The following is a 69142-nucleotide window of genomic DNA, read 5'->3' on the forward strand; positions in this document are numbered from 1 at the left end:
TAGCATAAACACGCCTCTTCTATTTACATATCCCCACCGTTCATTTGCATAGCCGCGCCCGTTCGTGCGTGTCGCGTCAGGCGCGTTCCCCCGGCAACGGGGCCGCGGGTTCGAGCCCGGCCCTGGCGGCTCCCGCTGTCCCCTCGCTGTCCCCCCGGTGTCCCCCCGGTGTCCCTCGCTGTCCCCCCGGTGTTCCTCGCTGTCCCCCGGCCATGCTGCGCGACGAGGACACCGAGGCGGATTTCCAGCGCTTCCTGCGCCGCGTGGACGATGTCAGTGAGTGGCTGGAGGGGCCCGGACAGGCCGGAGACAGGCCAGGGACAGCGCGGGGCCAGGCCAGGGACAGCTCGGGGACAAGGGGAGGGAGGACTGAGGGCAAGGCATCCGGAAAATCGATGGGAAAGAGGAAAATCCCCTTTGTTGCCCTCTCCGGTTGGGTTTATTCAGTGTTTCCCTGTGAGCCGGGCTGTGGGGAGGCTTTGAGGGCCTCTCGTTTCTATTTGGGATGCTGAGATCCGCTCCCTTCTGTTTATTTGGGTAATGCTGACAGAAGCTGCAGGTGGCTTCTGAAAGTGGCAGGAATTTTCACCCTGTGAAAGTTTATTGCTGTTTATTTAAAGTGCCCGAGGACGTGCTGGATGGGGTTTGGAACATCCTGGTCCATGGGAGGGGTCCCTGCCCGTGGAGCTGGGTGGGTTTTAAAGTCCTTTGCAGCTCAAACCATTATGGGATTTTATGGCAAAAGCCATCCTGGTCAGCAGTGCCTTCAAAGCAGGTGTCCCCTGGACTCCTGGTTGCTTCCACGTTTCAAGTCGTGTGTATATATATATATATATATATATATATTTATTTATATTTTTTTTCTGTACCTTTTTAGCCAATTTGCTGCAAGGCCTGAGTTCCCTGGACTCGGCTGTCAGGGAAAAAGCCATTGCTGAGACAGAGAAAAGACTCCAGGAGCAAGGAGCCAGCAGGGAGGAGGAGGAGGAGAGCAGGACCACAGTGAACAGAACACTCATCAACACTTCTGTAAGGGCTTTTCCCTCTAAAATTAAAGCTGGACCCAGTTCAGGTCTTGCCTCGTTAAGGACACAAATGGAAAATTTCCAGGAACGTCAGAATTTATCAGATCCTTACCATGCTTTGTTGAAATGTCAGACTGATGCTCATTCTGTGTGTCAGCCTGGATATTTCAGACGCACCCAGATATTTCCTGATGCTCCCTGGTGCTTTGTACAGCCCAGCCAAATGTTCCTGTGCTGCTGTGCCTTTTCCCATAATGTTTGTGCTGTGTTTCTGGTTTTGCAGGGCCCGGTGAAGGCAGAGGCAGCGGATGCAGGTAGGACACTGCTCCTTGCAGTCTGTCACAGCTCTAAAAGCAGTTCTAGCAGGGATGGAGTTCATGCCAGACCTGATTCCACCCTTGCCAGAGCCCAAGCTGACTTTTTCTGTTGTCTTTAACCAAAATACAGTCAGATCTAAGACCATACTCAAGGTCTTACCAGCACGGCTGTGTTTTTCACAGGAGCCTTTTTCTATTCTGGCTCCTCATCTGAACACTTTTTATTGTGAATTTAAAAGCAAACCTGTTTGTTTGCCCCTGGAGAGGAGCTGCAGCAAGGCAGGTGTGCAGATCCTCAGGGGTGGTGTCATCATTGTGACAGCTTGTCATCCACCTTCCACTTTCATTGCTGAAATGTCCCCTTAGTATTCACTTTCATTAAGAAATGACTCAGAAATACCTGAGGAATTACTGCTCTTTCTCTATTTTAATGAAGTTTGCTCTTTTTTCCCCCTCCCTGAAATGCCACCAACTCTCCTGGCTGGAAGATGGCTTCCTGGCAGCTCTGGAAAAGGATGCCAAGGAACGAGCCCAGCGGAGGAGGAGGAACGAGCAGCTGGCAAACGGTGATGGCTGAAAACACTTCAGGCTGGTGCCTCCAAAAATGACCTGTCAGGGACTGAGGGAGGCACAGTGTTCTTGTCTGAGCCCACAGATGTCCCCAGCACTGGGGCAGGGTCAGGGATTCCACTGAGCTGGTGCATCCTGGTTTTCTCCATCACCTCCTCGTGGTGGTGCTGGTTTGGGATGGAGGGAGGGAGTTTGGGCCGGGCAGAGAGGAATGCTCACTTTTCCCTCTGGGAGAGGAATGATTGCAGTGAAAGCCCTGGGAATCGTGGCTGGGCTGGAATTCTGGTGGCTGTTCCAGCAGGAGAGCACTGCCTCTCTTTGCTCAGTCACATCTGGGGGAACGAAAGGGAAATTGATATTCTCAATGCTCTGCAGCCCTGAAGGAGCAGGGGAATGAAGCCTTCAGGGCAGGAGACTTTGCCCTGGCCATCCAGAGGTACTCACAGGGGCTGGAGAAGCTGAGGGACAAGCAGGAGCTGTACACCAACAGGGCTCAGGTCAGTGGCAGGGAAGGAGCCACTCGTGGCTGGTTTTTGTGTTGCTGTGCCAGGATAAAACCCCAGAGCATTGCTCTGTTACACCCCCCTGGATGTGGTGAACTCCTGCTCCTCCAGAACAAGTGGGGAAAAGTCGTTCCAATTCCCAGTTTTATTTAAATACTCTGATTTATTTTTTTTTAAATTAATGTTTTTTCAGGAATCACTTCTCTAACTGCAGAGTGAAATATTTGCTTTGCATTCTCTGTTTGCCTTGTATATTCTGTGTGTGTGTGTAGAATTCTGTTCAATTGATTCTAAATTAGAAAATCCAGGGAGGTGGCAGACAAGTTGAGAATGGAAATTACCCTGCAAAATCAATGGCCAGGCCTATCAGCAGCCTAATTTTATTCTTTTTAATTAGCCAGTGTTTGTACAGTGGTGAGCAGAAAGTGTTTGGAGGATTCTGATTCTTCTGCCTGGGCTTTTTTGGGTTTATTCCAGGCCTACCTGAAGCTCCATGAGTATGAGAAAGCCATCAGTGACTGTGAGTGGGCATTAAAGGTACTTCCAGAACTCTCAAGTGGAAAAGACCTCTAAAATCAGAATTATTTACAGAAATCCATATATTTTACTCAAATTAGCAGGAGAATAATCACCTTTTGGAAACTCTGCTTTCCACCCTCACCTCAGGCCTGTGTTTCTTGGGTCCCTGGGGACAATAATTCAGCATAAAAACCTTAGACACCTCTATAAGATTATATAAATTCCCTAATCTTTGCTTTGGGCAGCTCTTAATTACTAATCACAATGCTGAAAAAATATTTTAAGGCTAAATTTTTCTAATGACTCATAATCATTTCTTTTGTGAACTCAGTGCAATAAAAACTGCCTTAAAGCCTATTTCCTCATGGGGAAAGCTCACCTGGCACTGCAGCACTTCACTGAGGTAAGTTGGCTGAATTTGGGGGCTTTGGGACAGTGTTTTGTTCTGCTTTGGTGGGTGAAAGGGAGAAAGTTTCAGGCCATGCCTCAGTTCCTGTTTTCTCACTGCAACTTTGATTTTATTCTCCTTGGGCTTTACTGGAAATTTTCCTTTTAATCTGCGACACAGCAGGCAGATGTAGGGACTGAGAATATTTGACTTTTTTGAGAGTTTTGGCATCTGTGTCTCCATAAATTTTACTTCTCACATTTATTAAGGACTGTGGCTCCCAAAACTTTTGGGATCTGATAGGGATGTCATTGATACCATCTTCCTATTTCCAGCTGAAATTGAGAACCCTTCTCTTCTACCCTGAAGTGCAGGCAGTGCTATGAGAAGATGCTGCAGATTGATCCCCAAAAGGAAAACCTGTTTAAAGGTAAGAAGTAGAGAATCTCACACTGCTTTTCTGATGGAAGAGAATTTCCTTGCCACGTTTGGTTTCTTTGTGATCTCCCAGACTGTGTGAACGAGGCCAACCTGGAGGAGAAGAGGGTGAGAGATGAGGAGAGAGCAGAGAGGGAAGTCCAAGCTGGGAATGTTGCTGCTTCATCCATCCAGGAATTGCTGCAGAGGATCAGCAGCCCTGGCCAGGACATCCTCTACTACACAGGAGGCATCAGGCTCCTGGCAGAGGTTGTGAGCAGCTGTGAGTGTTTGCTGCAAAATTTTGGGAGCTGTAAGCCAGGCAGAGGAGGGCAAGGGAGCAGTTTTTAAAGGGCCAGAGTAAGTGTTCCTCTATTTAAAACATAAAACTGGCAGTGTTGGATATTTCAGCATGGCCAGGAGATGTTTACAGCGTTTTTTAAAATCAGACTGATGTTGTAGCTGAACTGCTGGGAGTTCTGAGGGATTTGGGTCTCATTTGTTTATAAATATTGGCAATTCTCTGTTAAAGCCCTTTGAGTTACAAAGCCAATTTTGTGCTTCATCCTTCAATTGTCTTTCACTCGAAGCCAGCACCACCAGGCATGAATTAGAGCAGTTCTTAGCTTCAGAACCACTCCTACCTCATTCATTCTTGAATTTTCCCCCAGTTTCAGTGATGTTTTTCCCCAGAGCTGCTGATTCAGTGACCTTTTCTTTTAGCACTGTGCAGGAAGAGCCTGCCTGGCTGTCACACATCTGAGCTGTCTGTCTCTTCCAGGCTCTGGGCAAACATTCTTTAGGACAAACAATGGCTTCAGTATCCTCAGGAACGAGACTGTCAGAGGGTAAGAGCTCTCCAGAGGGGGATTCCAGCCTGGAGAAATGGGAATATTGTTTTCAAGAAACAGAATCACCTCTTGAAATGCAGATGAACTGATCAGAGGAGGATGTAATCCCAGATTTTAGTGAATGGAGGGACCTGTACCTGACTCTGACACAGACAGTGCTCCCTTAGATGCAGGGAGGAGAATTCACTGATTGCTGTTTGTGTCTGCTTTTTTGGGCAGTTATCCTATCCCTATGCTGAGAGCAGCTTTGCAGAAAAAGTCTGACTATGAAAGAACATCTGAAGGCTCTGGCTGCACCCCCTGGTGCTGTGATTGGGCACCAGTGAAGATTTGGGTGTTCAGCTCTGGGACCTGCAGCACTGAGACTTTTTAGGCTTCATCCATATTTTGGGTGGTGGCTGCAGTCAGACCTGAAGATGAACCACGTACAAACTTTCATTCCCTGGGTATTTCCCACTGGTTTGATCCATCCTTTGCTCTGCTCACAAGGTGATTTTTCTCTTTCAGGGCCTTCTGTGCAGAGAGCAAAAGCCCTGCTGAGGTGGAGCTGTGTGTTTCCCTTCTCCTGCTGTGGCAAGCTGCCTGTGCTGGGAATGGTAAAGGCCTGGAGTCCACACTCATCCCTGTCCACGTGGGATTCATGTGGCATTGCTGGGGCTGGCACTGGGGCTGGGCACTGCCACCCCTCTGCCACATCACCTGGCTCCATGCAGACGTGGTTGTAACCCAAGTTTTGCAGGTCAGAGGAGGTGTTGAATGCAGCCGTGGTTTTGGCAGGATGAAATTTCCACTCTCTGAATTTTCCACATTTCAAATGCACCCAAGAGGTGGGAAGTAAATTCCCTGGGATTACTGCTGTTTATTTTTTCTCTTTTAAACAGTTATACCTGCAAAAAGCAGGGTTTAATAGAAGAGAAGGCTGAATTATTTTAGAATTTACAGTCAGTAGTGTTTGGGCAGGTACCTGCCTGCCAGCATTTTTAGGGAATACCCACGTGGGTGAGCAATGGGCTGGGGTGGGTGCTAAAGTGGAAATGCAGAATATTGGTGTCTGTGTTGACTTACAGGGTCCAGCTGATGCCAAATAAAATATTCATGCTGAAAAAAAAAAAAGATAAAATAAAATGAGGATGCCAATGAGTGACCCTGCTGTGAGATTGTCTCTCTCTCTCTGCAGAGGAAAACCAGCGTGTGCTGTTGGCCCAGCCTGAAGTGAGTGCCCAGCTGGCAGAGCTGCTCTCCTCTGGCACAGCCCAGATCCAGAGGGAGACCTTGGCACTGATTTCTCTCTACTCAGAGCACGAGGCTGGCCGGAGGCTGCTGGCCAGGCAGGACCTGAGCAGGTGAACAGCACCAGAATGTGCTGGAGGGCTGAGCTCAGTGCTCGGAGCTGCCCCAGCTCCAGGGCAGCCCTCCTGAGGGGACACAGTGACACTGACAGTGACCTGGGGACAGGCCTGGCCTGCCAGAATCACAGTTGGATGTGTGGGGTGGAACTGCAGGAACTTTTGATGTCTGAGACAAAGCAGGAGGGTGTTGCTGGCGTTTTGAGGCCCCTCCTTTAAACCTGAGCTCACCCTGGTGCCTCTAAAATCTCCTGGGCTCCAGCTGAGAGTCTCTCCTCATTGAAAAATTGGGATTTATGGTTATTTAGTGTTGCCATGGCTCACTGAGTGGGGAAAGAATCACCATTCCATTGCCTTTATCCCATTTTCCTGCTGCTTCCTCCCAGAGCTGTGCTGAGAATTGTCCACTTACTGGTTTGGAGTAATCATGGATGATCAGGAGAGATTGTTCATTTTCCCTGGGGAGGAGAGGTTAAAGCAATGAGCCATGTCTCAGAGGGTGCTTAAAAAAGGCAGATTTAACAGTGGCTTGAAATACCAATAACCTAAAAAATACAGAATGTTGATCTTTAATGAATAAACCAAAGCTGACTCCAATTTTTGTTTTGTTTTGTTTTTTTATTACTTATTATTTTAACACCAGATGGCTGCAGATTTTGATGGCATTTGTCAAGAGCACTGATGCAAGGGCTGATAGTGCCATGAACATCCTGTCTGACTTAACTGGGGAGGAAAGGTAATTTAAATTCCTCATTCATTTCTATAAAGCTGTGCTTTGAGTTGTATGAAATGAGCCAGGGTCAGGCTGTTGGCCACCTTTGCTGTGAGGTTTCTATTGCTCTTGTCTTGCCTTTCCCTCTGGTTTTTGACTCAAACTTTGAGTTTTTATCCCCCAACAGGTTCCAAACCCAGTGTCGGGCAATGCTTTCCACAGGTGTTTTACCTTTATTCACCCAGTTGCTGGTAGGAAAGATCTGATTTTGTATTTCCAGTTTATTTTTGTGTGACGTGTCCTGACTCTGCTCTGTGGGTGTGAGATACTGACTTCTGTCAGGAAAATGTTCTTTTTCTCCAATATTTTGTCCCACAAATCCCTATTTTAATATTCAGTATAAACTCCAGCCTTGCTTGCAGATTCCCACTGATAATTTCACCTTCAGCTTTGAGTTTTGCTCTTCTTGATATGACTTTAATCCTCTGTCAGCAACTTGTTCTGTCTTGGATGGTGATTTTTGCCTTCTAATCTGAGGGATCAGGGTGAGGAGATGACACTGGGCCCCGAGGTAAAGAATCCCTTTCCTGGGTATTCTTTATTCCAACAGCAAATTTAAAATGTGATGGTTTAACCAGCAAGTTGAAATGTGCAGAAACCTGTCCTGAGGGAGGGGGAAGATTGGTTCTGCTGCAGAATGGCAGAGCTGGGCACTAAAATCCTCCCATTTCTCCAAAAGAGCAGCAAGACAATGATTTCACAAGTTCCACATTGTTTGTGGCTCTTCTTTCTGAACATTCCCTGCTGGAATTCCAGCTGCAGCAGCTGTGCCCTGAGGGAGTGACTGCAGGAAATGGTCACACTTGGGGATTAGGCAGCACAAAACTTTCCCCAGAGCTCATAAAGCAGAAGACCACTGTGAAAATGAGGGAAATGTGCAAACTTTGGGCAGCTGGGATGGAGCAGAGGGATCCTGGAGTGCTGTTTCAGGGGCTGGCACACACGGGTGCTGTGGGAGTGACGGGGGGTTGGATGGTTGGGATGGATGGAGATGACAGATCCCTGAAGGCAGCTCTTGGAATTCGTGGTTTACTGCAAAGGGCCTGGGTGAAAGGGCCCTGCTGGGAGCTGCAGCTTGGGGCAGGCAGCAGAGAGCAGGAGAGCAAGAGGGAGAGAGAGTAGGAGTAAGAGCAAGAGAGCAATAGTAAGGACAAGAGTGAGTTAGTATGAGAGCAAGAGCAAGAGTAAGAGAGAGTAGGTGTAAGAGCAAGAGCAAGAAGAAGAGCAAGAAGAGTAAGAGAGTGAAGCTCCCATCACAATACAATAAATCTTCTGTGCTGAATATTCTAATTTTCACTGACCAATCTAATACAAGATACAAATCCTACAGCATTCACACACAGCCTATAAGAATCATTACATTGCCACGCTGTGTTACGTTTTAAACCCTAAAAACTCCTCTGTGGACCCTTCTGCCAGGCTGGCAGGGTCTGCTCTGACCCTGGAGCTGTGTGCAGGCACAGGGAATTGTTCACTCCAGAGGGGATCACTCCCAGCTGCCCACGCTGTTGTTTTCAGCTGTTCAGTAACTCAGGTTTGGTATCTCAAAGATTGCTTTCATTTCAGTCTCACTTAGAGTTTCCATATTCTCAAACTTTTGCCAGGCAATCATATTTTTAAGGTTTTCCTGTTTCACCTTCCCCGACAGGGTGCTCTTTGCTGCTTTGGTGTTTATTTTCCCTTGCTGTGTTCCCAGGTGTGTGCCAGGCAGGTGAACCAGGCAGCCCTGGCCCGTGGCGTGGCTGTGCTGGGCAGTCTGTGTGCAGATGTGGGGCTGAGGGCACAGCTGGCTCAGAGCAGGGAGTGCTGGCAGGCCTGCCTGCAGCTGCTGGTAAAGGAACCCCCAATTCCCAGCCCTTCCCCTGTTTGTCTGCTCCCCTCACAGCCCCTTCACTCCATTTGGGATTTTGGGAGAAGGTCTCAGGGCACCCTCAGTTGTGGCTCCTTCCAGGTGAGGCTGTGCTGTGAGCACAGTCCCCAAAAACTGAAGGTTCAGGGGGTGGGAAGGGATCTTGGTAACATCTCAAACATCCCAAGTTTGGGGTGTGCACATTTGGGTACCAGACACATTTGGATTTGTGTCACGAAGGTGTCCTCAGCTCTGCTTCTCCCAGAACTTTTCCTCCCCCTGGAGCTGGCCCAGAAGGCTGAGGAAGGGCCTGTCCTGGCCCTGGGATCTGATTTGCTTGCCCTGCTCTCCCACAGGATGGGTGCCCTGATGGCAGCAGCCCTGGGTACCAGCAGTGTGTGTTTGCAGTGCTGGGGCTGATGATGAACCTGCTGCTTGAATCCAATGGCACCATCCAGGTAGGCAATATCTGGGAATTTAAAACAAAAATATTACAGTGTTGCAGGTTATTTTTAAAGGTAGTTAAAATTTTAAGTAGGCTGAAAAGTAAAAAAAAAATAAATATATATATATATAATTTTCTCCTCTGCCACCACCTTCAATATATAAACAGCTATGATAAAAGACCAGAGCAGAGTGCATAAATTATCTTTCCACAGTGGTATAAATGTTTTCTTTGGAATCACTCTCCCTTTGTGCCTTGTTCTGAGATCCTGGTTACATTCCAAAATCACCCAAAACTCAGGGTTCCATGAGGAAGGCAGAATTCCCTAAGTTCCCCCAGGGTGGTGCAGAGCTGGTAACTCACTGCTGTCCCCTGATCTCCTTTGTCCTTGGGCCCATTTCTGCTCCAGCTCTTCTGCCCCAGCTGCAGCTCAGTTTTTTTCCCTGTGTTTTCCCCCTGTGGTTTTTTTCTTCCTGATTATTTTTTCTCCTGAGCTTTTTTTCCCCCTGAGATTTTCCCTGTGTTTTTCAGGACTTTGCTGTGCCCATCAGTGGCAGGAGCCTGGCTCTGCTCAACCACCAGGATGGAAGGATTGTCACAGTAAGTCACCAACAAAAGCTGGGTTTGGCTCTCCTGAGCTCCTCAGAGCAAACTTCTGCCTAGTGCAGGAGGCTTTGAAGCCCAAAACATTCCTAATAGCAAAAAGGAAATAATAGACCACTTTTATATTCATTTTTATATGGTTTGATGCAAGAGCTTTTCAAGGTTCTCTTGAAATCTACTTAAAAGAAGCTCTTACAAACCATTTCAATATGAAACCTTTTAGAAATCAGTGAGGAGCAAAGGAGCAAGAGCAATTTGGGTGTTCAGCAGCTGTTCCCCTTTGCAGTTCTTGTATGGGAATTACAGCTCTACTCCTGGGAATGGCCTGGGGCTCCAGGGAGAGCAGCTCCTGCAGGAGGGGCAGATGTGGGCTCTGAGCTCCTTCCCTGAGCTCTCAGGAACTGTTCTGAGATGTTCTCCCTCTCTCAGTGCCAGCAGTGCTGGGCTGGTCCCTATCAGGAATTTTTTTTTTTTTTTTTTTTTTTTTTAATGAATGAACAGCCAGGGAGTTGTGCTGGTCCCAGTTTGGGCTCATCTCTCCCTGTGCTAAAACTCTGCTGTGCTCAATTCCCAAGAAACAAAAAAAAAGCCACATCCTAAAGATGTTCTTTGTTAGATTCTGTAATTCTGGGATTTCCTCCATTTCTGTGAATTTCTCCTTTTAGCACTTTAATTACTTCAGTCTTACTGTGCAAGGAACAGAATAATTAAGCTGCCTGGACCAATAAACATTTGTTTTTGCTCCTCTCTTTTTTTTGCCCTCAGAGAGCCATTGGAGTGCTGAGCCGTGTCCTGCCAGCATCTCCCTCAGCAGTGGAGGAAGTGGTGAAAGGAGGAGTGGTGAAGAAAATGCTCAAATTCTTGAAAGTAAATCCAACTTTATTTCTGCCTGCATTGTCCCCTGAGCAAATCTAAGACCCCCTGTGTTTCCTGGAGCATGTATCTGCATCCTTGTCCATTGTAACAGCACTCCCAGGTTTCATTTTAAGCCTTTTAAATTCTTTTTTAAATTCTTATTTAAATTTTTGCTGTATATCTGTGTCTAGCATGTATGGATTTTGTTAGTCTAGAAGAAATCTGTGGCACTGGGTTCTTGTCAAGGGGAGTTGATTTGAAAAGGATTGGGCTGCAGAGATCCAGGGAATTTTGTGTGTTCATTGCTGGCAGGAATTAAATGAGTTTTATGTGATTCTCAGCCTGAGATAAATGCCCTGTGATAAAGGTTTTCATTTGATATTTGGGCTCAGGCCTGAGGAACACCTGGGGGTCCCCATGGAACCCAGACTGTTCTGTGCTTGTTCACTCTGCTTTAATCCACCAGGCTGGGGGACAGCTCACGTCCAGCTATGCCATAAAAACCCTTTCCATCTGCACCAAGAGCAGCAGGAGGGCTCAGCAAGAGCTGCTCAAGTGGGATAAAAGTAAGTGAAACTTCTGATTTCCAGGGCTTGGGGTTGTTTGTGGTGTCCTCCGTGGGGATACTGGCCTGGCATTAAAACCAGCTGGAGCTGGAGGCAGAGGAATGGTTCCCAGAGCAGTTTTTGGGTATTTCTGGTCTGTTTGCTCTGCTCTGGGGTACAGCCCTGCTTGGATTGCTCTAAAAACCAGCCCAAATCAAAGCTAATGGAACTGCAACAGAGAATACAGAGACTTTATTTAAATGGTTGAACCTGTCAAGAAGCTGCAGCTCAAGTGCACCCCAAGGATTTCCTCCCATGAAAAGCCTCTCAGAGCATCACGTTCCTCTTGTGCAGCCCAGGTTGCTGTCACTGTCAGCTGCAGGCAGAGCTTCCCCTGCCTCAGATCAGCAGCAGCACTGCAGCTTTGTTCTCTCCACCAAAACTCTGGGTATTCACCTGTGAGAAGTCACTAATTCTTATTTTGTCAGCTCTGTTTGCCAGAGGAGGCCTCACGGGGGAGAAAGCCATGGCTGTGTTTTATCTAGGCAGTGTTCAGTGATCTCTAAATGTTCAGGATTCTGTGGCCTGAGATGTTGCTGCTGCTTTCAGGTGTCAGAGCCAAAACTCTGCTGTCCTTAGGGGCAGCTCCCAGATGAGCCAAGCTGCTTTGGAAGCTCTTCATGTACAAAAAGCTTTTTTTATGTTCCTTTTTCCAGCTGTTCTTTGCACAGCAGCATTTCTGGTTTAAGGCATTTCACGTGGCACGTTCAGCTCTTTGTGACAGAGACATCTGGGCAAAGTGGATCTGAGGCAGCCTCTGGGATGCTGAAATTACCACAAAATTCCCTTGCTCCCCTAGGTTTTTTTAAGTGAAACAGCACCACACTCACAGCTGGAGCAGCTCTAACAGAGATTTCCCCTTGCTGCCAGGGTTCCAAGTGCTGCTGAAGCTGCTGGAGGCAGGGGATGAGCTGCTGGTGGGGAATGCAGCTTTCTGCCTCAGCCAGTGCCTGCTCCTGCCCGGGGCAGCCTCGTCCCTGCTGGGCTCCAGTGTGGTGCAGCTGCTGCTCAGGCAGGCTGGGGGAGATGCTCAGAGAACCTCAGTGCAGCAGAACTCAGCCATTGCCCTGGGCAGGCTCTGTGTGGCTGAGCCAAGGTAAGCCCCAAAACTCGCTTTTTTTGTATTTTCTGTTTTGTTACTAGGTGATAATCCCTAAAAAAAAAAACCAAAACAGCCAGTGTAAGTCAAACCTTTAGGATTATGAGGTTAATTTATAGAAATACTCCATGAATTCTATTTCCTTCCTCCAACCAGAATTCCCTCTTGTGGTCCTGTCCCCAAATCCTGCTTTAGGGCTCCTGGGCTGTCAATTCTGTCTCCACATCTTTCAAGGAGTTCATTGACCTGTGCTGGAAGTGCAGAGGTGATGTTAGAAGTCTGTAGATCCCAAATGAGCAGTAGAGAAAGTATCAGCCCTGAGATTTGTCTAAAACAGCAGAGACAGAAGGGAAACTCTTTATTTTCTTAGTTCTGTTAATCTGAAATGCCACCTATTTTAAGAATATTTTTATATGCCTTTCTGAGGGTAATAATAATCTAGAAACTCTGTATGAAGAGTATCTGTATTAGCTCTGTGTTGTTATTACTATTATCTGGAAATATTTTAAGAGGAATTTATTAAATACAGCATTAAACACCCCTGAAAGTTTGGGCAGAGCAATGAAAGCTTAAAACTTGAATTTTTAGTCACCACCTGCTGCCCCTGTTGTCTCTCCAGGCACATTCATCAGCTGAGGAAGCTCAATGGCTTGGCCATCCTGAACTCCTCCATGAAATATGTGAACAGCAGCTGAACTCTCCAGAAACCTTCCACAAGTGCCCTTCATCTCACTTGCTGTTGAGTTTTCTTTGCTTTAATAAAATTAATTCAAAGCACACCAACTTTTCAGTGGCTTTTTGGAGTGCTTTTGGTCCCCACCACAGAAGCCAGTGAAACAATTATCAGGAGGAAGAAGTTAAAATTTATTATCTCAGCTACCAACCAGAATCCCACCTTGCATTAGGCTGTCATTGCTTTAGTAATTGATATGAATTTAATAAATGGCCATAAATACAGCATAGCTTTATTTGTTTGTTTTTTTTTTTTTTTTAACACAGGAAACAGAGGAATTTATTACATTTCTGGGAAGAATAAGCACAGGCCAGTTTGAATCTTTGTCCCCTCAGAGCAGGGGTTGATACATTTTTCCAAAGAGCAGCTGAATCAGCTTCCTCCTGGAGTTTCTCCTGCTTTTGGGGTGGAAAGCAATGGATCATTTCAATTTAATAATCTGGGGTTTTTTGGGGTTACAGCCTGCCCAGACAGGTCACAAACCCCACCTGGAGGGTTCGGGTGCTCTGCAGGCACCAGGAATTTCCCTTCCCTGGGAGGGGGAAAAGCTGCAGTGCCCTGACCTTGCTTCTCCAGGAAGGTTGGGCTGGCACTGGGAGCTGCCAGCCCCTCTCTGCTGCTGGATCCCTTCTCAGCCTGGAGAATGGGTGATTGTTGTCCCCAGAGCCAGCCCTGGCTGTCCCTGCTGTCCCCAGCTGTCACTGAGGGCTTTATCTGCCTCTTGCTCAGGTGTTCGGTGCCCTCACACAGGCAGGATGTTCTCTCCTGCAGCTTTGGCTCAGAGTTTGTGTGCCTGGCACTGAGAGGTTCCTGCTGGGTGCTGCTTGCTGCCTACAGGGGAATATTTACAGTTATCTGGGAGCTTCATGGCTAAAAAAAAAAATAAAAATAAAAATTGTCTAGCTGTGATTGTGCCCCAGAAGCCTCTGGGCTCTTAGGAAGGTTTGAGCTCTGTGCTTGTTTCACTGTGGTTTCCCTTCCTCCCTGGCATCCAGGCTGATCCCTGGGGATGTTTTTATTGGCACAAACTGGCAAAAAAATGGGAATTGCAGAATAGTTCAGTTAAAAAGGACCTACAACATCACCCAGTCCAGCTGCCTGAGCACTCCAGGTGTGTTCAGGGCATTGTCCAACATCCCCTCTCCAGGAAGCCTCTCCAGGATTTGACCACCTTGGCTAAAAAATGCCTCCTGATACCCAGTTTGAACTCATCACCTCCCCTGGCACATCCTCCATGTCCCCCAGAGAGCCAGGAGGTCCCCCCTGAGCCTCCTTTTCTCCAGAGTGGACATGCCCAGAGCCCTGAGCCTGGCAGGAGGCGCTCCCAGCTCTGTTCCCCTCCTCTGGGTGCATCCGAGCCCCTCCACATCCTCACCCAGCCCTCCAGGGAGGGTTTCAGCTCTTCTCCCAGGGCTGCACAAGCACCCTCTGGTGTTCACAGTCACGTTTTCCACCTTTCAGATGTAAAATCCACCTGACCACACGCTCTGTTGTTTTGTTAAAATCCGATTGATTCCAATTGGTGCAGGGTTTTTTTTCCTGGCACAGGTTATTGGTTGGTGTCTGGCCTAAGCTCTTATAAAGTAACCCAATCCCATTGCTGGGAGGCAGCAGTGGCTCCTCAGGGAGCTGCTTCCAGGTGGGATATTCTTTATTGGGATGGCTCAGGAGCTGCTCCACGAGATGCAGGAAAAATTCCCCATCTTGGTCCTGCTGGCAGCTGGACTATTGGATTTGTCTGGTGAGTGATGGGCTTTGTTCTGGCCTCAAAAATCGCTGTTTCTCTGCCTCTTCTGCTCTGTCCTCAGTGTTGTGCCATCAGCCTCAGGTGTGGGGCAGCTCTGGGATGAGGGAGCAGCTTCTCCCTGTTTGTGCAGCCCAGGGTTTGGGTGGGATAGCTTCATCTGGGGGACTGTGAGCAGCCCTTCATCAGCACAGTGCTGTGCTGCTCAGTCCCCAGAGCAAATATTTATATCAGAAAATATTCTCTTTAGGGGAAAACAAATTAAAAATCCCTTTTCCTGAGGGATTCCAAGCAGTGCTGAGGATCAAGCTGGTGCTGCTGAAGGCTTTGTTCAGAATCCCATTTTTCCAGGCACCACTGGCACGTTGTGCTGCCTCTCCTTTGGGAACAGCTGTCCTGCCAAATATTTCTGACAGCACGAAATCAGTGCTGGGTTTGTGCTGCTGCTGCCCCAGCCGAGCTCCTGGGGCTGCTGTCACTCCCAGCAGGGCTCCAGCCTTGGCTTTCCACCCTGCTGGCTGCCTGTGAGCATCCCTGGGAGGGCACATAAATTAACTGGGCTGGTGGAAGCAGTGCTGTGTCCTCAGGCAGGTTGTTCTCTTCAGGAAACATAAACTTGGGAAATGGCAAAGGATTTTCTACTTCATCAGTAATTTTCTTTGTGCAGCTGCTAAACCTCCTTTACCTTTGTCAAAAACCACAATTTAAATGCATAACACTTAAGGTTTTAGATTCGTGTCTTTCCTGGTAGGTGCCTAAGGAAAAATACCTAAAGATTTTTGGGGAGGAAAATCCATTTTAATCTGTGGTTTGGAAAGTGTCGTTTGGAACGTCGACCTTCTGTTGTGACAACAGGAAAAGTAAAATGTGTGGAGAAAAGCATAACCCTTTAAAGCAAGGGTCTGCCTTTTTCAGAGACAAAGTGGTTGCTGTGGGAATGAGAAGTTGCTGTGTTCTCTCTGCTCAGTCAAAACAAACCTGCCTGGACACCCTGTAGGGACCAGGAGCCTCCTGATGGCACTGGGATACAGGGGAGGGCTGAAGGGGATAGAGGGGAGGAGGTTCACTTATGTCACACAGGTTCACTTATGTCACACAGGTTCATTTATGTCACACAGGTTCATTTAACTCTTGCTTTGCTGTGGAAGAGCTGCCAGCCTCTCCCTGGCCAGCCTGAGGGCTTCCCTCTCCCTGATCCTCAGTGGAGATCAGGGGCTCCTTTCTGGCCTTGGGGCCTTCATGAGTGTCAGCAGCAGAGGATGGGGATGGGGACGGGGACAGAGATGGGGATGGGAATGGGAATGGGAATGGGACTGGCAGTGCCCCAGCTCCCGTGTGGCTCTGCTGCAGGCAGTGCCTGCTCAGTTCAGCCATCCCGAGGTGCTGCTGGAGCCATTTGTGGCTGGTTCCAGCTCAGCCCAAGGCTGTTCTCGTTCCCCAGGTGCCTCCAGGAGTGGCCGTGCTGGCAGTGGGACGCTGGCCCTGAGCCCCGTGCCCATCACCCAGGGGGACTGGGGCGAGGGCACCTTTCACTCCCAGAGCCCAGGAGCTGATCCCAGCACTGGAGCAGCCTCTGCCTCCGTGTCCCACACCGGGAGAGCTGCAAACAGAACAGCTCTGCTGCCTGGGGCCGTGCCTGGCAGCCTGGCAGGGGCTGGGCTGGTCCACACAGCAGCCTGGAAAGCCCAGCACGGACACACATCTCCCGGCCAGCTCTGGAGCAGCTCCACACAGGGACCACAGGCCCCCACAGCTCTGCCAAGAGAACCAGAGAGTGCTCCTGGGGCTGCTCTCAGCCCTCCCAGCTCCAGTTCTGGGCTGCCCCAGCCCTTTCCTGGTGCAGGGACCCTGCAGAACTCTGTTCAGGTCACAGCTCTCTCTTCCCCTCCTGTCATCAAGCACAGGGAGGTGCCAGCTCCTAAAACTTCTCTCCTGACTCCAACGCTCAGATTTCCTCCACCAAGAAGAGAAATGGCAGGGACTGCATTTCCCCCAGGAGCTGGGATTTCCCTGGGAAGAGCAGGAATTCTTCCCACTGGGAAAAGGCCCAGGAAGCCTCCAGCCCAGCCTGACCCTGGGGCAGGGGTGACACCTGCCCAGGTGAGGAGCACTCACAGCTTGGATGCTGGAGTTACATCTTCTGCAATGCCACCACAGCCAGCTCCAGGGGACCTTGGCTCAGTCTATCCCAGAACAACCCAGGCCAGGCCCATTCAGTTTTCCCTTCTTCCATCTGTGCAGCAGGAAACCACAGGCAGCAAAGGCAGGAATTCAACCTCAGTTGTAAGAAATGGCTCTGGACACCCAGCCCAGCTCCCTGCTCCTCACACCCTCCCACCAGGCAGCAGAAATTCCTCATTCTTGGTGGAAGCTCCGTCTCCTGAAGAATTCCTTCCCTCTCCATTCCAAGCTAGCACAACTGATGGGCAGCAGCCCCTCTCTTTGCACAGGGCTCTCAACTGCACCAAACACACTCCCCCAGAGACCAACAGGAGCTCTCAGGAAATGGCTCTGCAAGGAGATGCTGCTTCTTGGACAGTGACAGGGAGACCTGGGAAATCTCCCTCCCCTGAGAGCCCACAGCCTGCTCTGAACTCATCCTCATTAATCCAGCTGTGGACTTCCACATTAAAACCTTCCCCAGCTACTAAAGAACTCAGAGAAGCAACATCTGCCCCTTTTCCAGCAATGCCCACCTTTGGGAATGGTGATCTCCAGCCCTGGGAATCTGTTCCAGCAGGGCTTCAGCCTCCTGGTGCCTCTGCTCCTGCTCGTGCTGGGATGCAGCCCATGGGCCTCCACACCCCGACCTCCTCATCCACATCTCCTGGCTCTGGGTCCCAGCTCCAAGGAGCTTCTGTCCCTGCTGTGCCTCAGGGAGCCTTGGCTGGGATGCTGCAGGTGAGCACAGGGAGAAGAAGCAAACCTGGATCTCCAGCCCTGTCCCCAGCAGCCAGCCCTGTCCCCAAACCTGATTCCCCAGCCCTGTCCCCAGCAGCCATCCCTGTCCCCAAACCTGATTCCCCAGCCCTGTCCCCAGCAGCCAGCCCTGTCCCCAGCCCCTCTGGGGCACACAGCCACAGGGACCAGGCAGTTCCCTCTCCCAGCCTTGTCCCTCCCAGCCCCACCAAGCTGGGAGCTCCTGCTCCTCTCCTGCTCTCATCCCCTGCCCAGGGAAGCCTCCCCAGCTCCAGCACAGCCCACCCTGGCCCAGGGGTGCCCAGCGAGCTCCCAGCACCCCTGGCACAGGCTCTGGGGCACCAGGTCAGGATGTCCCTGGATGCAGCTGCCAAGAACCTCAGCACAGTCAGAGGGGACCCCCTGACCCTGCTGCCCTCGTCCCCACACTTGTCCTTTGCGCTGAAGAGCACTGATGGCATGATCTGCCTGCAGCCCATGCAGGATTCCCCCCTCCCCACGGAATTCCCAAATTCCAGTGTTGGGGGGCTGCTTTCCATCCAGCAAATCCTGGCAGTACCTAATTCTTCAGTGCTGGACCTTGCAAACTTCCCCCTGAGCCCTCCCAGCCTGGTGCTGGTCAGGCCTGTGTTTGTCCTGCTGCCCAGTGCCAGAGCACAGCCCTCTCCTCAGGGCCACCACAGAAGTGTGGGGACACCTGGGAGCAGCCAGGATGTCCCAGTGAACACCAGTCCCTCTTATCCCACTGGGAAGTCTGTGGGACCTCAAACTGTCCTGTCCACTGTGTCCAAGCAACAAGAAGAGAGAGCAGAAGGAACTTCTGAGCCAGTGCCAGCTACTGCTGTTCCTACAGCCCTCAGGGACTTGTCCCCAGCCATCACCTCAGCCCCAGGTCATGTGCTGGACCCCAGGGTGAGCCCCACGGTGCAGACCATGCCCAGGCTGCTTGAGGAGATGCAGATTCCTGCTCCCCATCCCCAGCAGGCCACGGGCACTGCTTCGCTTCCCTTGCCAGCAGAGCCTGGCACGTCCCCTGTGCCACCAGAGCTGATGTCCACTCAGAGCCTCCAACCTTCCCCCAACGTGTATTCCACCACTGAAAGGCCACAGTCTCCATCCGGAGCTCCTTTCCTGCCAGCAAAGGGACCCCGTGGTTCCCCAGAGCCTGGGAGCAGCACAGGGGCTGCAGGGCAGGTGGGCTCAGCGCCCACCCCCAGCCCAGCCCACGCCCCCTGCCCGGGCTCTTTGCCTTCCAAAGCCCTGCCCGGCTCCCAGCCCCTGCAGCCCAGCCCTCCAAGGCTGCCAGGCACCGAGCTGCTGCCAGCTCCAGCTGCTGCCAGCACATCCCCGGCCTCCTTCGTGCTTCCAGCCAGCAATGAGCAGAGCACAGCCCAGTCTGGAGTCGCTGTCCCTGCCGCAGCAGCTCAAACCCCCACCAGCGCTGGAAATGCTCGTTTCACACGACTTCTGGAGCTGGAGCTCTCCCCCACTGTGCCCTCCCGAACCACACAGAGACCAACACCAGCTCCAGAGCAGGCTCCGTTTTCCGCAGAGGTCCAAAGGATTGGGATCTCTGGGGAAGTTCTGGCTGTGCTGACCCATGCGGGGATCTCTGCCAGCTCTCCTTCACCTGCCCCAGCTCCTGCTGAACTCCTCTCCCAGGCCAGCACGGGACAAAGCACGAGGCCAACCAAAACGAGCACCAGTGCAGGAAAACCAGGAGCTGGTAAATCCCTGGGGAGCAGCAGTTCTCCATCGGCCTCAGGGACACCGCAGCCCCCTTCAGCAGCCCTGGGCAATGAGCTGCCTTTCACTCCAGCCCAGCCAGCTGTGTCCACAGGCTCTGGCACTGCCCTGGCACATCCCAAAGCCAGCCAGGGCACAGCCCAGGCTGCGGCAGCGGGCACTCCTGTCCCTGCAGCCGGGGGTGACGCTGTCACTGCTCCGCTCCAAGGCACAGAGCTGCTCCCCCTGCCAGCCCTGCCCCTGCAGCCTGACCCAAAAGTGCTGCTGGAGCCCTCGGGGGCGCTCCCTGCAGCGCTGGGAGACGGGGAGGGGGCAGCAAGAGGAGATGCAGCCCCCATCAGGCAGCTTCTCACCCAGGCACCCGTGTCTGCTGCACAGCCAGCACCACCCGGGCTCCTGCTGGAGGTATCCCACCCTCTGGAGAACATATCCTACTCTCTGGAGAACGTGTCCCACCCCCTGGAGAACGTATTCCACCATTTGGAGAATGTATCCCACCCCCTGGATAATTTATCCCATCCTCTGGACAACATGTCCCACCTTCTGGAGAATATATCCCATCTCCTGGAGAATGCATCCCACCCTCTGGAGGTATCCCACCCTAGGGAGAAGATGTCCCATGGTCTGGAGAATGTATCCCACCCTCTGGATGAGGTATCGCACCCTCTGGAGAAGGTGTCTCACCCTTTGGAGAATGTATCTCCCCCTCTGGAGAATGTGTCCCACCCTCTGGATGAGGTATCCGACCCTTTGGAGATGTCCCACCGTTTGGAGAGCATATCCCCCCCTCTGGAGGGGACATCCTCCCCTCTGGAGGAGGATTCCATGGAACTGGACACTGGTCACTCCAGCCCTGACCCTGCTGCCCGGCCCCCGACACCCAGAGCAGCTCCTGGCCCCGCTAATGAGCTCGTTAATCCTGGCACTAATGAGCCCGCTGTCAATGGCCCTGAGCTGTTCCCAGGCAGGGACCTCAGCCAGGTCCCCCCGGCCCCGGAGAGCCCCGGAATCATCCCCGGGATCGTCCCCGGGAGCGTCCCCGGGAGCATCCCCGGGATCGTCCCCGGGAGCGCGGCGGCTCCGACAGAGCCGGGACATCCGTGGCTGGATGCTGCGGGCACTGCCCCAGCGCAGGGGCTGCTGCTGAGCACGGAGGAGGCCGAGGAGGATGGCAGGACCAGCGAGGTGACAGACGGAGCAGCTGAAGACTTGGGGACAGTGGTGACGCTGGAGCCTGGAGTCCTGCGGAGCGACTCACACCAGAGGAGCGGGCTGCGCTCGGATGTCACCGTGCTGGACGGGCAAGTACCCCAGACTCCCTGCTTTGGCCCTTGCTGCTGCTGCAGCCTTGCTGGCTTTCATTTTTTCCCCTTTTTTCCCTGTTTTTCCCCAGCCTCGCCGTTGTGAGCGACTCCTGCGGCTCCGGGAACCACTCGGTGCGGCTGAGCCTGAGCCCTGCCGGGGACACAGAGCCCTCCCAGGACACAGAGCCCTCCCAGGACACAGAGCCCTCTCAGGACACCTTCGTGGCTCTGGTGGCCCTGCAGAGCAACAGCAGCCAGGCCCTGCTGCAGATCCACTCGTGCTGTGTGACCCCCTCTGCCAGCCCCGGGGCTGGGGGGGCCCAGTGCTGCCTCTTCCACAGGTGGGAATGGGAAAAATCTCCCTTGGCTGAGGAATTATGGAAAAAAACCATCCTGCTCCCCCCCCCCCCGGGTGCTGTCACAGGTGTGCAGCACCCCCTTCCTGCTGGGGAGGCACATCCCAGCACATCTCAGGGGTGCCAGCCAGGATTCTCCACACCCCCATTTCAGCATCTCACCTGCCTGCCCGAGGCCAGGGGAAGGGGAGGATTCATTACCCAGGGCTTGTAAAGCTGCTGGGGTGTGAAATGTGTGTCCCAGGCAGGGCAGGGGTTGATTGGCACGCTGCAGCACAACCAATCTCCCCAAACAGCTCTGCTGCTCTGGGGCTCCTGAGCAGGGCAGGTCCAGCTGGCAATGCTGGTGTTTTGGGATTTTCCTGTATCTCAGATGAGGATGCAGGGCTGTGGTGTGGTTTGTGCAGAGCGGATCAGGTCAGGGAGAGCTGGGATTTGGAGCTGTTGACTGTTTGTTCCTGCCAGGCTGCCCTCGGAGTGCAGACACATCCAGCTGCTGCAGGGTGGCAGCTCCAGAGCCGCCAGCTTCTCCATCCAGCTGTTCCAGATGCTGAACCACTCCATGGCCTACCTGCACTGCGAGCTGAGGGTGTGCCTGCCAGGCCAGCCCAGGTGTGAGCAGGTACTGAGGGGGGATCTGTTCCCACAGCACCCAGGATGGATTTGGGGTTCCCGGAGTCTCCACACCAAGGTCACCCCACGGCTTGGTTAAAGTCTGGGAGAGGGGTCAGTGGTGTAGAATGGTAAAAGTCAGTAATCCCTAAGAAAAGAAATTATGGATTAAAGATTTACATTTGTGCTGGCTCAAGAACTGGCAATTCACCATTTGGAATGACAGCAGAGGTGGAAAAGACTGAGGAGACCCAGGGCCCTGGGGCAGGAGGTTCTGTTCAGGACAATTCCAGGTGTTTTCCACATCTTTCCCAGGCCTGCTTGGAAGGTGTGGAGCCCCTTCCCGAGCCCAGTGACAGGACCAGCCATGGAAACCTGCACAGCCTGGTCTCCCTGGGGCCCGTTTGGAGGATGAGCAACAGGTTTCTGTACAAACCAGTGGAAGGTGGGGCTCTCCTGCTTTCATTTCTCTTGCAGAGGTTTTTGCTCAGCTTTTCCTGCTGCAGGAAAACCAGCATATTTTTAACAACTTTCTTGGTTAGATTAGAGCCTCACCTTTGGTTTGGCCTCCCTAAATCCCAGACATGGGGGTCAATCAGTGCCACATCCAACAGAGTTCCAGCCAGGAGACACAGCCACAGGCACCCTGTGAAGGAACTTAGCTTTAGGAGGGGGAAAGAAAAGAAAAATGAGGCAGAATGTTCTGTCTGTAAAGAACTGCAGCATTTTGGAGCAGAATGAGGTTGGCCATAGGTCAGGGGTGTTCATAGGTAAAATACAGAAGCTGGTTAATGTTAATTAAATGTTTACAGCTATTGGAAAACAGCGACACTGAGCTGGCAAAGCAAGAGCGACTTCTCAAAACCCACTGGCACCATCCCTAACTCCTTGTGCCTTTATTTGTTTGTGCCAAGAACATTTCTCACTGCTCCATCCCCTCTCTCTGTGCCCAGGTGCTGGTCCTGCCACGCTGCTGCCCATCCTGCTGGCATCCCTCGCTGGCTGTGCTGTGCTGGGCACTGCTTTCATGGGGCTGTGGCTGTTCCAGAGGCAGAGAGCCAAGCCCAGCCGCTGTCCCCAGCTTGGAGAATTCCAGGGGCTGTGATCCCGAGCAGCTGAATTGATCCTGCAGCTCCCCCAGCCACCAGAGAAGCAGCTGGATTTGCTTTGCTTCTGTAGAGCTTCTGCTGAGCCAGGGAGCAGGAGATGCCACCTCTGCTCTGAGCCTGCCTCTCCTTCCTTCCTTTCCTTCTGCATCAGCGACTCCACAAACTGCAGGGTAGAGAAGGAATCCTTGTAGTCCTCCAGCTGCCAGGTACAGCAGAGCTGAGAGCCCAGCACGGGCTGGGCACAGAAATGGGGCAGCAGAGAGGAGACCAGGGGCAGAAGAACCAGGTGAAATACAGCACTGTGCACTAGAGCCTGCCAGCAGGGAGGAATGGCAGGGAAATGATGGAATTGGGTGCGTGGACAGGACCCAAGGGCTCCAGAGATGTTCCACTCAGCTTCACAGCTTTTTTCATCTCTGAGGAACCAAGTCCCTTCCTCCTTTTCCTTTCCCTTTAGTCCTGTTGCTGTTTCTCCAACAAGTCCCCACCAAAGGTCAGAGAACTCCAGTAGCAGCCTGGAATCTGCTGGGATGCACTGGGGGAAGGCCTCCAGAGGATAGGGGATACAAACAGGGCTCTCCTGGGAGCACACTGAGGTTTAGGGGGTGGCTGTGGAGAGAGAGGGGCTCCAGCCCCACATCCCCCTGTCCCAGAGGAGCTGGGGCTGCTCCATCCTGCCCAGGACCTGCTGCTGGTGGAGAAGAACAGAGCGACCTCGGGAGCTGCGACCCCCTGAGAGTGAGCAAGGAAAGGCATCTCTGGGGGGAGAGAATGATATCCCTGTGCTGGGAATGACCAGCAGGACCCCTCGCCTCCTGCTGCTCCTGCCCTCGGAGATGCAACACACTGCTGAGCTGCTGGGAATGCACCTGGAAGGGCTGGGGAGGGAGAGAAGCAGCAGCTGCAGCCGTGGACTGAGCGTTCCCCCAGTGCCTCCCCTCCTCCTGAGCTCTGTAATAAACCTGAGCACCGCAGTGTTTGTCTGGTCTGTGCCTGCACGGAGGGCGGTGGGGCTCCTTGTCCTTGTCCTTGTCCTTGTCCTTGTCCTTGTTCTTGTCCTTGTCCTTGTCCTCAGCTCCAGAACTGTGCTGGCAGGTGGGACTGGAGGGCAGCAGAGCATCGCTCCAGGTGGGCAGCTCCTGGGGAGTGCCAGGGAGTTGGCAACAATCACGTTCTTGTTGGGTTTTTTTTCTCCCTGAGAGGCTGCAGAGCCTGGTTGGTTTTTTGTTTAGTTTTGGTTTTTTTTTCCTTCTTTCCTAAAAAGAAGGGAATCTACTTCCAGATCCCCTGGTGCCAGTGTAACAAAAGTAACTCACATTTTCACCTGGCTCTGGCTTCCTCCGAGGATTTCTTCAAGATTCTGCTACAAAACTAAAAATCCCAGGTCAAAGCTTACTGGCAGTGAGACAATTAACCTGCAGCAGTGCTAATTATTATTTGTACTGCGGTCACACTGAGGAAATCTGCACCACCTTGTATTTGACACTGAGCTACCTCCAGAGAGAGCTGAGGCATTAAAAACAGAAACGCACAAGACCCAGACAAGAGTTTTTAAACCCTTTTTCAGCTGAAGGTGTGTGTGCTGCTCCTGGTGAGAGTTGAACTGCTCTGACCAGACTTTGTTCCTCCAAACACCCATTTCCAGGGATTTAACAGCAGATTTTATTTTATCCCCGAGGGAACTGCTCTGGTTTACCACATTTCTGGTATTTCTGCTGAGGTTTTTTTCCTCAGGCTCATGCACTCAGGTGCTAGCTCTGGTTGTTTGGGGGGTTTTCCTGTTCTTAATTTTTCTGGAGTGTTTTCCACCTCTCCTTCCAGCTACTTCTGGAGTTTTTTTAACTCAGTTTTTCATCTTCCTGGAGTGTTTTCCACCTCTCCATCCAGCTGCTTCTGGGGTTCTTTTCCTCTGTTTTTTGTTTGTTTGTTTTTGTTGTTTTTTTGGTGGGTTTTTGTTGGGTTTTTTTTTGTTTGTTTGTTTTTCTTCTGGAGTGTTTTTTACATCTCTTATACATGATTCTGCCCTGCAGATTTCTCTGTTCCCTTCGAGCATCACCCTACCCCACTTCCCCACCTCCCTTTCCCCCAGTTTAATCCCTCGGGTGAAGAATCCCACCCTCAGCACGGAGCAATCCCTAAAGGGCTGTTCTTTGCACCATTTCCCACCTGGAATTCTTGGAGGGTTTGCTGGATAGGAGAGAGCAGAGCCACACTCCCAGGCTGGAGCTGAGCCTGTGCGAGCTGACGCTGAGGATCCACCTCTTGGCATCAGCTGCCAGGGCTTTTCCCAGGTGAATCCCCACCTCCCCAAGCCGGGCAGGGCAGGGTGGGGCAGGGCAGGAGCAGCTCCTGTGCCTCCCCAGCAGCAAGGCAGGAGCAGGAGCAGCGCCAGCTGTGCCATGAGTGAGGAGCAGGGCCGGCGGCTGGGCAGCCTGACCGTGTTCAGCAGGGAGGATTTCGAGGATGACTGGGTGCGAGTGGCCAGCGGGGGCTTTGGCCACGTGTACCAGGTGAAGCACAGGAGGTGGAGGACGGTCTATGCAGTGAAGTGCTCCCCGTACCTGCTGCAGGACTCCAGCACGGACAGGTAACCCCTGGGCAGCTCAGTTGGGTGGATTCGGGGATAAAACTCTGCTGGGAAGGAGCTGCTGCTCCTCGGGGAGTACCCAAAAGGAGTGGGGGATGGAGTTCTGCGTCGCCCTGTCTCGTGTGAGGATGTGCAGAGGGACACGGGGGTAGAACAGGGCTCACACCTGGGGCTCAGCACCTGGAACACGGATAAAAGCAGCCTGGTGGCTTGTTTGCAGCTTCCACTGGACATCGGGGCTGGTGTGCATCAACCAACCTGAATTAATCACCAGAATCAGCAGCTTTACAGGTGTGGGGCAGAGGATTTACAGCTGGTTTTGCTGCCCTGCTCCCATAGCCTCCAGACATCTCTTTCCTGCCCGTGGTGTTCCTGCATCTCCTCTGCTTCTTGCTCTGTCTCTCACCTGCACACTCTCCTGGTGCCCACCTTGTGTCTGGAGATGGAGCAGGGCCAGGTAATCACAGCCACTGCTGATAGCACATCCACTGCAGGCAGAGCTGGTGGGAAAAAAAGCAGCGGAGTTGATGGAGTTATTTAATTTACAATTTTATTCCTTTCAATCTGGGAGGATCCTGCCTGGATAAAAATCTCACTGTCATGTGATTTCTTGTCACTGACAGCAACTGAGTTCAGGGCTGAGCAGGGACTGTCCTCAGTTTGCTCTGCAGATATTACATTTGCATTTTGTTCACATTTGGGCCGGGGGAAAAAAAAAGAGTCAAATAATCAGTTTTACTTCTGTGTCTTATCAATTGTAGTAAAATATCTGAGATTCCTCAACCCACAGGTTGGTCTCACCATGAGGAGCCTGCTAGAGGAAGTCTGGCAGAAGATTTTGCTTGGCTGAACCATTTTCCATCAATTAATGGCCAGGCCTAATTGCTGGCAGCTCAGCTCCTTTCCCAGGCTGTGCCTTTTAAAGACACTCCTGGCACTTTGCTGCTTGGCTGCTCCCAGAGTGCCCTGGGCACCCCAAACTCGTTCAGCAGGTCGGGAGAGGTGAAACTTTGGAGAATTTGGAGAAACAGGTCTGCCAGAGCTGGCAGCCAGGAGCAGAGGTGCCCAGGTGTCCCCCTGGGAGCAGAGTCAGCGTGCCCAGGGACAGGAGCTGCGGGCACAGGTGGAGCTGCGGGCACAGGTGGAGCTGCAGGAGCGTGGCACGGAGCTCCTGGCATTCTGCTGCCAGGGAAACGCTGGGAATTTCATGGGATCACAGGGTGGTGTGGGTGGGGAGGAGCCTTAAATCTCATTTCATTCCATCCCTGCTGTGGCCAGGGGCACCTTCCACTATCCCAGGCTGCTCAAACATGGCCTTGGACGCTTCCAGGGATGGGGCAGCAGCCTCTGGGAATTCCATCCCAGCCCCTCACAGGGAAGGATTCTTCCCCCGTATCCCACCCTGCCCTGCCCTGTGGCAGTTCAAAGCCATTCCACCCCTGTGACAAGCACAGGCTCTCTGTCGCCACTGCTAAGGATTGAAACAAGTGCAAGTTTTTCATCTCTTTCTCTCTGGTGGCTGATTTTGCCCAAATGAGCCTCAGCTCAGTTTGAGAAGTCACAACACTTTCTGCATCAGATTTTAGTCTGCAAAAAGATCACTGTGTGGCAGCGTTATCATCAGCTCAGGGGGGGGATTTGGGATGAATCTTTTTGGGGCAGGCAGTGCTGGAAAGACTGGGTATCACTGAGTTACTACAGACTTATTGAGCCTGTGAATCAACTGATAAAATTTCTTGCCCCCACTGTATTTTTAATTTTTTATTTTCAATTTACCAGGACCAGCATGAACTGTCTAATGGAAGAGGCAAGCAAGATGGAGAAAATCAAATTCCAGCACATTGTCACCATCTACGGGGTGTGCAACAGCCCTCTGGGGATAGTGATGGAATACATGGCCAGGGGGTCCTTGGAGAGAATCCTTCCCACTCACAGGATGTCCTGGCAGCTGAAATTCCGGGTGATCCATGAGATGGGCTTGGCCATGAATTTCCTGCACAGCATGAACCCTCCTCTGCTGCACTTGGATCTGAAGCCAGGGAATGTTCTCCTGGATGGCAACATGCACGTCAAGGTATGGCCTTAGTGCTGGGTTTGGTGTTTCTCAAATAAGAGCGAGGTTATTTCTGCCAGACGAGTCGAATCCCATTAAATCAGGTTCTTCAGGAACACTCCATGAAAGACTCACCTGTGGGGTGTTTAACAAGCAGCTGGTGAGCAAATTACACGGTGTTCTCAAGATCATACAGGGAGTCTGGGCCAGCACTGGGAATTTAAGGCTCCAGCTGAGCTCAGTGGCTGCAAGAACTTTAAAAGATATATATATGTATACATATATATATATAAAAAGATAACTTTTATCAAGTACCAGTTGCTCACACCGTCTTCTATCCCTGACCCCCAAGGATGGGAGATGTCCAGGTGACAGCAGGAGGGGTGAGTGTGAGCATTTTGGGGGCAATTTCCCTCTTTCTGCTTGTAGATCTCTGACTTTGGGCTGTCCAAGTGGATGGAGCAGTCCAGCAGGATGCAGTACATCGAGAGCTCAGCTCTGAGGGGCACCCTGAGCTACATCCCCCCCGAAATGTTCCTGCAGAACAGCAAACCCCCGGGGATCAAGTACGATGTGTACAGGTGAGGGCTGGCCCAGGGGTGTCCCTGGGCTCTGACAGCAGCAAGGGGGGCTGGAACACTGCCTCAGTTTGTTTAAATTCTGGTTTTCTGCCTCGTAGAACACGGGGGTGCCCCAAACTCAGTGGTGGAGACAGAGAGGGAGGGGGATTCTCTGTGGATAATCATCATCCCAATGCAGGCTGCATTGCCCAGGTGCCATCACACCCTGTTCCTATAAAATCCAGTGAGATCAGAGCCCAGAACAGCCAATGTTTCTGAGACTGATTGTAGAACAATTCCAGTACTGGCTTATCTGCCTTAGTGCTCGGGTTCATTCTGGTCAGGAACAGGCAGAGAAGAGATTTCAACTTGGCTTTTGTCCTTTTGGGCAAGGAGTTTTTCAACACGAGCTCCATGTCCATGTCTGGAAATTCCTCAGCTCCTTGGCCTTTACAGCACAAAGTAACCCAAGACAAGAGGGAAAGGAAGATTTGCACAGCCACAGGAACTTGCAGGAGCCAGGGGCTCTAAACCCCAACGGGATTAAAGTTGAAAAAAGGCACTGGGAGCCTGACTTTGACAGGAAGGGCTCCAAGTCACTCATTCACTGCACAGACCCTTTGCAGGGTGGTGACCCCACTCTTAAGGGAGATGCATGAGGCTGAATCATAAGGCCTGATCCTTTTGGCCTGGAGGGTAAAATCCTTCTGCTCTGGGCGGTGAAATCCTTCCCTCCTGAAGAACTTCCCTCCTGATCTTCCCATTTCTCAAGGAGGCAGAAGCAATAAGTGCATTTAAAGTCCGGGCGCTCACAGCCTCTCCTCTCCCGCAGCTTCGGGATCGTCATCTGGGAGGTGCTCATGCAGAAGAAACCCTACACAGGTAATCACAAACCCTGTGGGACGTTTATTCCAGCCCTTTTCCCAGGGAAAACACCCAGAGGGTGCTGTTTTTCACCAGGGGCCAACATGATGGCCATCATCGTGAAGGTGGCAGCGGGGAAGAGGCCGGGGCTGGAGCTCGTCAGGGACGACTGGCCCGGGGAGTGCCACCAGATGCTCGACCTGATGAAGAGGTGCTGGGACCAGGACCCCAAGCAAAGGCCAAGCTTTGCAGGTGGGACTGGGGTGTGGATTAGCCCAGGGGATAAGTTTGTGCCTGGTTCTGTGCCCGGTATTCCCTGCTACATCTCCGAGGTTTAGCTCGGTGCCCTTTTGCTGTCACACATCCCCTTCATCCCTCTTCCCTCTCTTCCCACGCGGGTCCTGCCTGGCTCTGGAGCCTGGCACAGCCTGGCAGAGTGCTCTGCCCTGGCAGATATCCCTGTGGAGACAGACGTGCTGCTGGCTCTGATCCAGAGCCTGGTGCAGGATCCGGAGAACGAGCGCCTGGTCAGGAAGATGTCCCACAAACCACCCATCTCCAGGAGCCAGCAGGTGAGGACAACCCTGCTGTGGACAAGTAGAGATATCACAAAATAAAGTCTTTTGTAAAATATGGTTTAGGCTGCTGTAGCTAAGCTAGCGGTAGCTTGGAAGTTGCCATAAGGAAGAATCAGAGGAATGAAAAGTCCCTTAACACAGCGATCTATTCTTGGAGAGAAAAATAAGTTTGCACCTGCCTAAGCAATGAATCTGTCCCATGAGAATCAGTGAAGAAAATAGGCAAACAATCCAAGAATAAAGAGATTTAATGGAAAGGTAAAATACCAGTTACTAGCAAGAAAACTAGTAGCCAATTGGAGTCCAACACGAGGTCTGTAAAAACTGTATAAAAATTAGTTACGTGAATAAAAAATGGCTTTTCTCCATGAAAAAACTAAGTCCCATCTGCTTATTATTGCAGCAGAACCCCCCTGGGTGACTCAGGAAATTCCACTGATTCAAGATCTTCTTACCAGATCTTGAGGCTGTTTGCCCTCCCAAAGGTGCACCTCAGCACCTTCACAGGTGTCTGCACAGGTTGTGCCTGTGAAATTCATTTATGGGGATAAGACACTTGCAAATTAATTAACAAATGCACTAAATGATAAATAGTCTGAGAGGAAAACCCTTTTCAGGTCTATCATGGTGGCCTCAGTCACTAAAAGAAACTCAAGCAAGCACAGAAGTCACAGGGCTCTGTTTATGGCACAAAACTGAGGATGTTCCAGTTTGAGCAACTAAAAAACTAAGTTTGAAATCCCCACGTTTCTCTGGCTAAGAAAATAATCAGGCTTCTGGGTAGTCACAACGTAATCCCAGCTACTGGAGTCATTATGCCTAGAAAACAGGCAGAGATAGGAGTTGGGAATTATCGGTATTTAGAGGGTTTTACCAAGCTGTGCAAGAAACCAGAGGCCTGAAGAGATGAGGGCTTGGGGGTCCCTAAGCAACAAAGGAAATAATTTGGGGATGCTGCCGTGCAGCCAGGAAGAAGAACGTGTGTGTGTTCGGGAGCAAATGGGCACGAGGAGGAAAACCTCATGGATACCCAGAGATCATCTTCAGGCTGCCCCGTTCCTGCTGTGTCATGACTGGCTTAACTGAGTTTTGGGTGCAAAAACAGGATTGGATTAAAAAACTCTCAAATGATGAAACAAAGCTGCAGAGCAGCTGCAAAGGACTTTGTGCAAACATTACAGAATGCAAATAAACACTTTGTCTTATCCTTTCTCTTTCCTCTCCGAAAACAAGAGCGACAAAGAGGAGTTCGCCTTCCCCCGAGACAACAGGAGTGGGGGTAAGTAGGGGACTGGCTTTAAACTGAAAATCAAAGAAGAGGAAGCTGTAAAAGTTGTTTATTTTGTTGTAGAAGGATGTGGCTCATAAAGTTTTCCGTGTGGATTACATTTTAAGTTAAGGAAAACGACCTATTTGGGAAATAGGTACTGTGAGAGAGAGAGGCACACACAGCTGCGTGTCTGGTGTTATTTTACATTCCTTATGTCTCAAATAACTTTATTTCATGTCACATTATGAAGAGTCACTCTCTCCCTTTTGGGAGTTTTTAGAGTGAAAAACCATTACCCCTTTTTTATTCTATTTTCCCCGTTCTTATTCTACTCCCCCCCCCCGCTTCCATCCATCTTCCTGACTTTAGGAAAGGACAAGCAGGAAGTTCCTGTCCCAGCTCCACGCAGGGATCCCGGGAGCCGTGAAGAGCTGAGCAGGGAGCAGGAGAACGGCCTGACCTTGCTGCACCTGATGGTGCTGCAGGGCAACGTGGGCAAGGTGCGCTTCTTGCTGGGCTGCAGGGCCGGCGTCAACAGCGCGGCAGGCTGCGGCTGCACCCCGCTGCTGGTGGCCGTGCAGCGGCGGCTCCCCGAGATCTGCGCCCTCCTCATCGAGCACGGCGCCCACGTCAACGCCGCCGACGAGGACGGCTGGACCCCGCTGCACTTCGCCGCCCAGCACGGCGACGACCGCACCGTGCGGCTGCTGCTGGACCACCAGGCGCGAGTGAACGCCCAGGAGCGCGACGGGTGGACCCCGCTGCACCTGGCGGCTCAGAACAACTTTGAGAACGTGGCGCGGGTGCTGCTGTCCCGCCAGGCCGATTCCAACACGCAGGAGGTGGATGGGAAGACCGCCCTGCACGTGGCCGCGTGTTTCGGGCACGTGGGCCTGGTCAAGCTGCTGGCCAGCCAGGGAGCCGACCTGGAGAGGAAGCAGAAGAACCTCAGGACGCCGCTGCACGTGGCCGTGGAGAGGGGCAAGTTCAGGGTGGTGCAGTACCTGCTGAAGAACGGCATCTCCGTCAACAGCCTGGACCAGAACCACTACAGCGCCCTGCACCTGGCCGTGGCCAGGGGCAAGTACCTGATCTGCGAGAAACTCATCAAGTACGGGGCCAACGTGGAGCTGAGGACGGACAAAGGCTGGACCCCCCTGCACCTGGCCTCCTTCAAGGGGCACCTCGAGATCATCCGGCTGCTGAAGGGCAGCCACGCCCGGCTGGACGCCAAGGGCAGCATGGACTGGACGCCCCTGCACCTGGCCACGCGCTACGGGGACGAGCCAGTGGTCAGCGAGCTGCTGCGCTGCGGGGCCGACCCCAACACGGCCGAGAGGTCCCACTGGGCCCCCCTGCACTTCGCCGTGCTCAGGGGCTCCTTCCTCAGCGTCATCAACCTCCTGGAGCGCCAGGCCGACGTCAACGCCAGGAACAAGGTGGGCCGGACGCCGCTGCACCTGGCCGTGCTCAAGGGCAACATGGCCATCATCAAGACCCTGCTGAAGGCAGGGGCTCTGCTGGATGTGGAGGACATCACAGGCTGCACGGCCCTGCAGCTGGCGGTCAGACACCAGCGGGACAACATCATCACCCTGCTCCAGGACTGGGAGTCCTCGGGGAGCAAACCCGGGAGCAGGACTCTGAGAGACGCCAACATTCCCACAGCCAGGCTTACCCCGGGAAGGACAGATTTGTAAATTTGTCAGCTCTGGAATCTGCAGCTCGAGCTTTGCCACGTCAGGTGTCACAGCTTAAAGCGCCTTGTCGTGTCACCTGCTGATTACAGGAAAATATTTCCCAGTTTTAAATGGAAGGTTTCAAGCTTGAGCACTAAGAGAGTAAAAGAAAATGAAGTTATTTGATGATAAGTTCTTTTCCAAGCTTGTAGAATGTTTTGGCTTGGTGATACTTCAGGCAGTGCTTTCCTACTGAGTCCCTCCTGGGCAGGGATTTATGCATCCCTTGTTCACGCAGGCGGTGCTGAAGCTGTGCACAGCACACACACACACCTTCCACAGCTTTTATTGCTTTTATTCCATGTTTTCCTACAGAGAAAATTGGTGGAAAATGGCCCTGGCACAGGTGGGAATTGAATCGTGAGATTCTCACCTGCTGCTGGCACAGCAATGTGTCAGATTTCCTGACATCTCCTTTCTCTAACAAGAATCAAATAAAACAAGGCAGGAAGGAAAAATCACTGGCAGAGAGTATTGAAATGGATGCAGCACAGGGAACAGAAAATCCAGAATAATCACACACGAAGTCTGGCTGCTCGCAGGTCGAGGTTTGAGTCGTGTCTCTGGGGGGAAATAATTCCTTGATCGCTCCTGTGAAAAACATTTTGGTGGTGGATTTGGTGCCCGTGGGACAGGGAGCAGTGCTGGCGTGCAGCTCTGACAGCCCTGCTGTGACTCCTGAGTGTCCCCAAACGTGCCTGCTATGGAGGGAGGATGATTTGTCATGGCCTTGAGCTGGGAAGAGGCTGGAATAGAAACAAACACCCCCAGCTCTGCAGGGGAGCTCTTGTTGTCTGATAACGTGAGATTAAACGGGTTAAAAACAGGGGTTGGAAACCCAACCTCTGCTAATTTTGTTTTCATTTTATATTAACCTAAAGTATTGATGTGCATTGTATTCAAACCCAGCTTTTCATGATGCTTTGGCAGCAAAGCCTTTAGATATAATTTAAAATAAATTGTAATGAAATGATTCATTTTTAACATTTGTCATTGATGAAGTGGGGAACTGGGCAGGTTATGAAATGCAATGCTGGTGACATTTTGGGTTGCAGGGAGTGTTAAAAATTGACTTTTTTATTGCAACCACCAAAAAAATCCCCAAAAAAGCTTGACATTTCCCTGATTTACCTGCTCCTGATATTCCCTAATTTTGTTCAAGGAGGAAAGGCCTGGCTGGAAGGAATTCTTGGGATGCTCAGACCTTCCTGTGCAGCTCCTTCCCTCAGCTTCAGCTGTATTGATTCAGCAAATGTCTCCCCTGCTCGGTGTCATTTGAAATATTTACCCAGATAAAAAGAAACCCAACTACCACACACTTCAGCAGCTCCTTTCTGTCCCCACTCCAGCAGAAAAACAAAACTCAGCTCGTATGTCATGGAATGTTCTCTACAAGAGCTTAATTAAATTTATAATGAAAATAACAGGGGATTAAGAAGAACACGAAGGAAATACATTGCTCTCGCAGAGCATTCCAGAGGTGATAGAAGCAATTTGCAGAGAAAATTACCTGTTTGCTGCTCAGTTTCTATAGAAATTAAATGAGTCTTTACAAACTCTGGAAAAGTGCATTCCAGCCTCCGCTTTGTGACTGTGCAACTTGCAGCTTATTTCTAAAATTATTCGTAGATCTCCATCCCTCCGCTTAGGTATTTTTTTTTTTCCTTTCCCCTTTTTCAACTCCCTTTTCAGTCTTTTGTCCCTGCTGATAAATTTGCTGCTGATCAGCTCATGTTCTTACCCAAGAGCTGCCAAAGTTCACAGCCAAGGCAGCTCCTGGCAGGGCATGGCAGCAGCAGGGCAGAAACCTCTTAAACAGCTCATTTACATTCAAAAAGATCAAAACTGTTGACCTTTATGCCTCAAAAATTATATTTTTAAGGTGCCCAGAGCTGCCTGGGAGAGCAGGGTGCTGATTTTGGCAGGGAATTCTGTGGAATTCTGGAGTGCTGCCCTGAACATCCCTGTCCTGTAGCAACTCCAGACATCCTGACCCACGAGGGCATTTTAACCCAATTGCTCCTCAAAACCCTCAGAGAATCCCAGGATGGTTTGGGTTGGTTCAGACGGAAAAAACAGAGGGAGGAAATTTAAGGTCCCTTAAAGCTGATCTTGTTCCACCCCTGATCCTTGCTGGAGCCACCCCGAGCTCAGTAAATCCTGGGATGTCATTTGGGCTGCCTGAATTCCCTCTCCATCATTTCTGCCCAGCACATCCGTGGGGAAATGGATGTGACACTCCAGACCCCGTGTTCTCCACAAACAGCACGCAAAGAAACTCAGAGTAAATAAATCAACAGAACCAGGGGATGGTTTCACGAGGGGTGAGAGCTGCAGTTGATTTCCTAAGTGCTCTCTCAGCGCTGCATCTGACTATAATATAAATTTTCTGATGTGAAATTCGTTTGATGGGGAGATGCTTGTTGTGATGAAAACGTGGACGTTTCAGTGAGAAGCGTGGCTCTTCTGTGAGGGAATGTTCCCAGGAAAATGTTTGGGAATGAAGTTGGTTAAATCCACATTTTGCATTGCTCCTGCTTCCCAGCGACTGTGACTTGTTTGTTTGGCAGTGCTGCAATTATGCAGATATGGGATTAAATTAAAATTAAAATAATGCTGCGTTTTAGAGGAAAAGAGATCTGCATAAATACAGTTTGTGGGGGGGGGTGGGGGGGAAACCCTTATTTTTAGCAGAAATGCTTGTTTTTTTCCATAGCCCCTTAGGTGTGGAAAATCAAGATGTTTCTGACAGCAGTGATGTGAATGTAGGAGGGAGTGATTTTAATGTAAGAAGGAATAGTGAATTCTCTGTGTTTCTTTTTCTTGCAAGGAGGTGGTTGAAGGCTCAGACGTCAGTGTGAGACGTGCCTGGCTCCTGCTCACCCTTCCCATGGCCCGGCACAATTCCTCCTGCTCCCTTCCCAGGCTGGTCCAGCACTTCCCTGTGCTCTCCTCACCTCCAGGGAGGGGTTTGGTCCCCTTCCTTTGCAAGAAAACCACGTCATCACCTCCAAAAGCAGCTCCCCACCAGTGCAGCTCCATCAGTGCAGGTGTGAGCTCCACTTCCATTAGAATAATGGGGAAAGGGGATGGCTGGGAATCAAGCAGCACTTGCTGTTTCCTCCTAGCAGGCATCTCATCCCCAGCAAGTTCAACATCTTTGATCAGCTGCTGCTTTCCTCTCCTCTGCCTCAGAGCACAGCAGGGAATCCTTCTCTCGTGCAATTTGCTGCTGGCCTCATTCTCTTATTTGGGAAAAAAAACAAAACCAAAACCAAAAACAACCACAAAGCCAAGCCCAAAAGTGATTTGTTTTTAAAGCCTGAGGTTCTTGGCCGTGAGAGGTGGAGTTCAGCTCTCTGGGGACAGTTTGGGGAGGAGGTATCACCATTGAGGCTCTCATTTTGGCAATGCAGTGCTCCTCACACCCTCTGAGGGTGGCCTTCAGAAAAATCTTTTTTACCCCAAGAAAGCCCAGGGAAATATTTATATCCCTCCTGCAAGAAGAACAGGGCACCTCGGAGGTTCAGAGCCATAAATCTGCTGCCCAGCCTGGGTTTGGGGGGGGTCATGGAACCAGGGAATCTGTGAGTTCAAAGAGCTCATGTTGTGGCAAGGATTGGTGCTACCCACAGCAGTGTGCTGGGAGGAATAGAAAACCATCCCTGGAACATCCCTGCTCTGAATTTCCCTTAAAAAAAAAATATTAGGTAGAGATCACCTCCAAATCACCCAGGAGAAAAACCAGAGAACATGACTGAACTCCCCATCCTGGAGGGAATTTCTTCTGAATAAAAATAAATAAATAATTCCCACTAGCCTTGCTGGTTAGAAAATATCCCATTAAAGACTCCAAGTCCATCTGGAGCAATTACAGAGAGGAACATTAGGCTGGGGTCAGCAATCAGGAGGTGCAGTAAATAGCTGCAATAAGGGCTAAAATCAGCCTTTGTTTGCTGCTGTGCTACAGGACCATCGCTTTAGAAATAAAAAGGAAACATTACAGACACTGAGAAAATTCAGCTTTGACGGAATTGAGGTTTGGGGCATTTCTGGCCTTGTTCCATGGCATTTTCACTGCTCTTCAGCCCCAGCCTGTTCCTCAGCAAGGCAGAGCAGCATTCTTATCACCAGCAAGATTTTATTGCTGTTCTTTGGGCAAACCCTTAATATCTGCTCCAAGCAGAAAAAAAAAAAAATTCTTACAAGGCATTCAGGGAATTAATTTTCTCGCCTCAGAAAAGACTGCAGTCCACCAAAAGGTTTTGCTGAGGCTGCCCTGCCTTTATTTGGTTTAAGTGTTTGTTTTGTAAGCCCCTGCAGGATTTCTCCCAGGAGAGCTGAGCTGCCCAATGTGCTGCTCCTTTTGGCTGAGCACGGTCGTGTTCTGCTCCAGGGAATGCTGGAAAACGCCACAGGACATTAAAATCCCAGTCAGACATTAAAAAGTGGCAGGGAAAAATCAACAACCGCCATGAGAGAAGGAGACAAAAACACAGAAAAGGTGGAATTCGTCTGAAATCTGGTGGGTTTGGAAAAGTGCTGCTTTTGAGGTCAATTTTGGGAGTCTGGGAGCAGCTCATGGGGCTTCCTGCTTCATCTCCCTGGCCCCACAGAATCACTAATGTTGGGAAAGGTTCCGAGATCATCTTTTCCAACCTTTTTTACCTCCCAGTCAGGACAGCAGGGAAGGGCCCAGCCCTGGAATCCACCTGGAAAATCTGAGCCAGGGCCTGGCCTCACTGGGCTCGTAGGCTGAAGGGGGAAATTTCAAACTGTGCCTAAAACATAAGCATGGATTTGGGGATTCTGGAGACTTAGACAGCTGGAGGATGAGTCTTGCTGCAAAAACAGCTTTTTGCCAATGAGTAGAGGCTGTCAGGGAGCTCGGGCAGCTCCTCCTCCCTGAACACGCTGCTGCCTTTCCCTGCAGCACAAGGATGTGCAGGGATCAACCCCTGGGATGTCAGCCACAGGGGCACAGCTTTCCCCCGAGGCTTTGGGGTTTAAATGCCTGCTCCCAGCTCTGCCAGCCTGGCTGGTGAAGGAGAGCATCTCAGCCACTCATGGAACACCTCCTTTTGCTTTCTCTCTCTCTGTCTTTTTCTTTTTTTTTTTTTTTTTTAATTAAGAAGGAGGTAAGATTTAATGTGATTTTCCCTGCTATCTTTGAATCACATTCCAGTCCCTACTATTTCACTGTCTGTAATCTTCCCCAGCGATTCTGGCCTCAGCTTTGAAGTGATTTAGGGCTTGTTTATCACAAAGGCAATCAGACATGTTCCTTCCCAGACACCCTGGAACTGCCAGGGAGCTGAATATTCCCTTTGCTGGTGGGGCTCAGACACCAAGGCAGAGCTAAACAGGTTACCAGGCGCTACCTGAGCCCCACCTGCCAGCAAGCTCCAGGTGGGCATTTCCACGTAAACGTGACAAAGGAATGTGACCCGGAGCATCTGCCACCAGCCGGGAGCACGCACAAACTCAATTACTGCAGCGCAGCAAATTGCCAGCCGCAATAATTCAGACACAAATCTGCGTGCCCGAGGTTAATTCGGTGTGACTCTGGCACTGCGGCCTCCGGGAGCTGAGCCCCTGCTCCTGCACACCTGCAGCTGAGCCGTGCCAGGTGGGTGCTCAGGGACACAAAGGCACCAAGGTCCCCCCCCCCCGGCTCTGTCTCAGCCACCCCCTGGGTGGGTTTGGGTTCTGGGGCTCATCCCCAGCTCTGTTCTGGGTGAAACCTTCACAGTTGTGCGTGGCGAGGCCAGAGATTCCCTGGCAGGGAGCGCAGCCCGCGGCCCAGAGGGAGGCAGAGGCAGGAGTTCAGCTCCTCAGTGCCACGGAATCATCGCAGTTCGTGTCGTGGCGTCGTCTCACGGCCTGGATTCCATCCGGGGTGGGCTGGTCCCACTCCCCAGAGCTCTCACACACGTTCCTGTCCCCCCCAGAGCACGTTCCAGTCCCTCCCATGCCAAGAACCCACAGCAGCTGCTCTGCCATCTTGCTGGGGTTTTTTGTTTTATTTTTTCCCCAGCAAACTCGGAGAGTTATGCCAGATCAAAGTCACTTTTGTTTTTTGACGGGAGCTGTCCCAGGGGGAGGGAGGTGCTCAGGGAGATGTACATATTTGTTTAGACTGGCACTGACTGCCCATTTCTTCACACAGACGAGCTCCCAGCTCATAACCTGTCTTGTTCAATCAGATTTGCAGCTCCTGGGTTTCCCTCTGAAGCTTTGTACATTTTCCAGCTGGTGATTTGACAGAGCTCTCTGAACTCACACTCAGGAGCTGCTCAGAGATTCTCTGTGTTGCTGTTAGCACTTGGAGACAAGATTACATTTCTGGCTGATGTCATTTTGGGCTTTTCTTGCGTTTTTTCACACGGCCTGAATTAAAAAATCAGCTCTGTGGCTGCACTATTAAATAAATAGACATAATTACAATTATACAATTATAAATAAATGTATTAATAATACTAACAGCAGCTGTTACAAAACATTTGATGCAGCGACAAGGACTGAGGTTATGACCTGGTTTTCTCTCAGGTGATGTTTGCAGCCCTTTCCATCTGCCCCGCACACACTTCAGAAGGATTTATGGAGCAGCTGGACACAGAGAGGAAGCAGAAACAGCCATGAGGACACTTGAATTCTGCTGTTTTGTTTTTTTTGTTTTTTTTTTTTTCCCCCTGTTTGCACCATCAGAACCCCACGATATCAGCCGTGGGAAGAAGGATGTGGGCAGCGCCGAGGTCACGGGCAGAGGCTGCTGTGGCTCCCTGTCCCTGTTTGTCCAGAGAAATTCCAGTGCCAGGGTGAAGGGAGAGGATGAGCTGGGCTGCAGAACTGCCCCAGAGGGGCTCAGGGCTGCCCTCCCTCTGCCATGGGCTGTGGGGCGATGGAGAGGAGGGGATGAAGGCTCGTGGGCTGGGAAAGCAGCCTGCTCCTGCAGAGCCAGCATTCCAGGGGACACCTCTGCCACCAAACCCTGCCACACAGGAGCTCAGACAGGTGTGTCCCCTGGCAGCCAGGTCTGGGGGGCTGATTTACCTTGATTTGCCTTGATTTACCTTGATTTGCCTTGATTTACCTTGATTTGCCTTGATTTACCCTGATTTACTCTGATATTTATCCTGATTCACCCAGATTTACCCCAATTCACCCCGATTTACCTTGATTTACCCTGATATTTACCCTGACTTGCTCTTTTACCCCAATTTACCCTGATTTACCCTGATATTTACCCCGATTTACCCAAATTTACCCTGATATTTACCCTGATTTGCTCTGATATTTACCCCAATTTACCCTGATTTACCCTGATATTTACCCTGATTTACTCTGATATTTACCCTGATTTCACCTGATTTACCTCAATTTACCCTGATTTACCCCAATTTACCATGATTTACCCTGATATTTACCCTGATTTACTCTGATATTTACCCTGATTTCACCTGATTTACCCCGATTTACCCAAATTTACCCTGATATTTACCCTGATTCACCCCGATTTACCCCGATTTACCCCAATTTACCCCAATTTACCCCGATTTACCCTGACTGACCCTGGCTGTACTGTGCTGTGCCAGCAGTTCAACCCCATCCTCACTTTCCCCCAGCTCCCTGTGCCTGTTCTGCATCACCTCATTTATGCATCACCAACTCCCCTGGCAGCTAGGGGCTGGGTTAAAACCAGGAAAAATCGCTTTCCACAGAGAACAAGAACAAACCTGTGCTGTTTCTTCCTTCCCTGAGCCTGGCACTGCTGCTGCAGCTGAGCTGGGGGTGCTGTGCCCCTGGCAGGCTCATCAGGGCTGCCCTGATTGCGTGCCAGGGAGGATGGCAGCAGGGAGGCACAGCAGAGATGTGCTCTCTCCATCTCTCTCATCAACCCTCTCCTTCTTCCCCGGCCCAGCATGGCAGCTTGGTGAGGCAGAATGTTTTCCTCTCCTTTAAAAGGGTTTTGCTTTGCTTCTTAAGTCTCTGCAAAGGCATTTTCTAGGTCTGTTAATTATTCATGACGCCTTAATTATGTTTAGTCCACCGTGATCACTCTTTCTTTGGTGAACAAAGTTATTATTTGTGAGTCAAAAGCTCTTTATGAAGCAGACAGGCTGGTATCATCAGGAAGACTTGGGGGAGCAATTGGAATTATTAAAAGAAGCTTTGATTAAAGACAGGGAGTTAATTTAACAAGAGTAACTGGTTTTATCTTTTTTTTTTTCCCCTGGGTGTGCAGAACAAATCACAGCCCTGGATGTGCCAGGCCTCACCTGGAGCAGTAGGACTCACTCAGATGCCCCAGGAGATGGGCAGATCATTCTTTTATCTCTTTTGGGTGCTGTGAATGGCTTTTGTCCACAGGCTTAGAACTAAAATTTGGCTGTAAGGGTGAATCTCAGAGCAGCTGCCTTTGATCCTGCCAGGCTCAGGCTGCAAACAACCTGTTTGATCTGAAAATATCATTTATTCTGCTGTGTTTGGGAGGGAGGGGAGCATTGGAGCTCCCCATTTTCCCTCAGTCACGGTGGCACTGAGGTGAATCATCCGACAAGGAGAATTCAGCCCCGTTTGAACTCGGCAGCTCTGGACATTCTGGTTTCTGCATTGACTGAGGGCTTCGGGGCAGGGATTATTCTGTGTTGGCTCAAAACTGAGGAGACTTTTGGATCTGAAATGCCATTTAACTGAAATTTCAGTCTCTTGGTTCATGGAGATGGACAGGCAGCGTTCTTTCCTAGCAGTGGGAAGGATTTCCATTTTGTTATTTTTTAATGTTCTTTTAAGTAAATAAAATCATCTTTATTTTAAAAGTGCGGATTAAGCCCGGCTGAGGGCCCACCTGCACAAACACCAAACACGAGTGTGTAGCATGAGAAAACAGTGCAACATCAATTGAAATATTCCAGAATGAAATAATTGAATTATTAATAAATAATATATAAATTCAGCTGGGCACCTCTGCCTTGCACCCCTTCCTCCCCAGCCCACTTCTGCCTGGGAGAGGAGAGAAATCTCAGACATTTCCTTTCTGCCTGTGCCTCTGCATCTTTCCTTCCCCACGTCTGATTCTCGTGGCTGCAGGCAAGACAAACACCAGAACTCTCAAGGAGAGATGGGGGTAAGGGAGGAAAAAGGAGAATAATCTGAAAAGCAAGTCAGGAAAAAGGCAGATCTCACGTGAAGGCAGTTTTCCTCCATGTGTTTGAACTCTGCAGCAGAACCACGGCTCCCTGGAGCCTGAGTGTAAAACAGAACAAAACTCAAAAATCAGATTGACATCAGGGTGGCTTGTGCAAGTCTCTGTTTAATTACAGTGCTGCATGAAGACATTGGTTGGTGTCACATGAACCTGTGATGGGCATTTTATACATTCCTGACTCCCCTGGGAGTCGTCTTTGCACTGGAGATTTTCACCACAAGAGGTAGTGGCTTCATTTTTCCTGTTTTCCTTTTATTTTTTTTTTATTATTATTATTATTATTATTTTTATTTCAGCAGGATTGGATAAGCTGGTTAGACCTACTGGAGTTAATTTACTCTTCAGCCAGGAAGATAAACAGTTCTGTGGAGTGGGAGCAAGCAGGCAAGCAGCAAACACAGTGCAGGCAGAATTCACTGGCTTTTAATTCAAACCTGTTTGGGGGTGCAGAGAGCCCCAAGCCAGGGCTGCAGCAAGCTGGGAATCACAGGGTGGGAAAGCAGGAACAGGAAGACTCAATAAGCAGAACGAAAGCTTCAATTCTAAATAATGAATCACAAAAGAGGGGCTAGAGCAAGGCTCTGAAGTTCTCGAGGAACAAAGAAATGAAATCTTCTCGTGACAGTGGTTTTAAAAACCAGCTCAGGACCCTTCCCATCACCAGCAGAAGTCTCTGGGGAAGCAGAGGTTTCATTTTTTTATTTATTTCCAGAGTGGAAGGAACAGTGAGGTCTGGATTTGCCAGGCTCAGAGCTGGGGTGAGTCCTGCAGGATGCAGCTGGCTCCTGCCGGGGTCTGAGGAGCTCCCACAAACACGATCCAGCCCAGCCACTGGTTCTCCTTGTGCCAGCACACCCTGGCCTTGCTCTTGGCATTGCTTTATTCTGGGGAAGCCAGAGGTGAGCGTGAGGTTTGGTGCTGTCTCCAACAGGCGAAGGCTCAGTTCTGGGTTTCAAAGTGCTTCATTTATTGTCTGGAAGTGCAGGAGTTTTATGGGGAAGGAAAACCTGGCTGCAGAGATGGCCAGAGCTGGCACTGCCACCTCCCCAAGGGCACTGGGGATATTCCCATTCCCATTCCCATTCCCATTCCCATTCCCATTCCCACAATTTAACCCGGAGTGTTAGAAAGGAGCAGCTTAAAGCGTGCTGGGGATGAGTGATGGGCTGCAGGTAATTCCTCACAGCGAATATTGGAGCTCTGGGAAATCACACCTGGGCATTGTTGGTCCATGTGAAGGACAGAGGCCTTTTCCAGCAGCTTTTTTTTCCCCTCCATGGCATTTTGGAAAAGTTTTTCAGGTAGTGGTTCAGGTGGGCTGAGCTATAAGGTTCTGCTTCTAGGTTCAGAAAAAAAATCTGGGAGCAAGGTACAAGAAAGAGGATTTTCCTTGGGTTAACACTGGACACAAAGTAAAATTATGGCACAAAGTTAAGGTATTACCCACATCATCCTGAGGGATATTATTATTATTATTATTATTATTATTATTATTCCACTTATCCTGAGGGCCCACACCAGGCTTTATTACAGGGCAAGCATCACCTCTGGCAACTTCCAAATGCTTTAAAGATTTTTTGTCTATATATGTAATATTTGCTATTTTTGTTCAGCTCCCCATCTATTAATTCCCCAAATCAAAGGGATCTTTCTGCTTGTAAATACCTTAAAATATGGACCAGTACCTTGGTGCTATTTTTCTGCCCAAAAACCTCCTGCCTTTGCATCATTCTGTGAATATTGGGGTATGAGTCTGAGTTGATTCCCATCACTGAGTGAATTTGTTTGGTTAAAACTGTGGGGAAGAAAGAACAGCTCGTGTGTGCCTGAGATCTCTCGAGCTGGCATTCCCAATTTTGCAGTTTTTAGCTCTGAAGTGCCAGGATCAAACGTTACACAAAGCTGTGGGCTGAATATCAAAACTCCTGGATTCCAGCCCATTCCAGGAATGCCAGGTTTAGAACAGAAACCTGTGGATTAAGGTGGAACTGCTGCTTCAATTTTAGAAAACAGCTGAGATTATGTGTGAGAGCTGCTTGGTGTAATCTCCTCCTGAATCAGAGCTGGAACTCATCCTAGCAGTGCAGGAAAGTGCTCTGTTAGCAATACAGGAAATCCAGGGAGTTAAAGGAAACCTTGGCAGATCTCCACCTCATCTGAAGCAAAAACTGAGCGAATATTCCACAAACTGCATAGAGAAAAAAGGGATTCTATTGCTCTCCCAGTTGTGTTTTTACTCCTTCAGAAAGCAGCAGGAAACTGCACCCTGGGAGTCTGCCCCTGCTTATGGCTATTACAACCCTCTGCTGCTCCACATCCTGCAGGAATTTCTGGTCAGAACTATTTCCACGTTGTTTTTATTCACCTTGCTGTGAATTTTATTTACAGAGATATTGCAAAATATCGTGTGAATTGAGTACAAGTAGCAGGTACAGCGTGGGTTTGGCAGTGCCAGACTCAGCGTGGTGAGATGATGTTCCTCTGGGGTGTCAGTTCCTAGAATCCATGGAAAAATAGATAGCACAGGGTAAGGGATGCTGGAAATATCCAGACCTTTCCAGAGTCCAGCTTGGACACAGGAGCTGGTCCAGCTAGGGGCTTTCTTGGGTTTTTATTCTGGCTTTTTCCAAAATGCACAGTTTTATCTCCTTGACTGTTGATTTAAACTAGGCACAATGTTATTCTGCACTCTCTGCGGAGAGACAGAGGCAAATCAGACCCGAGGTGCTCCTTGGAGCCCCTGATTTAGGTGAGAAGAGCCAGCCCTGGCCTGGCTGGTGTACTCAGGGTGCCCCTGGGGCTGCGGGTGCCTCCCCTGGCACAGCGTCCTCGTGTCTGTACATTCACCACGCTGCCACCCCTCCCCTGGGGTCACCCTGGGCAGAGCCTGGACATGAGGTTCTGGTGGGCAGAAATCACTGACGGGAGATGAGGGGGTCCTGTTGGATGTACACCATGCAAGGCAAGGTTCCACTCCTTGAGTTTCTTTCTCCATCTCTTTTTTTTTCTTTTTTTTTTTTTTGTTTGTTTGACTTGGGCTCCAAAATCCATCCTATTTATTCCTATTTACACCGATGGTTTAACATGAGACTGATGCCCCCTTCTCCCTTCCACCCATGGCGTGTAGGCTTACACTGCTGCAGGGTGTGTGGGTGGCAGAACCTTCTCGACCCTCCTGGGGACCTCTGAAAGTTTTTTTGGGTTGGTTTTAATTTAATTTCTGAAAGCTTCAGCAGTTAAACAGTGGGTGAGTCAGCTCGAGGTGAAGGCAAAGCTATTGCACAGAGCTTCCCCAGCCCTGTCTGGCTCCTGCTGCCCAGCGGGGAGGATGTCCTTGTCTTTGGTGAGAGTTGTGCCGATGACCCAGCGCTACCTCCTGGTGGCCCTGTGGCCACTCTGTGTCCAGCACACTCCAGGCCGGGTGGCCACGGGCGAGAACCGAGCGAGAGCGCCTCGATCCTTGCACCTCCACTTGCAACACAGTGCGAGGGTGGCTCTGAAAAGCGCCCTTGGGACTGGTCCAGAGGTCACCCAGCGGGGTGAGCGACCCTCCCACCTCGTTCCATCCCCACGAGGCGTTCGGGCACCGAGTGGTGCCCAGCTCAAGAGCTCCAGCCCCCTCCCCGGCTGCCCCGCTGCGCATGGATGGCGTCACTCCCTCTTCCCCCTCCGTTCCTAAAAACATGCGGGTGCTGTTTGTGACTTTTAGCAGTGGAGGATCTTCATGAAAGCCTTGCGAAACTCGATGTTGAAGGTGGTGTAGATAATCGGGTTGACAGCGCTGTTGACGTAGCCGAGCCATGTGAAGGCGCTGTACATGGCCGGCGGGATGTTGCAGTCGCAGTGCATGTTCAGGATGTGAGTGATGAAGAAGGGGAGCCAGCAGATGATGAAAACACCTGGAGGGGGGAAAGGAGAGAGGAGGATTTTGATTGCTGAAAGCTGGGCGGGCTCTCAGGCTGGGGGAACAGTGAGGTTCTCTTTGGTAGGAGGGGAATATATTTCCCAGAGGAACGAGCTTTGTGTTCCACCCCGGTACTAAAGAACTCCTCTGCTCGTGTAATGAGCCCAGACACAGCAGGAACTCTGCCCTTCAGAGGTGCCAGCTCTGCTGAGCTCTGCTGCCTTTTGTTCCAGAAAGCCCAGGAGCTCTCCCCGCCGTTTTGGGAGCTCAGATGTCCCTGAGAGGGGCAGCTCTGGGCACCTTTAGTGCAGCACTGCCAGCTGTGCGTGGCTGGGGAAGAGGGACCCCTCCCATGGGCAGCCCCTTCCCTGCCTGTTCTCCAGTACACGAAGGGAAATGAATTCTGAAGGGGGTTGGAAAATCAGCCTGCACTGCACACAGGGACTGGGATTTCTTCAGGGAGCCCAGGGCAGCCAGGGCACGCTCTCACCGAGCACGATGGCCAGCATCTGGGTGGCTTTCTTCTCCTTCTGCTGGGACAGTTTCCTCCTGATGACAGCCTTGAGCAAGTTCCTCGTCTTGCCGTTGGGCAGGGAGTGGATCTCGAAGACCCTGGCTGTGTGGTGGGATTCTTTGGCATGGCCATTCTTCTCCACCTTCCCAGGGCTGCTCAGGGGTGCCTGCAGGGTAGAGTTGTTGCCCCGATTAGAAGCAACTGGCACAATCAACTGGTGGTTACTTGGTGCTGTGGGTTTGAGGGCCGTTTTCTCAGGGGGACTGGTACTGGACACCATCTCCATTTCCATCTCTTCTATGTGACTCTCTGCCTCCTGGACAAGAATCAAATGTCCACAACATAATGACAGGTAAATACATAGAGAGGAGCAACGAACATTCCTTACAGAGTGAAGCTGGATGATGCTGGAGAACAGTCAGTCCCTCTTGTCCCTCCCTGCGTGGTGCCTGGAGAAAGGGCTGTGGTGTGGTTTTGGATATTTTGGGCAGATGGGATTGACAGAGCTGCACTGGAGGATTCTCTTTCTTGGCACAAAGAGGATCAGAAATGGGGGAGACGCTGTCTCCACTCTCCACAGATCTTATTCAGGTTTTCGGAATGCAAATAAATAAAAATGGAATCAACAACCAAAACCCAACAAAGCCAGTGAAGTCCAAGATTTAAATAACAGAGAGGAGAAGGAAATCAAAGGCTCAAAAATGTTCAAATGCCGTGGCTTTTTAGAGCTGATCTTTAGCTGAGCTTAATCTGACTTTTTTAGCTCTGTGAGCTTAAACCCCCTGCTTCACTCCAAGGAATGGGAAGACTATTTCAATTTTGAAATTGAATGGTAACCTTTGCTCTTAGGTTTATTTTTCTCCCACCCTACATAAATTAACCTCGTGTCCTGAGGGAGAAGGGGAAGGCTGAAGGCTTTGGAAAGCTCCCACTTCTCTTTAACACTCACCACTTTGCGCTTATTAACTTGGAAGCTCCCATTGGACTTCACAATAACTGTGCAGAGCTTGACGTCTTCTGGATGAGTGCATTTGTCCTAAGGGGCAAGCACCAGCTCAGAGGTTACACAGGCAGAGAGGGGTTGGGAAGGGAAGCTGGTAAGGGAGGCACGTGGGAATACAAAGGAATTAATCAGGAATTCATCAGCATGGCTGAGGTGCCGAGCAGGATGGAAAACTGGATGGGAAAGCGCCGTGGAGGAGCAGTGATGGAGGCTGCTACCCCCTGTGCTGCTCAGCAGAGGAAAGAGGCCACGGAGCTCTGCTGCTGTTTGTCTGTGTGTCCCTGTCTCTCTGCATCCTTTCCAGGCAGCACAGTTTGGAGCTGGAGCCTGTGGGACTGCACATCCCCCTGGCTGTGCTGCGTGTGCTGCCAGAGCTGTGTTTTGACAAGTGGATTCACAGCCAGCCCGCCCAGCTGGGCTCCCTCACGCGCAGCAGGCTGGTCCCTGCAGAGCTGTCCTTGCCAGGCAGGAGCTGTGCACCCCGGGCACTGCCACCCAGCTCTGGGGACACCTTGGGGTTACAAGAGAGATGGAGAGGGGCTCGGTGTGACAGGGCATGAGGGAATGGCCTTAAGCTGAAGGAGGGTGGGTTTAGATTGGATGTTAGGGAGAAATTCCTCCCTGGGAAGATGGGGAGGCCCTGGTGTTGGTTGCCCAGAGCAGCTGTGGCTGCCCCTGGATCCCTGGAAGCGTCCAAGGTCGGGTTGGACAGGGCTTGGAGCAACCTGGGATAGTGGAAGGTGTCCCTGCCCGTGGGTTTGAAGTCCCTTCTGGACCCAAACCACTCCTTGATTCTGTGATTCTGCAGGACTGGCTCAGACACTGGTGCAGCCTCTGCTCTTGGGTGCCCCAGCCCAGCCCAAGGCACTGCTCTGGGTTAATGCAGCAGCTCCTGGTGCAGATCTGCTGCTGGAACAGCCCCTGACACCCAGGGAAAGGATCCTGAGGAGCACCAGAACCCAGAGCGTGAAACCAGGACCCCAAACTGACCACAGCATCCACCTTTGGGAGCCGCTGCGCACCCAGGCAGGGTGGTTTGGGGCAGGAGGAGCGGGGCAGGGGGAGGATGGAGAGGGCTGGCTACCTTCAGGGGGGCCTGCGTGTCCGAGTCCAGCACATGGCTGCTGCGCTTGGTGCTGACGCGCTTCCTGCGGCGCCGCAGCACGATGTAGATCTGCACGTACACCAACAGGGTCACCATGAAGGGCACGTAGAAGGACACGATGGAGGAGTACACCACGAAGGCAGGGTTGCCAATGATGCATTCCTTCTCATCTGTAAGAGAAAACCTTTTCAGGGTTGCTGTCCCCGCTGAGGGGGTGGCCGCGCCAGCTCCGCTCGGGCTGCAGGGAGTCACATCACCCCAAAATTCCTGGCTGCTCCTTGCCTTGCAGCTAAGGACTGCCCATCCCACGCTGTATTCCCAGCCCAGTGTTCCCAGGAAATTACTGCCTGAACTGCCAGTCCTTTTCTCTCCTGCCTCAGGGAAGGTTTTGTCCCATGGCTTCCCTTTTTTGTGTGTTTTAATAGAAGAAGGATTTTGGATTTGTAGTGGGCAAATGTTAAGGTAACACAGGCTGGTGCTGTGTGAACTCCTACATCAGCTCAGTTCTGGTGAGTGTGAAACCCTGCTCTGGAACAGCACAGGGATGAAACAGAGCCAGAATCAGCGTGCAAATAGTGAGGGGTGGCAGTGGGAGAGGACACTTCAAATACACCCCAGAGCTGATCTCACCTTCGTTCCTGGGCACCCAGGAAGACCCCAGGAGCCAGCTGCAGGTGGCAGAGCCCTCACCTGTGTTGTTGAGGCCGAAGAGGAGCGGGCAGGAGATGGCAAAGGAGAGCACCCAGACCACGGCGATCATGACGGTGACCCTGCGCTTGGAGCTGTAGCGGGTGTTGTAGAGCATGGGCATGGCCACGGCCGTGTACCTGCAGGGGACAAACCCCCTGCTGTCACCTGCGGGGCTGCCGCTGCAGCCAGCGCCCAGCTCCTGCCCCAAGGTAGCTGCAGCCACACCAGGAGGGGCGAGCCTGGGCCAGCTCAGTTCTCCTTCCACCCCTTGCTGATAGCTGCAGCACCCCAGAGCGCAGCCAGAAGGACCAAACTCCTGGGAATACACAAACAGTTCCACTTCACTCCCAGGAGCAGCATTTCTGTGCCCCCTGACAGAATTCCCTGCTCAGAGCTCACTGAGATCCTTTCAGTTGCTCTTCAAGGAACTCCCAGCGTTTTCAAGCCTCTGAGTCCCAGGTCAGATGCGAGCACACAGAGGTGGCTGGGAGCTGCCAGGCTGGGTTTGGCACAGCCTGGTGGCACAGAGCCCTCACCTGTCAATGCTGATGGCACAGAGGTTGAGGATGCTGGCAGTGCACATCATGACGTCCAGGGTGACAAAGATATCGCAGTGGATGCGACTGAAGCGCCACTCCCCAACCACCTGCAGAGACACAGTGGGGCTGGTGAGGAACTCCCTGGGGTGGTGAGATATTCTTTGGGGCTGATGAGCAATACTTTGGGGTGGTGAACAACCCCTGGGGCTGATGAATAACTCCCTGGGGCTGGTGGGATGTTCTTTGTGGTGGTGAGCCATTCCTGGGGCTGGTGAGGAACTCCTGGGGCTGCTGAGCAATTGCTGGGGCTGGGCTGCTGGCAGGGCACAAAAGGAGAGGTTGGCACGAAGATGGAGAGCCTGGTGGGTGGTTGGGGTTGTGCTGGGTCAGAGGCAGAGCCCTGCCCCTTCCAGGCCATTCCCCTGGGGCTGGTGTGGTTCCACCCTGCCTAATTCCACCTTGCTGCTCTCTGGGGGTTTGGGCAGCCCCAGCAGCAGACCTGGGCTCACATTCCAGTGGCATCAGGGAGCACAAGGCTCCTCCACCTCAAAAGGGGAGATAGTGGAGCTTAAAGGTCTCTCTGAAGCATTTCAAGGCAGAATGAGGAAGGAAATACATTAATTTTAATTCCAAAGCACCTCTAGTTGTACTCTGCAGCTTTTTCCCAGACAATTTTTCCAATTACACCCAGCAAAGGTCAGCAGCAGACAAGTAGGAGCTTCCCCTCATTTCTTAGTTTAAAAAATCGGGGTAGGCATTCCTCACCTTTTTTTTTTTTTTTTTTTTTTTTTTGCGTGAATGAAATTAGTTTAAATCAGAGTGAAAAGCCTTTAGCACTCCACACATGTGTTAAAGACGAAGAACTAATGATAACACTTCCAGGCACCAGTAGCCTTTTTTCTTTTCACTTCTCTTGCTGTTGAAGTTGAACTTTGCCAATTAAGTTTAAGAGCAATTATTCGGACTGCTGTGTTTGACATGTGATGAAAAAAAAGTATATTTCCCTCTAACAAAAATAGAGCCCTACTGCATTTGAAAATAGAATGAATAAGATATCTATTCTTCGGTTATTTCTGCTCTGATATACATAACCATAGGCAGCATAAAGAAGGAAGAAATGACTGCATTGAAGCCTGAGTGACAGATGAATACTCAGTGATTAAAAAAGCACTTAAGAGACAGTTACATCAGGAATTTTGAGGAGAATTTGCCCAGAGGCAAAAAGGTTTCCAGCCAGATCCAAACCTCTGTAAAACCAATTTCCTGAGGGCATGCTTTGGGAGAAGCTAGGAACTGCAGCAGTTATTTCTCTTGGTGCTTTCATTTATGTTGGAGAAACCTCCAAAATCTGGGGGTAAAATATCTGTTTGCACCAAGGCTGGTTTTTTGGTGCTTTTTGTTTGTTTGTTTGTTTGTTTTTGTTTTGTTTTGTTTTTTGGTTTTGGGTTTTTTTTTTTTTTTTTGAGTCTTTCATTTTGATTTTGAATTTTAGGCCAAGCTTGTGACACAAAACCTGGATAAAATTGTCCCAACTGATAGATCAAGGCAGCTGTGGTTCCTGACCAACCCCTGCACGTGAGCCCAGAAAAGGGAGAGAATTTTGCATCCTTTGTGGTTTGTTCTTCTGCCTTAAAATTAAAAGGGTCTGAGAGATTCTTCTGGCTGAATGTGAGGGAGCAGGAGCTTCTCCCAGCATCAGCCTCTTCAAATGGGTGGTGGTAAAAAAGGGAGAGAGAATAGAATAGAATAGAATAGAATAGAATAGAATAGAATAGAATAGAATAGAATAGAATAGAATAGAATAGAATAGAATAGAATAGAATAGAATAGAATAGAATAGAATGACATCCAAGTCCCAGAGGCTCCCACCAGCCTGGGGCCATGTTAATGAGCTTTGGCAGGGGCATGGGGCTTCAGGTTCTCTGAGAGCCATGGAAACAATCATTAACTCCAGTGATAATTAGCATTGTGGCACGTCAGTAGGTTTGTTTTGCTTTGCATCAGGACTTGATGGGCTCATTGATGATGACTCCTTCCCCTGATCTCCTCTCCGTGTTATCGTTCCCTCCCAAGAGTGAGTGCCTGGAAATGAACTGGAAACTCAGGTTGGTTTTGTGCTGAAGGCTGAGGTGTGAAAAGTGATTTTCTCCCCTATACTGGGATATAAAAGCTGTGGATTCCCATCCTGCTTTCACAATTGCCATCCTGCAGCCCTTCAGAAACCGGGCCCTGATTGCTATTTTTTATTTTTGATTGTTGGATTCAATGATCCTTGTGGGTCCCTTCCACCTCGACAAATTTCATGTGGTTTCAGTGTGATACCATGGCGGTATCACAAAACTCATGGTGGAGTTTTGAACACAAAATTGGGGTCGTTTCCCTCTTGACCTCAAACTTCTGGTGCAATTGGGCTGTCATTTAGTCCTCTGAGCAGCAGTGTGGTTTCAAGCTACCTGCTCTGGCATGCATCTCCTGGATGCATTATATACTTTTCTTTTAATAACTAACCACCAATCAATACCGTTACTATTCCCAACTGCCCATCTTAACTACCAACATTGCCATGTTCATGTTTCTGTTTTCCAATCACAAAAGGTTAGAGTGTTTCAGTTTAAGCTAGAAGGTTTTTTTCAGTTTTCTTGCAGTGGAAAATTCTGAGACCTATTTTTCTGCTTGCAACATTGGTTTTCTTTTTCCCTGTGAAATCTTTTTGCTTGGTAAAAATGTCTTGTGTTTGAGGTGGATTTATCCTTCGCTCTGAGCTGTAAAAACCCATTCCAAGTCACATGCTAACATACCCTTTGCCTTCTTAGTTATCCAGTAAAACTGGCTCAGCAATTCTTTTCTTCTCTATCAAAACTTGCTTTCATTTCTATTCCTTCTTCAGATTCTACAAAGATCTTTCTGCTATACATACACATCTGTGAGACTGTCCTAGGTTACAGTGTAAAGGTGTGCCCAAAGTGTGTATTCTATCATCAGCTGTTGAAAACAGAGGTCTTATCTCCATGGGAGACATCTCCTGTTCATGGGCCAGCTGTTAAACCAGCTGGGGCAGTGCTCTTTATCTTTCCCACAACCTCCAGGAGATATCTCCTGTTAATGGGCCACTGGGTCCCAGTGCATGGCTGATAAAATTCCATCATCCCACTGGGAGAAGCTCCATCCAGGGGGAGGAGCCAAACATTTCCTACCCAGATAAAAACTGAGATTTGGAACACCAAGGCAGCCCTTACCCACTGGTCTTCAGAGGACAAGAGCTACCAGACCTTCCTACAGCATCACTGCTTCAAGAAGACCACTTCATCTGGACTGCTACCACCAGCCTAATTAGCGAGGTGTCAGACTGTATTATCCCTCTGTCAGTGGTTTTCTTTTTGTACTATTGCATATATTTTTTTCTCTCTCTCTTTTTTTCCTATTAAATTGTGTCTCTGACTTGGAGCCTCACTGTTTTTGCGTTCAAACCATCACAGAGACCTTCCTGTCGAATCCCTACCCATCTCTTACACCACGCAGGAACGGCGAGCCCTTACCTCCAGGTACACCACCCAGGGCATGCAGAGCGTGGCCACCAGCAGGTCGGCCACGGCCAGGCTGACGATCAGGTAGTTGGTGGTGGTCTGCAGGGCTCTCTCCCTGGACACTGCCATGCACACCAGGACGTTGCCAAAGACGATGACGAAGATGAGGAGGGCGAGCAGCACGGCGTAGTAGTTGTAGTGCGGCTTCTGCGCCGCCTCCGACGCGTTCAGGGCCCTGCTCCAGTTCCTGTCCCCGTCGTACCACGAGAGGTTGAGGGGATCCATGGGGGTCCAAGTGCCGGCTGCCAGCTCCACCCTGGCACACAGGCGTTGGAGAGGCCGTTGGGTCAGCGTGGAAAAGAGAAATGGAAAATCAGGCTTGTGCTGCCTCCTCGCTCATGGTGCTCCCTGCAGCCTGCCCTCCCTGCCCTGGATGAAATGTTTGGCTGGAAATGGGGTGCAGAACTGTTCTGGGCAGGGATTCCAGAAGTTGGGGTTTATTTCCAGCCCACCCCCAGATTTCTGTGTCACTTGCCTTGGATTTTCTGAACCCTGACATTCCCTGCTTCCTGTTAGGTGTGCACATTTCAGGGCAGAAGTGCCATGACCCACTTTGTTTATTTTCCATGTGCTTCATAGGGCTTTGGGCTATATTCCTTTTATGTTTTTTTCTTTTGTCTTTTCCTTATTTTTTTTTTCCTCCAGCAGCGAACTAAATAAATTTTAAACCCCAAGATGTGAATAATGACAATGATGGAACTTGACAGCAGCAGCTTTGCAGTCAGGGCTGGGCTGTGCTGCATCTGCCATTGCCCCAGTGAGGTGACAATGAAGGGGGACACGCTGGGGACAGCACTGCTGCCACCCCACAGCCCTTCCTGGCACTGGGAACATGGTTTTCCTGATTTTCTTTGGAAAATCTTGTCGCCACAGCAACACCCTCCACCATTCCCTGGTCAATGGGCACATGCTGTGCACCCCTCTAGAGGTATAATATTAAAAAAATCATGGGATTTCTGTGGATTTCCCTAAAACCTATGGAAGCTTTGGTTTATGTTTTACCCACTGTGAGGGGCTTTTGGACTTTTTCCACCTCTCTGTGCCGTCACAGTACCCTAAAGAAATTCAGCTGCTGAGACAGAGGTTTGTGTGTCATGAACTTGAAACTCAGACAACAAAAAGCTCCTCTGGTCTGAGGGAGGCGAACAAACAAAGCTGGAGGAGGGTGTGGAGTGTGGAGGGGAGCTCTGGGTGTTGCTGTTTTGGGGTCTCTCCCTGGTGCCGGGATACAAAAAGTAAATTCCATGTTTGCAGTGAGACTTGCAGGATGTTTGGCTACTGGGAAAGGCTTTTCCTGGCTGTGTGGGGAGGAGATCTCAGCTCTTGGTCACTGCAGAGCCGCCAGGGCAGGGCTGTAACGATGGATACTCCCACACCACACCTGTGTCCCACTCAGAGAAGGGATTTCCACCCAGCAGAAGCAATTTGGGCTCGAATTTGAGAATCCCCTCAGTTTATAAATCATTCCTGACCTCTCCTTTACCCATCCAGTAGAGCTGGAAATGCCAACACCTGCCCAGGAGCTCCTGAGCCTTTCACAGAGGCATCAAGCTGGATATTATGGGGGAAAAAAAATCCATGGAAAGGATTCCAAGCACTGGAAGAGACTGCCCAGGATAGTGGTGGAGTCACCATCCCTGGAAGTGCCCCAAAACCTGTGGAGGTGGCTCTTGGGGCTGTGGTGCTGCTGGCTTCACTTTGGCTTTTCCCACCTAAACAATTCCACATTTCTGTGGCCTCATCCCCTGTTCAGCACTTCCTGGGATCAAATATTCCACATTTCCCAGGCTGCATCTCCACAGAGACCACCCTGGGAAATGTGGCCGTGCTCTCAGACACCCCAAACCAGGGCCACTTAATTTCCTTAATAAAAGACAAAGTGACTTCGATTTATTAAAACCGGTAAGTGATCAAAATAGCAAAACATTTGCAAATATCAAATTCACATGGGAACAATGGTTTCTTTATGTTTCACTGAGCTTTTGTGTGCTTTTCTCATTCAGAGAACAATTTGGATAATAATCCTTGGAAATTTGTTGCATATGGGTCCTTAATAGCTGATAATTCAAAAAGTGTCTGTCTGACAGTGCTATCAGCAGCACTTGATAGCTCTACAAATGTCTTCTTAGGAGCTGTCAAAGTGTCAGAAATTAATTAAATGTTAGCTTCTGTGACTCAGAGTGAAGGGGAAAAATCAATGCTAAATACAGCAACAGTTTTTTCTCTTCTCCTGTTGCCCTTTCATAATGCAAAACTATCTCAAGGAGGCAGAGCCATGAAGAAAATGCAGGATAGGACAGAAAAAGAAAATCAGGGACATGGAGAAGAGTCTTTGAGGTGTAAAAGGGATGGAAGGGTTTGGGATGGGCAGGATCAGCCCCTTGGGTCTGTGCTGGTTTTTCTGAGCTCTGACTGCAGAAATAAAATTGGCTTTACAAAGGAAATGCCACAGACAGGGAGATGGGCTCAGCAATTCCAGCCTTTTCCAGGCTCTTCCAGCTCCCTGGTGGAATTGGAGCTGTCATTTATAGCTCATCTCTTGTGTCCATTCATCAGGAATTTACTCTGTGGTCGTTAGGGAGGGTGTAAAAATCTCTGGATAAAGTAATCAAAATTTTCTCTCATTTCCTTCTCTGTATCCCTCAAGATTTTTTTTTTCTTTAAATAGAACTATTTTCACAGTAATAATTTCTGTCTTTCTATTCACCATGCAGAAAGTTAAAAGTTCGTGTTTGAATGTGGTACTAATGAAAAGATTAGGTGTTTCTATTTTAAAAAATTAGTTTTAATTTGGGAAAATGAAACAGAAGAAAAGTTCCAAATATATTGCATGAAATAGGGAAACTTAAACACCAAAACATAGAAATTAAATTGTGATCACACAATTAAAGGCTGTACCCAGTACACATCCTCGTGGTACAAACCACAACTATGTGGACAACTCTGTTAGTTCCCAACTTTGGAAAGTTTGAGTTTTCAATCCTAAAAACAACCTTCTTTTCTCCAGCCCCAGAGCTGGCATCATTTGGAAGCATTTTTGGTGGCCATTAAGGCGTTTTGTGAGTCTCTCAGTCCTGCTTTGAGGAGCAATTTTGATTTCAGTGTTGACAGTTCCTCAGCAGAGAAGAAAGAAGCACTTCAAGAGTTGGGCTGGAACAAGGAGGAGTTCTCCCTGCCCATACACAAAAAGCTGCATTTTCCTAGGCAAAAGGGAGAGGGAAAGGATCAAAAACACAGGGAAAAAGGCACAAATAGCACCTGGCTCTGGATTTGTTGAGGTTCCTGTAAAGAGGAAAAACAGAGTCTTGGTTTGAGAGAGAAAGTACCAAAAAAAGGACCAAATTCCCGTTGTGAATTAACAGCAGCAAAGCCACTCTAATTCCCAGGCAGAGCCCCCACAGATTTCCAGGGTGGCTGAGCTAATCCAGAGATGGATTTGCAGCAGGGTCAAGGGCAGGACAGGGCTTCAAGGTTGCAGCCTGGCCTGAGATGGCAGCAGTGCAGCGGCAGCAGTGCAGCAGCAGCAGTGCAGCATCCCTGCTGCTCATCCCTGCTGCTCATCCCTGCTGCTCATTGCCCTCCCTGAGGGACCCTGCTCCACCAAAACCTGCCTGGGAGCGAATTTCCAGCAGCTGGAGGGAAGGAATCTGCAGTGTGGCTGCTGGAATTGGCACGGGGGAGGCAGCCAGGAGAGGTTTGCCCTGTCTGCCGTCAGCTCCCTGCTCTTTTCCAGGGGAAAAACTGAGAAATGTTTGTTTGCCGTGCCAATATCTCAAGGGATCACCGAATTATGATGGTGGCAAACAAGCAGGAGAGAGATCTGCCTGGTAAACGTGGGATGTTCCCAACCCAACAAAACCCTCTGGCAGGATCTGAAACCTTCTTTCTCTCAGAAGCAGCAAAGGTGTAACTCTCTTTTTGGTTTTTTGCTCTGCTTGCAAACACTTCCAGCAATAAAATCCTCGCAGGGCTGATGCTGAGGAGTGGCAGGCACTGCCACCGGGAAAGATTTGGGGCCAAAACTTCAGCCAGCCTTTGCTTCTGCAAGGAATCCCCCAGGGTTTTGCCTCGGATGTGACACATTGAAGATGAAATCTGGAGTTCAGGGTGAGCTTCCCTCTGAACTCCAGACACAATTTTGGGGTCTAACTCAATGTTTCCCAACAGGGAAACAGCAGCCAAAGCCACCAGTGACAAGACCCCTGAGGGAGATGTCCCAGAACAGCCTCCACCTGCTGTCCCCAAGGGGTTTTGCCTGCAGGTGTTGCCAGATTGATTTTTCCTGCTAATTGCTGGTGTCCATCAAGCTGCTGAGGCTGCTCACAGCCAGATCCTCTCCAAAGGCTTTGCACAGAAATCAATGTCTAAGTGGAATTTACACAGAGCACTGCCTCCCTGAACACTGTTGCTTTCCTCTGGAATTTTGGAATCGATGGGCCATGGGAAGCTGTTAGACTGGCATCCTTTCTGTCCTCAAGATGTTTGCTGGGCTCCGCTCAGCAATGCAACAAAGATATTGCAGTCAAAGGAAATAACATCAGTTTTTGGTTTTTTGGAGTAGAGTGGAGGTGGGAGAGAAAGGGAAGATAAAAAATGTGTTTGAGGAGAGGGGTGGGGGAAAATGTCTTCTGGACTAGTTTCACTTTTTTTTTTGTTTTGTTTTGTTTTTTTTTCATGCAAGCCCAGAATTGCTGTGGATTCCTGGTCGTGGTTCCCTGCAGAGCAGGGAAGGTGTGCAACAGCTGGCACTGAGTGAGAACTTTTCCTCTTCATTTCTGCTCAGGGCTCAGTGCCTGCAGGCATTGAGGGAGAGGAGGAAAAGCTAGGAATGAGGAAAATATTGTAAATCCTGCCTTGACCTGACAGTGCTGCTGAAAAAGCCCATCCCCTGCCCTGGGCTCCTGCAGGAGAAGCTGACACAGAAATCACCCAGCGGAGCCCTGGTGGCTTTAAATAAATGTGACTCCCCCGGGCACTGAATAAGTGCAGCAGGGAGGTGACAGCTGTGACTGAGGACCTGGCAGTAATTACACCTGAGTGTTCCTGGCTGGGGCTTGCAGGGGGAACAGCTCCTCTTTGCCCCTCTGGTCTCCAGGAACCAGCACGTGGCACGACCAGGAGGTTTGGCCACCTCTGCACCCACAGGGGCAGCATTAGAGACAAAAATCCTGGCTTTTAGGGGGCTGAATTCTAATTTCAACACTGCAACCTTCACATCTATCAAACCAACAGCTCTGCCATCGGCTCCTTCCAAAAGCCTCTTGAAAATCTTCCCCCCCTGCCTTTCTGCTCCCCAGTCCCCAGATCCTCTGCTGTCCAAGGTATCAAAGGTGCATTAATTACAGCTCTATCCAAGGTATCAAAAGTGCATTAATTACAGCTCTATCCAAGGTATCAAAGGTGCATTAATTACAGCTCTATCCAAGGTATCAAAGGTGCATTAATTGCAGCTATTGCTCACTTCTGATTCAGAAACATTCCTGGTTCTGCATAATACCTAATTGGATCCTCTCACTAGAAACTGTTCACACGTCCCCCCAAGCACCTAATCCCCAGTTTTCCCTCCTGTTCAGAGCAGCAGAGCTCTGGGCAGGGCTCTGTGGATGACACCTGAGTCACCCACCTGAGCTGTTCCTGCCGATGCCACGATATTTTCTGTTCCCAGCACTTCCCTGCCTGACAGTCACATAGCTCAGAGCTCCCTGCACCGATTCCAGGCTGTGATTCACCCCCTTCCCAAGCAGCAGAGACCCTCAGGTGCCTCAGCTCCTCCTCTGGAATGCAGGGAGGGTTTCCTGGCTCTGGGACAGGGTGGCAGGACAATCCCAGTGCCTTGTGACTCCAGAATTTCAAGGCTGAGCCCTGGTATTAAGGCAGATTTCTCAATTCTCCATTTGTGGTGTTGTTCTTTCAATCATCCCTCTTTCCCTATGGGATTTTTGCCTGAGTTTGAATTTGTGATGCAGGGAACAAGTGTTTTGTTTTTTTTCCCAGAGCATTTGTCTTTCATGCCTGTGATGGACCAGAATCTTCCCAGGACTGTGCTCCTGCCCTTGTTGTTGAAATCCAGGGCACACATCGGGCTGGACCCTCTGCAGGAGGATGTCCTAAGGCTGAATTTCTCTTGGAATTTACTGCCTGCTTCTTTCAGGCCCTCTGAAAAATCTCATCCTTCCAGGTTTCTTAGCAAGTCCTCATGGAAGGGAAGAATTCAGTGCTGACTTCCCTAGAAGGGGAGGAATGCTCCTGTAACTTCCTTTAACCTGTCCCTGTGCTAATAAAAAGCAGGTTCCATTTTTAAAAGAATCTCTAAAATGAAAGATTAAGGCCTTGTCCTCATTCAAGATTTGCAACCAAGTATGGTTTTATCAGAAATCCTCTAATTTTAACGTTTTCTCACTTTAGTCAAACCCAGGAACTTCAGCAAGGAGAGGTCGTAGTGGATTGGTTTGTGTGGTTTGCTTTGGGGTTTTTGTCATGAATGATCACGTTAGGATTTGGGGTATAAATAGCTCCCTCCAGCAACAATCTCCTCCCAGAAAAGCCCAGCACTGCCCCTGCCCACCTGGAATTCAGGAGAGGTTTTTGGCTCCTGCCTGGCTGCTGGAGCAGAGCCTCGGGTTCCTCCTGTTCTTTAGGAATCTGTGGGTGAATCAGGGCAAGCTTTGATCTCTGCAACATTTGGCAGATGAATTTTTCAAGCTGGAGCTGCTCCAGACACAGCCCACTTGATCCTTTCTCAGCTGGGTGGAGAGGATGGGCAGGAAAGGCTTTTTAAAAATATTTTGTGACTCTGTGCTTTCAGCTTTGGACACACAACCAGAAATACTGGGCACACCTTGATATTCAGTGGCTAAAGGGGAAGGATTTATTCCTTCCCTGTGCTCTCTGTCAGAGGCAGCTCTTCAGCCTGGAAGATACTGGTTCTTATTAAATATTGCATTACTATAGACCCAACATCCTGTTCTCTACAAAAGCCCTTTTTTTTTTTCTCCTCATAATTCCTTTATCTGTATCCTAATGCCAAATCTCTCTGATGAGATCTGAGCCTCTGACTAATCTAATAAATTCCCAGCTTCATGAATGCTGGTGATCTGTATTCCTTTAGAATCTGTGCAGTGTTTGAGATCATCCACCAATGCCTGCAGATAACCCTTAATCAGTCACAGAGCCAATTGTATGATTTTTGAGGAATTGGAAAGGTTGAATCTCTTCACTTCCCACCCACCTTAGTTATGTACAGAAGTGGCTGAAATTTGAAAAAAATATTTACTTTTAAGTGCTGGATAAAACATGGTAAATATTTAAGGACTTTTTTTTTTTCATTATTTGTTTTTGCCTGTCTAATGTTCACATTTTGGTACTTGGCATTTGAAGTATAAAACAATTTAATTGCAGAAATAGGCTGTGTTAATTCCTTGGCTGAGTAAACCCCTTTTGCTTCCCTTCCAGCCAGACTTCCCATGTTCATGCAACACCTGGCACAGGGATACTGTAGCTCTTGAGTCCTTCAGCCACACTTTATTAAAAGTAAATAACAATAATTCAGATTGAAGCCATCAAATATTTGCCCTCCACTTGTGTCACCGAGCACTCATTGAACATCTGCTCTTTCCATTGCCACTCCTCCCCCCGAGCTTGTTTGCAAAAATGTTTGCCAAAAGCAGTGAGTTCCAGAGGAGAGCTCCTTTCTTCCCCTTTCCCTTCCCCCCTCTTTTCCTCAGATTTTGGGAGTTTGCCCCAAACCATCCCTGACTCAGACCCGAGCTCCTTTGAGCAGTCTTGATGAGGATGTGTCAATCAGCACTTGCTCCGAGTGCCACTTCCCTGCATTTAAAACTCCAAGAAAACACAGAATTCATTATTGTCCTGTCCCTCGTAGGCTCCAATCTCAGAGGGAAGGCTCCCAGTATTCCTCCATCCAGTTCTCCTCAAATTTCAAATCCTAATGCTCTTTAATCATTTCATCCCGGGCTATGAACCAGCTCAACTATTCAAACCCAGCACCCACCTCTGCCACCTTTGCAGGCAGAAGCAGAGGAGGAGAAGCCACCTTTCCTTCTGGATCTGTCCTTTTCCAGCTGCTGCCCCAGCGTGGGCACTGAGCCGTGCAGGAATGGTGCTGGATCAGCAGCTCTGGAAATCAGCATCTGTTATCCTGGAGAGTCCTGCAGCTCCTGCTCTGCCCTGGGGCCTCTCCATGCCAAGTGCTTGCCTGACCTCCTTGGTCTGACCTTCCTGAGTGGCTTCCAGATGCACAGAATGCTTCATTACCTTTTATACCTGCAATATCTAACACCTTTTACATCTGCAATATTTAATTCCTTTTACATTTGCAATATTTAATTCCACCCTGACTCTGCTGCATCATCGTGTCCCCGCTCCGTTCAGCTCGTCCCACCCACAAAGCCACAAATTCTTTTTTTTTTTTTTTTTTTTTTGCTGCTCTTTGTTTTGCCACAAAAGCTCAGTTTCTTGGAAGAATTATTGCTCCCAGGCACGGTGTTCAGTTTCCCTAAGAAAGAAAAACCCTGGGGATTTTTTCTGTGCGTTTTGGGGAATATTTTTCCCTGCCCGGCCTTTGGAATTTTTTGCCTGGATAATCAAACTTCCCAAAAGCAGAGGGGTCCAACACAACATTTTAAATTCTCTCATGTTTAGTGAATTCTGGTAGTGGAAGGATTTTGCTTCCATCACGTGTGGTAGCACCTGTTTCCAAGGGGAAATCGTGGCTATTTTCAAGGTGAAATCATTGATATTTCAGGTGAAGTCATGGCTGTTTCAAAGTGTAATCATTACTATTTTCTAGGTGAAATCATTACTATTTTCTAGGTGAAAAATTTGATATTTTCTAGGTGAAATCATGGCTATTTTCTAGGTGAAATCATGGCTATTATCTAAGTGAAATCATGGCTATTTTCAAGGTGAAATAACGGTTCTTTTCTAGGTGAAATCATGGCTATTTTCAAGGTGAAATCATGGCTATTTTAAAGGTGAAATAATGGCTATTTTGCCCATGCCTGAGCCAAAATGCTACAAAAGTGGTTTAAGGTTTTCTCTTGTTTTCACTGAGCAGAAGACGCCAAACTGAACTTCTCCCATTAAATCTTCATTAAAATTCAGGCAATTAAAGTGCTGCAGTGGAACTAGAGCTCATGTGTGGAACACAGCCCAAGAATAAATTGGAATTTTCAGGCCTCCAACCTCCTGACAGAGGATCCCTTGCTCAGTTCATGGTTTTGGACTGATCCTAGCCCACCCCAAAAATCAACCTTGGAAATAAAAATATTTTCTTCCCCCATTCCACAAAATTTTTGGTTGCATCACTGACAAATCCCCAGCCAGGGGAAAAATTTGAACCTTCAGTGCTCCATTTTTTGGTTGATGTGAGGAATTTCTCTCGCTCTGCCCCAGCCCTGGGATCACTGCAGACACTCAGCTGCTGCTCTCCTGAATTTTATTTGACTTTTACACAGTCAGCAACATTTCCAGCCTGCTGGGAAGTGCACAGTCCATCCATTATGAACCCAATTCCTAAATCCAGTGACCAGCACAGTGAATTCCATATGATTTCCATTCCCCTCTAATCCACCAAGTCATTAGCAGGGCTCCAGAAAGCCATGAATATTTTCCCCCTGCTTGGCAGGGAGCAGATTTTCTTTCAGATGAAGCGTTTCAAGGAGCTCTAATGTTTTTAATTAAGGTGCTGGGTATGAGTTGTTGTGGAAGTTCAGGCAGGACTAAACCCGGGGCTGTTTAATTCATCATCAATAAACATCTCAATGAGCAGAGACTAAAATCATGATCTGAAGAGAGGTGCCCAACTTGCTAAAGGTGAAACAGGCACAGAAACCCAAGGAAAGCCTCCTGCAGGCACCGCAGGTCATCCTAAAATAAATATTCTCCTTTATGGGCTCAGGCAGCACTGCTTGGGCCTGTGGTTGTCTCCAGGGAAAAGTCCCCAAGAAATCAGGGATGTGATCTGCTCTGTAATCAGGGCTTGCTGTTGTTCCTGTGACTTTGTTTTTTTCGGTGGTGTCAGGAATCAGACCCACTCTTAGTGGTCACTGTGTTGTCCCACCTGACACACTGAAGATATCTTGGAGTATTTTTGTTGGAATGCTGAAAGCTGAGGGACACGTGCAAGTTGTTGAAATCTCTCTCTAGTAATTGCTTTGTCTAGTTTGTTGGGTTTTTTTAATTCTTTTTTCTAAAGTGTGTTTATTGTCTCTACAAAAAAATGTCTCTTAAGCTAAATTTTGATGGTTATGATTCTGAGGCCTCCTGAATCAAAAATTCAATGGTAAAAATTAAATTGCAAAGTGCAGCCCCAACGAATCTTGACTTTATTATTATCATTATCCCTCCTTGTCATTTTCTGTTAGGGTTGTGATTTCCTAATTGATTCTTCCTTCGCACTGAGAGAGAAAAAAAAATTAAATCTTGAGATAAATAAAAATAACACTTGGAAAGGATGACAAAGGCAAGTGCAGAGCACCAGACATCACCTGTAGACAAAAATCCTCCCACCGAACGGGTTCCAGCCCGTGGATTTCTCCTTCCATCAGTGGAACATGGGACAGGAAAGGCAGGCTGGACTCCAGGGAGGATGGCTGGGCTGTGCTGGCGCTGTGGGACCAGGGGGTGGATGGCAAAGTGGCAGTGCCAGGAGCGAGCCCTTGGCTGGGACGTCCCCCGAGCCCTTGCAGCTGAGCCAGATGTGCTGGCAGAGGAACCCCTGGGTTTGTGGTGAGGGGGAGGGAGGAGGAGAACCCCTGAGAAAAGCAGTGACTTCGTGCAAATGCTGATTTGGTTTGATTTTATGGGAGCAGTTTGGGAGCTCTCAGCCAGCCCTGGCCCTCTCAGCTCTCTCTTACACCGGGGTACCAAAATAAGATATTTTTTAAAGTGCTGCCTCATCCCAGCACTTTTCCTCTATGTGCACATTTTCTTTGGCAGCAAGGACAGGAAAATCTGCCCAATTTCCTCGGGTCTTGCTCTGAAAGCGTTTGCACCACCCGAGGTCTCGCTGTGCCGCAGCCGCTGGGGTTCTCAGAGCTCTTTTTCCTCCAAAAGCTTTTGCTCCAAAGCCCCAGTGCCACAGCCTCTGCTGGGACACGAGGGGCCAGGACAGGTCTGGGAAAGGCTTTGTGCACCTGGAACGCAGCCCTGAGCTCCTCCCTGCTCTGGCTCCATTTGGGTCAGAGCCCTGGCTCTGTCCCTGCCCAGTTTAAATAATATTGACCCACTCCCAGTGATCCAGGCTCGGGAACAGCAGACGGGGAGGGAGCCCTGGAGTTATTCATGGATGTAAGTCCGTGTGGGTGGGAGCTGCATGTGACCAAATGGGCTGGAAGTTACTCTCAGTCCTTGTCTTCATTCTGGAAATAAATCCAGAGCCAGGGATCCCCCTGAGCTGGCAGCTCTGTCCCCAGCAGCTCCCTCGGTGCTATCCTTGCAAATACTAAATCCTGCTTTGCATCCAGTTGCTAAATTTGAGGAAAAGGCTCCTCTTTCAGTCTGGTTTTCTAGGGAGGAAAGATAAGCAGAAACCTGAATCCACTGATACCTTATGTGCCGTTCCAAAATAATAACAACAGTAATAATAATAGTAATGTTTTATAATAATAACTGTAATGCTTTAATAACCTCCTGTTTGACAGCACAGGCCCCAGGCATGGATCACAACCTGCCTTTCAGATGAAAATAAACCAATATGTAGGACTACACTCACATGGAAATTCTGATGCTGACTTTCTGGCTCTCTTGTTAGCGAAATAAAGAAAACCCTCTAATTCTTACAGTTTTGCCATCAAAGTGCAAATAAGGAGCTTTACACGTGCCTGGACATGGTGGGCTGAAGTATTGCTGTAGTATTTATTATAATCACCATTTCAGCACTCACAAACACATTTTTAGAGCATCCATAACCTCATGGGGGTGATGAATGATTCATGTACTGGGACATGAGTGATTCTTCCTGTTCAACAATATGTATGTGAATGTGGGGGGGTGTTTCTATTTTTGAGGGCTTTTAAATTAGCAAGTTCTTTATAATTGTGGCTTTTCAAACACGGGTGACTAAAATTCACCTCCCAGATCTGTGTGGGGACGTCTCAAGGAGAGCAGGAGGCTGGAGGTGCCCTGTCCCCTCTCTGGGGTGGGTTCCAAGGATGGAGATAGGGCTGGAGCTAAAAGGTGTTCAGAGAAAACAGATCAAATGTTGGGCATCTAATTCCAGACTCCAGTAATCCCAGAGATAATCACATTTTTCTCAGCTGTCACACAAATATGCAAAAGCTTGAAATAAGCAGATACAAAGGGGCTGGGGGGGGGTCAGAGAGTGCTTGTTGCAGGGAGTCTTAATTTGCTGAAGCTCCAGATTGCCTGAGACGTCAAAATAGGATGGAGTTTAGACAAGTAATTTGCAAGGTGCCGTATTTTAGGTAATAGCTCAAAGTTCTGTGCTGGAGTGCGTCAGCTGCAGCATTCAGGGGAGCTGACTGAAAAACCTGAGCTGCTGGTGAAGGGTTCATTTCTCCCCCTGAAGCTGCAGATTGCACAGAGCACTCTCAGTGGTGTTGATTTTGCTGATCCATCCCTAGCGCTGGCAGTTGGCAGCCTGGGGGCAGTGAGCACAATCAGATATTTGTATTTTCTCTGTGTTTATCAGCCAGTGAGTGCTTGCAGAACCTGGGACACCTCACAGTGAAATTCGGGATAAATGAAAGGAGCTACAAATGCGAGAGGCTGCCCAGCACAGAGGGTTTCAGGTTGCTGTGTGGGTTTTATTTGAGTCCCTCTGACATGGGAAGTGTGGCCATCCCTGAGCTGGGGCAGCCCTGCAGGGCTCGGTGCTGAGCTCTGTTCTCACAGCTTTTATTGCTCCTTGCAGTCTCTCCCTCTCCCCAGCGCTCCAGAACACATAAGGCTGCATTTACATTTTCTGAATGGACTAATCATGGCTCTCTACTTTGATAAAGAAAGTGCAGCCTCCCACAAAACCACATGGAAACCAACAGGGAAAAGTAAACCAGAAATAAACTCATTCTGGAGGGTTGAGAGAAAAATACCCACCAGGGTAATTGGGAGGCATGTACAGAGAAGCAGCAACTGAACACATAGTCACATCTTCAAAAAAAAAAATAATAATAAATTACAATGCTAAAAATACCCAGGTGAAGGACAGCGAGAGAAAACATGATTGAAGCAGAACAATTGGGAGAGGAGTTAATAGTTATTAGCAATCACTTCAGATTGAATATAGGTTGGTTTTGTAACAGCACCAGGGATGATGCATCTGACAGGACTTAAACAATCGCCTCCCCCTTCCCCAAAGGGTCTCGCTGGCAGCACCCTGGCACTCACTGCTCAGTCTCCCTGCTCCTCAGGAGCTGCTGAAAGTTTTTATTTGCAAAAGACAGCAAAGTTTGATCCCAGACAAAGGGATCCAAACCTACATTCCACGCCTTAATGCTTTTTGACCTTCATCCCACTGTATTTTCCCTTGTAGCCTTAAAAAAAATGGTAACCCTGGAAGGCCAAAATTCCACCAATCTGGGATCTTTTCATCCAATTTTGCCTTTGCCTGGGCAGGAGTGTGGGAATGGAGCAATGTTTATGATGTTTCTGCAAACACTCCCCCGTCACCCAACTGTTTGCTGTGCCAGCCTGGTTTCTGTGCATTTATTAACAATCTGTGGACTTCTTTCCCTTGGAATTGCAATTCCCCAGTGCCCACAGCATTTGGGAAGGTTTTACATCCACGCATGCTGTGGTTTTACAGCTCAGTGTGGATGTGTTCACTGTTCTGCACCTCCTGGCACTGGAATATCAGCTCTGGGCACATGGGAAATCCAAAACCCAGTCCCAGATTTCCTCCGTGTTCACAAGGAATTTGTGCACAGAGGGTGAAATTGAAAACGAGTTATCCTGAAAGGATTGTGAGGGGTGTGAGCCAAATCCATCCTGTTCATAACTGGAGAGCTACAAAACCTTGAAGATCAGTGTTTTTCAAAGGGTTGGTTTTTTGGTGTTTTTTTTTTTTTGTCTGCTGCTTTAGATAAATTGTTACAGAACCAATCCTTGTGGGTCCTTCCCAGCTCGGGATATTCTGTGGTTCCATCAGCTTGGCTTGCAACTCCAGATCTGAAGTAACCAGAGGATGGGAGGGTGGAGATGTGCTGATTTAGAGCGAAGGATGGGTTTGAGGAGAAGAACACCCAGGAAATGGCACTTTTTGTGCCAGGCCTGTGCCACGGAGGGGGAGCAGCTCTGTCGCGGCTCCTCCCTGCTCTGAGCTGCACGGTGAGGTTCTGCTGCTGCTCCAGCTGCATTTCCCAGCAGGTTTGTCCCTGCTGGAGCCCCTGCCCGGTGCCTGCAGCCTCTGCAGCTTCTGCTGGTGCAGCCGGGGCGAGGGGGAGCAATCCCAGGCACATCCAGAAGTGCCATTAAGGCAGAGCTGAGTGTCAGTGCCAGGCAGGTGTCAGGCTCTCGAGCAGATGAAGTGCACTCTGTGTCCTGCTGCCTGGCACGGGGGCGTGGCGGGCACACAGGGGTCACTGTGCCTCCCCTGACACCGGCGTGGGGACAAATCAATCCATCCAAATCAGTCCATCCAGATGGATCCGGATCGATCCATCCAGATCCATCCAGATCAATCCATCCAGATCAATCCATCCAGATCCATCCAGATCAATCCATCCAGATCCATCCAGATCAATCCATCCAAATCAATCCATCCAGATCGATCCAGATCAATCCATCCAGATCAATCCATCCAAATCAGTCCATCCAGATCCATCCAGATCAATCCATCCAAATCAATCCATCCAAATCAGTCCATCCAGATCAATCCATCCAGATCAATCCATCCAGATCCATCCAGATCAATCCATCCAAATCAATCCATCCAGATTGATCCGGATCAATCCATCCAGATCAATCCATCCAGATCAATCCATCCAGATCCATCCAGATCAATCCATCCAGATCCATCCAGATCAATCCATCCAGATCAATCCATCCAGATCAATCCATCCAAATCAGTCCATCCAGATCCATCCAGATCAATCCATCCAAATCAATCCATCCAAATCAGTCCATCCAGATCAATCCATCCAGACCAATCCATCCAGATCAATCCATCCAGATCCATCCAGATCCATCCAGATCCATCCATCCAGATCAATCCATCCAGATCCATCCAGATCCATCCAGATCCATCCAGATCAATCCAGATCAATCCATCTAGATCAATCCATCCAGATCCATCCAGATCAATCCATCTAGATCAGTCCATCCATATCCATCCATCCCCACAGCCAGGCAGGCTCAGGCTGCTTTGGGGTGTGGGAGCAGTGTCAGGATGGGCACAGGGGACACTGTGTGCCCACCCATCCCATCCAAACCCTGCCCAAGCCTTTCCTGCAGGGTGGCAGTGACACAGGGGCAGAGTGTCACAGGAAGGAGCTCTTTAAAATCACCTAAAATACACCCACACTGACTTTTGTGGGGTCACAAGCTCCTCTCTAAAGCCTAGAACTTGCACATTTTCTTCTCCAGGGTGACAGTGACCCTCTTTTCCCCACACAGTGTGCGTGTGCCCACGGAAGTTAGGTGGAAATGTGGAAAGCACAGCAGGTTTTACACAGCGGTTCATAAATCAGTAGAAAACTCTTTTACAAAACTCTGTTCAGAAGTATGGAAGGAAGGCTTGAATTCACAGAATTTCTACAGCATGGAAAAGAAGTTAAAGGGGGGAATAACAAAAACTACAGTGGTCTTTACTTGATGGAGTCAGAAATATTGCCAAGAGGCTGTTTTTTCTAGATTATTTCAAGCAATTACTTCAGAAGAGAGAAAAAATGGGGTTGTGAGTTCTTAATACCACTGTGTGTGTGTAAAGAACAATAATTCCATGAAACCCTGAGCACGTAGGAAAACCAGCCCACGCTGTTTTGCATGTGTAACCTACCTGACCAGTTCTATTATAACCCTGGTTATTTATAAAACAACCCAAGCTGGTTTTCTTTTCAACTTGGAGCTCCACTCGAGGAGCAGTGATTCATGCTCCACATGCTGGAAACTCTGCAGTTCCATGCCTGGCATGTGGGGAAGTCGGGATGAGAGAGAGACTTGAGAATTACTGAGTGGGGACGTGTTATCTTGTGTAGAAACAACCTACAGACAACAACTTGGACCAAAAATACTCCAGCACTGAGCAGGACCCAGCACCATGCTGGTGTTTGATTCCCT

General features: G+C 49.7%; 3 protein-coding genes across 4 annotated transcripts; 2 read left to right on the forward strand and 1 right to left on the reverse strand.

The window, feature by feature from the left end:
- The first annotated feature begins 212 nt into the window (after positions 1-212).
- On the forward strand, positions 213-12859 carry TTC12 (tetratricopeptide repeat domain 12). The gene is made up of 20 exons (XM_062508744.1): positions 213-276; positions 878-1066; positions 1831-1908; positions 2288-2409; positions 2893-2952; positions 3266-3337; positions 3692-3752; positions 3834-4022; positions 4521-4587; positions 5098-5186; positions 5768-5933; positions 6580-6672; positions 6836-6899; positions 8405-8539; positions 8914-9015; positions 9534-9602; positions 10371-10472; positions 10927-11026; positions 11936-12161; positions 12784-12859. The coding sequence occupies exons 1-20, from the start codon at positions 213-215 to the stop codon at positions 12857-12859; spliced, it is 2124 nt and encodes a 707-aa protein (XP_062364728.1).
- An 11371-nt stretch (positions 12860-24230) lies between these two features.
- ANKK1 (ankyrin repeat and kinase domain containing 1) lies at positions 24231-32299 on the forward strand. Its single transcript, XM_062508761.1, has 8 exons — positions 24231-25274; positions 27054-27348; positions 27757-27908; positions 28720-28769; positions 28848-29003; positions 29205-29323; positions 30563-30608; positions 30969-32299. Exons 1-8 carry the CDS (start codon positions 25087-25089, stop codon positions 32297-32299), a joined length of 2337 nt encoding a protein of 778 aa, XP_062364745.1. The 5' UTR covers positions 24231-25086.
- A 12952-nt stretch (positions 32300-45251) lies between these two features.
- DRD2 (dopamine receptor D2) lies at positions 45252-53110 on the reverse strand. Of its 2 annotated transcripts, XM_062508641.1 has the most exons (7): positions 52838-53110; positions 49299-49408; positions 48763-48899; positions 48052-48242; positions 46914-47000; positions 45941-46280; positions 45252-45445 (listed from the first exon to the last, which is right to left on the reverse strand). In XM_062508641.1, exons 1-7 carry the CDS (start codon positions 53108-53110, stop codon positions 45252-45254), a joined length of 1332 nt encoding a protein of 443 aa, XP_062364625.1. The 2 variants fall into 2 exon arrangements, with proteins under 2 accessions (XP_062364625.1, XP_062364626.1); XM_062508642.1 differs by lacking the exon at positions 46914-47000.
- Positions 53111-69142: the final 16032 nt, after the last annotated feature.

Source organism: Cinclus cinclus, chromosome 25 (assembly GCF_963662255.1).
Source record: "Cinclus cinclus chromosome 25, bCinCin1.1, whole genome shotgun sequence".
Lineage (NCBI taxonomy): Eukaryota > Metazoa > Chordata > Aves > Passeriformes > Cinclidae > Cinclus > Cinclus cinclus.

Bases quoted from the DNA above. Each gene is read 5' to 3' on its own strand.
- DRD2 (XM_062508641.1), bottom strand. From the start codon at position 53,110: ATGGATCCCCTCAACCTCTCGTGGTACGACGGGGACAGGAACTGGAGC. The intron at 48,900-49,298 runs GTGAGGGCTCTG...TGTCCCCTGCAG, and splicing joins TGTGCCATCAGCATTGACAG to GTACACGGCCGTGGCCATGC. The intron at 47,001-48,051 runs GTAGCCAGCCCT...CTTGCCCCTTAG, and splicing joins ACACGCAGGCCCCCCTGAAG to GACAAATGCACTCATCCAGA.
- TTC12 (XM_062508744.1), top strand. From the start codon at position 213: ATGCTGCGCGACGAGGACACCGAGGCGGATTTCCAGCGCTTCCTGCGC. The intron at 3,338-3,691 runs GTAAGTTGGCTG...TCTACCCTGAAG, and splicing joins CACTGCAGCACTTCACTGAG to TGCAGGCAGTGCTATGAGAA. The intron at 8,540-8,913 runs GTAAAGGAACCC...GCTCTCCCACAG, and splicing joins AGGCCTGCCTGCAGCTGCTG to GATGGGTGCCCTGATGGCAG.
- ANKK1 (XM_062508761.1), top strand. From the start codon at position 25,087: ATGAGTGAGGAGCAGGGCCGGCGGCTGGGCAGCCTGACCGTGTTCAGC. The intron at 27,909-28,719 runs GTGAGGGCTGGC...CCTCTCCCGCAG, and splicing joins ATCAAGTACGATGTGTACAG to CTTCGGGATCGTCATCTGGG. The intron at 29,324-30,562 runs GTGAGGACAACC...TCCGAAAACAAG, and splicing joins CCATCTCCAGGAGCCAGCAG to AGCGACAAAGAGGAGTTCGC.